The sequence below is a fragment of the Passer montanus genome, unplaced genomic scaffold, assembly GCF_014805655.1.
Source record: "Passer montanus isolate IOZ18808 unplaced genomic scaffold, ASM1480565v1 scaffold50, whole genome shotgun sequence".
NCBI classification, from domain to species: domain Eukaryota; kingdom Metazoa; phylum Chordata; class Aves; order Passeriformes; family Passeridae; genus Passer; species Passer montanus.
The window spans coordinates 3,472,613-3,544,701 of NW_024369930.1; the positions used below are offsets into that span (position 1 = coordinate 3,472,613).

The 72,089-nt window shown below is 38.0% G+C and overlaps 1 protein-coding gene across 3 annotated transcripts; it reads right to left on the reverse strand.

The window, feature by feature from the left end:
• Positions 1-24,381: 24,381 nt before the first annotated feature.
• On the reverse strand, positions 24,382-57,308 carry LOC120509259 (guanine nucleotide-binding protein G(i) subunit alpha-1). Of its 3 annotated transcripts, none has more exons than XM_039723696.1 (9): positions 56,890-57,308; positions 37,520-37,562; positions 37,300-37,441; positions 33,438-33,595; positions 31,814-31,942; positions 28,696-28,825; positions 27,357-27,510; positions 26,299-26,502; positions 24,382-26,185 (listed from the first exon to the last, which is right to left on the reverse strand). In XM_039723696.1, exons 1-8 carry the CDS (start codon positions 57,005-57,007, stop codon positions 26,312-26,314), a joined length of 1,065 nt encoding a protein of 354 aa, XP_039579630.1. In that variant the 5' UTR covers positions 57,008-57,308; the 3' UTR covers positions 24,382-26,185; positions 26,299-26,311. The 3 variants fall into 3 exon arrangements, with proteins under 3 accessions (XP_039579630.1, XP_039579629.1, XP_039579628.1); XM_039723695.1 differs by having other exon boundaries at positions 26,288-26,502; XM_039723694.1 differs by having other exon boundaries at positions 24,382-26,502.
• Positions 57,309-72,089: the final 14,781 nt, after the last annotated feature.

Genomic DNA, 72,089 nt, shown 5'->3' on the forward strand with positions numbered 1-72,089 from the left:
ACCTTGCTTAATCAGGAGCTGAGGTAGGATGCATCTTTTACATTTCTATAGTGTTAACACAGTGTTTTCAGTGAACAAATAATCTGGATCACACTGAGAATAATATGGGAAACTACATAATGTAGGAGCCTGAATAGCAGCCATAAAGCAATTGCTCAGAAAAGTAATATAAAGGCCACCAGACACTGTGTCATGCCAATGTTATCCTTTTTATAATGTATTCAGAAAAATCAAAATTACATAAGCAGGCTTTAGTAATGATGCCTCACTTCTAGAAAAATGCCCCATGTGGATTGCTACACTGCAGTCCTCTGCTTTTTATAGTCTTTGCTTTTACATTTTCTTCCAAATTGAAACCAGACTGGGATTCAAATGTACATTTTTCCACTCATTTCAATAGGAAGTGAAAGCATCAAAGTACCTCAGGTTTATTAGAGAAAAAATGAACAAGAAATAGCGAAAACAAAGTGATAAGTGTCCTGGCCTCAGTAAAATTTGGGGTAGAGGTTTGAGGCAGCAGCTACTTAACTTTTGTTGCCCTGTTACTGAGGATGGATGCACTGAATAGTGTCAAAGGGATATCAGACTCACTTTGTGCAGTGGCTGAAAGTCCTTAAAAGCACGGAAGAGTGCTATGCCTGCTTATTTTCATAAAAAGCTGCAGATAGAGAAAAAAATAGGATAACCAGAGGAGTCCTTGCTCCATTAAAATCAAGTTCAAAAGTCCAAAACTTACCCAGCTTCACTGTCTCCTGATTTGATGCACTCATGGATCTTCCCACTGGTTTAGTCTCACCAGGTACTCCAGAACAAACACAGCACACTCAGCATTTATGACAGACATCAACACATTTCAGTGCCAGACAGTCACTCTAACACATTGCCAGAGTAACCCTGCCCTGGGTTTGTCTCTCACACTCCAAGCAGATGGTGGGAGCACAGCTCTGGTGGCAGGGGATGCTCTGCCTCCAGAGATATTTCCAGGCACAGGAGGAGAGACAGGAGCTTGGGGCCAGGTCCTGACCACAGCCTTCATCCAGTGGAAAGCCTGGACACTGACTTCAGCAATGGACACCAACATTGGCTCCACCATGTGCTCGTCTTAGGCACAAGGTTAAAACCACAGGAGACAGTCTCTGTGCAATTATGTGACCCCACTCAGGGGAATAGACCAAAAATTGCCCTTTAATGAATTCCTGCTGTCACCGTTTTTATAGTGATACCTAAAGATTTTAGGTTTTTATACATTTTTCATATTTTGTAGCTTTGTAGAGTGTCAATGGGTGGTTATATAGCTCCTTGTATTGTTCTTGCACTTTCTCTTGGATTTTAGAATAATAAGCTAATCCTAAGCCTGACAAAGATATTTTTTTTCCACTAGAACTTAGAAGACATAAAAAGAAAGACTCTGGAAAAACTCCAGTGGAACACAACATGAGGGAAAATTGCCCAACCAACTGCTCTTCTAACTGAACAATATTTGTTAGACTAATGAAAATTTGTTAAACTTATAAAAATTGTAGGAATATGAGGCCAGAGATGCCTATAACTATGGAGGCACCTAGAAGCTTCCATTAAAGACCTGCTTTTTATCTTACTATTTTAGCACTGTTGCAAGTTTTTTTTTTTTGTTTTTTTTTTTTGGGGGGGGGCTTTTTTAGGCAACAATAGCAGACATGAAATTGTCCCAGTGACACAAATTCTTGAGCATAACTTAGTGAATATAACAGTGTCTACTTCTGGCAGTGGCTGACTAATGCAATGTGGGTAAGAGTTGCTAAGGAGGAGTGTGAGCCCTGGAGAGAGATATTTGCTGTATTGCTTAAACCTCTGTGTGCTTTGCCACAGTAAGAATAGCACCCTAGCATGGGAGATCAAACATGGACTTGGGATAAACATAGAGTCTTTATCTTTATCAACAGTCTTACACTTTCAGAGAAAAGTTACGTAATCAGCAAAACTAACCAAAAATGTAGAAAACACCAAATGTTTTTCCTGCAACCCTCCCTGCAAAAAACTGTATAAAAAGCCAGCCAAGTAAGTAATCTGAAAATTCTTAGGACACATTTTGTCCTACATTTAGTTAAAATATTGTACATGTGTATATGCCAGAAGAACCTGGAAGGGTTGTATAAGGGCTTTCTTTGGAAAATACTACAGTCAAACATCAGACTTATACAAAGCTCAGTTCCAGTGACACAATATTATTCATTACAATAATTTCTGTGATTATATTGGCAGGAACCATTGAGCTGCCCACTATGCCAAACATTAGAACTTTTTTTTTAATAAATGGGTTTTGGAAATACATTTTATGCATTTTCACTGTTATATTGGCAGGAACCATTGAGCCGCCCACTATGCCAAACATTAGAACGTTTTTTTTTTTAATAAATGGGTTTTGGAAATACATTTTATGCATTTTCACTAAAATGAAGTCACTTCTGAAGACAATAAGAAAAAGCAGAAGGTATTTTACGGGCAAGCTTCAGGCAAATCTGCTTAAACTGGTAGGATCAGATAAAGCAAACATTGCTAAATCTTTACTTCTGTATGGAGCAAATCAGGCTACAGCTCCTTCCAAAGGACTGAGATTGCAGCAGGAGACCCTCAAACTCTCAGCTTCCCAGCTGAGCTCAAGCCCCACCCATGGAAGCCTGACGAACACCAGACTTCAATCACCACACCATGCCCCTCCAATTTATCATTTACCCTGGAACTTTCATTATTATTATTTGGGTTATCATAACACCACGAAACACCATGAAGAACACTACTTTGAAAACACACAAAAAGATGTCCCATAACCTTGACTAAGTTCTGTAGCCTCAGCAGGAAGCAAGAATTGAGAGATTACACACACACTGGAGTAGAGAAAGCAGTGAAACCAGGTTGATCAGCACGACTAGCCAGGATCCCAGTACATCAAGGCTGACTATTGTAAACTAAGCCGATGGAACTGTGCTGATTTACTGAGAAAACATCCTGTCGAGTTTGTATTATACTTAACTGCTGCTTCATATTTAATTATAAAAATCTTAAAGCAACACAAAAGCCTACAGCAACACACTTGCCTGCTGTGCACCAGCTGTCTGCAGTGACAGAGCATGACAGATAGCCCCAGCCCTGAGGGGGGTCTAAGGGCTAAAGCAGCCCCTCAGAAACCAAAACCACTGGCTTCTTCACACATTACAATCTTTGTTGCAACAGTACTTTCCCACTGTGCCCATTACCATCTTTGGGAAATAATTATTGTTTTCTGGACAGATCCTGTTTTCATTTACATCAGTGGGAATAAAAACACCATGCAAAAGAAATTACAGGGCTGGACTTTTAATCCTGATGCATCTTTTGGGAAGACTGAAGTGCAAATTCCCCCAATCTTTCCAGTGTTGCCCACTGGATGGGCAGCAGCTGGTACCCAGCCCAGGGGATGCTCCAGGACTCTGCCAGGCCATGCAAAGCCCTACTCCCACAGCCCAGGCAGCACAGCTATTTCCAGGTGGTGAGGGAGTAAACACAACAGGCAGAAATCCTGTCAGGGAGGGAAAAAACCCACAATGGCAACCTGATGTACAAGTTAGAGCTATGGTTAGCTGGGGAGAGAGGACTCAGATTCACCCCCAGTTTGTGTTTTGGGGTAAAAGAGAATGTAGACTGGTATTTTTTTCCTCCTGGACAAATTTAGTGAGTCAGTTTCAGCAAATTACTGTCATTAAACACATTTGAAAGCAGCTGTAAGTAGGGGAAAACCCAAAGATAGCAATACACAGAATCAGGCTGCCGGGACTACAGCAAGAGTATTTAATATTTTAGAGGAGGTTGGAAGAAACTTATAATAATGCTAAATTATGAAATAACCAAGCCAGAAGAGATTTTTATTTCTGCCTTCAGCTGCTGAAGATGAATGCCTGGTAAGTCCCAAAGGATGTTCCCTCCCCTCTTCAGTCCACACTCCCCCCCCCCCCCCCCCCAAAAAAAAAAAAAAAAAGGGAAAACAATTTCAAAGGCTTCAAGTTTTCTGCACAGACTGAATCTGAGATCAAAAGAAATTAAATTAATAGATAGGGAACCAACACAGAATATCACTCGTAACTTGTCCCTTTTAGTTCTAGTCTCCCCTTCAGGTGTTTATTACTTTTCCATCTGTGTCAAGAGAAGCTCCCTATGATTTTGGAAAATCAGATGTGACAAATATCATGCTAAAAATATTTCAGTTGCAAAATATGATGCTTCACAAAATACCAGAAGGCCAGAAATAATTCACAAGGAAGCTTTCAAAATGCTTCAAGGACACTCATGATAAAATTGCACTCTGAATCATAAAAACCACAGGAGAGAGAGGGGTCTTTAAAACTAATTGAAACTTTTTGTAAACTAACATTTAGAAAGAAAAAATGAAGAAAAACATTGCAGACATTTTCAAATATGCTTTCCTAATACAAATAGGTCTCTGGATGGATGTTCAGACATCTAGTTCAAAATTTTTAGATATACATTTTCAGATAAAAATGAGACTTTTAGGTGGGATTTTTAAGGAACTCATAACACGTGCTACCTGAACAAACACTGTAACAAAGGGATTTTAGTGTGTCATCACCTGTCTGCAGAGCCAGGCATGACGGCTCTGTGCTGCTCCGATGCCCTTGCAAAGTAAAGCTTATGGACAGAAAACACCTTGGAAGTTGACTTTGCATTTACCCTTGACTGTGAGCACACACACGGTTAATCCCAGCTCTGCTGACAGCACAAATTCATGTCAGCTACGCTGCTCCACTGGCTGCATGGTCATGTGTGAAAAGCCAGTTCCTATTTTGTCTCATGCAACTCCTGGACTCATTATTATTTTGCAAAAAGACCCAGTACTTCTGTTTCTGACTAATTCACTTAATTGCTATCTCTCTATATGCTTTACCATGTCAAATCCTCCATGCCTTCAGACCAGGCTGCATTTTTCCCGTGAAGGAAGATTGAGATCCAGAAGAGAATTTTAGCTGTCTGCAGTCTATACTTTACAGCATCATTTCACAAGGCCAAGAAGAAGTTTAATGTTGCTCCTCCTGACACAGAGCAGTAAGGCAATATTATAAATGATCTTGGTAAACCACACTTCATTGTGCTACATTTGAAGTGCTCCAGAGCTGGCTCTGAGAGATACTGCAAAAGCAAGAAAATCATGTGTCAAGAAGGGCAAAAGGTAGGCAAGAACCGAGAACCATTAAGCTCACTATAGACTGTATTATTTTTGACTATTTATTTGTGAGAATACCCTCTCCACTGCCTTTCTTCTGCTATGTGTTATTTTAAATGACAGAACATAGAAAATAACACACTGCAAGACCCAATGCAATAACAGATTTTCAGAAAATTCTTATCTTACTGTACCAAATAAACATGCAATCATTTAATGTAAGCAGGCCAAATTACATGGCTGAACAACTTAGCCCTGCATGTGTTTAAAAGAGCTAAAATAATTAACATGAAGCTTAAATTTGTAAATTTTAATCCCTTGCTACAATATACACTAATAATTGTGCACTGTTGTGCATGCCTCACCAGGAAGCAAGTTGTCAGCATAATTACCACATTTAAATATTATTTCTGAGATCAAATTGTTTTAAACCAAAGAAAGATATAGCAACTCACTAGTCTTCACTGTCTGCCACTTCTGCATTACCATTGTGGGATGAGTTTTTAATTTCAGCCTTTCTAGGTGGGAAACCCCAAGCTTTCCATTCCAAATTTTCTACATGTACCCTGTAACAGCTGTTACAATGCCAATTAAATGTGCTGCTGCTGTCCACGCTGTTCTTCAGCTAGAGCAGCCACACTAGGCTTCTGTAATTGATAGCAAATCATAACAGCAATGTTATTGTCAGTGGATAATCATCTGTGAGAACTGCTGACAGAGGGAAAGGACGAAAGACTCTCCATTATGTTAAATCCAGCTTGAAAGAGCTCAGAGGGAGGAGGAAGCACAGACTCATCGCCCTGAGGTGCTTTCAGAGCACCCTACCATGCTCCATGCAACATCCTCCCCCAGCTTTCCAAAGCTCTGGCATGTCCAAGGATGGCCACATGGCAGGGCCAAAGGCAGCCTGAGTCTGTCTGCAGCAGCTCTGTTCCTTGGAGAGTCTATGTAATAAAATGACCAGAAAGATAGAAAGGGTTGAATCCCACCTCCTATTCTACAAGACAGAGTGAGGGCAGAAAATATTTCTTCTCATCACTCACTTTATGGAGAAAGCTTTTCTTATCACAAGAGCCTGTGTTGTCTCAAGAGCATTGAGAGGAATCAGGAGTTTAGATCTACAAGAATTGTAGACCTACAGGACAACATTTGGAACTTGCAACTCTCCCACTCATCTTCAGTAGCATTTACTAATGAGCAGCAAAGCGATTAGTTCATTGGCTTAAAGAATTTTTAAAACAGATTTTGTTCTACAGGTGTATAGTCAAAGCAGAAAGGAAGGCTGCTGTGAAGAATTAAAGCAGATCAGAAAAAAAAATACATTAAAATATGAAAGCAAAGAGAGGAAAAGGAAAAGGAAAAGGAAAAGGAAAAGGAAAAGGAAAAGGAAAAGGAAAAGGAAAAGGAAAAGGAAAGAGAGAAGAAAAGTTCTATTCTGTCACTGGTGCAGTTGTGCTCTTTTGCTTCAGCAATATGTTTCTTGCTGCTGTGAAATAAGACATTGATTGGAGGAGAGCAGAAACAAGGAACCCACAAAATCCTGAAATATCAAAATTGTTTAAGTGTGTCAATTTTAGGAAATGTCTAGTCTAGAATACTCCAAAGAGCATTTGATCTTTGCCTTTTTTCTTTTCCCTATTAGTCACAGACAGCTGGAAACTCATGGAAAAAGATGAGTTTACTTGCAAAAAGAAAAATATTAATTTTAGAATCTGCTTTAATTTGCCTTTTTTCTTTTCTCTCTCAGTCACAGACATCTGTAAATCTAGGTCTGGAAAAACATGAGTTTACTTGCAAAAAGAAAAATATTAATTTTAGAATCTGCTTTATGCCTTGTATTTTGATTATCAGGCACATAACATAGTTGTTCAGAGTATTTACTTTTACTTTGTTAAAGTATGGGTCCAAATTCATTCACATACTGTACTTGCTTTATTCTACCCCAAAGAAGAAAAGTGGCCATAAAATCTGCTGAAGAAACCTGATTACACTGACTTTGTATGGACAGAATGAAAAAATATATCAGCAAGAATATATCAGTCAGGGTGGACATAAAAATCTATTTCTACTCGTAATAGATAATTTGCCATCCTAAAATGTCAAGTTTTAAATGGCAGACGTGCATCTCTACTTCTGACATGATTTCCATCTTTGATATGACATCGAGATACATCTTAAAAATCCATAATAAGATTGTAGTTCATGTTTTTTAAAGGTCACTTTTACCACATTTCCAAATCTGTTGATGATTGAGCTGAAACACCAGAGGTATGATTCCTGTAATGGCTTTGTCTGTTCAGTGCCTATTTCTCTCTACTTCCTGAGAGAAATCAAACCATGAGGAATATTTAAGTCCCTGGTCACATATGTGAAAAGTTAATAAGAGACTTCTGTATTTATTTTCCTAAGAGAAAAGGGATTCATCTCGTCTGAATTACTCTGTTTATAAAGTGTTACATCCAAAGCATACAAAAGTCAATTCAAGTGTTCTGAATAACATTAGCTGACTTAACATCAGGCCTTAAAGTCATTTATGGGAGAACAAAGATGTCCCTGTATGCTGGAGTTTTAGATGGAAAGCTGTTGAACTTGTTCATTGTGAATAAGTTGATGATTTAAACATTGTTTGTTGCACTTTCAATTTCAGATAAAAGTCAAAGACATCTTGGATGGCCACTTCATCATTTTCTCCTCACCTCCCTTACTGTTACACATTGCAGCCCAAAGACGCTGTCAGGTCTATATGCAGCAAACTGGGGGAGTACACACAAGGTATGTGTGTTATTCGGCAGTTTTCTTTATCGTTTGCAACTGTCAGGTCTATATACAGCAAATTGGGGAGTACACACAAGGTATGTGTGTTATTCAGCAGTTTTCTTTATCGTTTGCAGCACTTTCCCTGAGCTGTTAATGGAGCTGTCTGGGCACTGGCTCAGCCAGATCAAGAGGTGTTTACTTGTCTTCCTTTCTCTACTGGATCATCTACATTTTCACAGTAGAAGATGAAAAATTCTCAAAACTCTGTGATTTAATACACTCACCCTTTTTAAAAATGTAACATCTTGCAGATATCAGTGATAATCAGCAATGCAATGTAGAGGTTTTTTAACTAGAATCCCTCCTTCAAATATTTTAAAAAGTTTGGGAGGTTTTTAGTTACCCTACAGATGAAAAAAACAAACTACTTTTTTTCCTCTCTCCCCACAGATAAATCGGGTCTTCAGACCAATTTCAAGATAGTGTTTTCTTTAGGAAAGACACAGTCAGCAGACCACCAGCTTGTAGTGTTCAAGCAACAGAAATACACTGTTGGAAACCCTTCCCGCTAGACTTCAGCTGTGCTATTTAACTACATTATTTAGTCATGCAATATTCCCTCTTGGACTTATCTGAAAGCAGCAATATAATATTTTGAGGACATAATGATAAGCCAAGCTACCTTGAAGTAGTAATGATGCCAGCAGCACAGTGCACATGATTTACACTACCTTTGAATGTAATTGAAAGTATTAGACTGCAAAGACTGAAGAGAGTTTCCTACAGAACAGTTGCAATCTTCACTTTGGAATTATTGGATCCCAAATCCCCAATACTGAATCAGCCTCAATCACCCTGAAAGCACCTTGAGTTAACAGCATGTGCAACTCAGATCTATCAGCAGAAAGAGGCTTTCACTGGATAGTCATTATTGCACTCTAATACTCAGATGCTGAGACCCTGGGAACTTCTCCCTTTCATTCTTGCAGTTTCTAAAGGAGCAGATCTTCATTTGCTTTTGAAACTCAGGGCCAGTGTAGCTTATTAAACAAGATGAATAGAGTTGCCATCAGACATGCAGAAACTCTGAAAATCCTTGGTGTTAGGAAAAACCAAGTCAGAGCTTCACCCGACCATATTCAAGGTGACAGGACAGAGACATCCCATCTGAACAGAACAATTATGCAAAATATGAAATGCAGATATAAGGCCTCCTGAAGAGGGAGTCATGCACATATAGGTTTTGGCTCTTTGCTCAGCAAACTTGCCATAATCTACAGGATTTTTGTCTTTTGAGTAGGACAGTGATAACCCTTGATTTCGAAATACATTTTTTTTGTCTATGGATGCTGGATCACTCCTGAGTGGTGGGTACATATGCCTCCTATGTGGATGATATGGGATACACTGACACTGAATTCTGAAAACAAGACAATCTTTCTGATTTTTACAGTAGGCTGATGCATTGCCCCAGTGACTGTTTTCATTCTCCTTCCGTTTTTCACTCATAGGAAGGGAATAACTATTTATTTATTTTAAGAAAGTCCTTTGAATGAACATTAATATATTTATATTAATAAATTCTGTAGCATGAATAAACTCTGTAACACTGCACTACCAATAATTTCTGTAACATAAGTATTACAGCATATTGATTTATGAAGAACTTAAGGATTATAAGATTCATATGAATTTTGATTAAATGTCTGCATTAAGGTCAAATGCTTCACAATAATGTTAAAATGCAGAGTGCAAAAGGTAGCTGGGAATTATCAATGCAATGAGGACAACCCTTCCTCTTAAAGCCAAGCACACATGAATATCAAACACTTCAAACTGTAAAAAAAATCTATTCCTTGGAAAAAAAGAAAATAAGAAAACAAATGGAATATGTCAGGGCTGAATATTAAGGTAAAATGCTTCACAATAATGTTAAAATGCACAGTGCAAAAGGTAGCTGAGAATTATCAATGCAATGAGGACAACCCTTCCTCTTAAAGCCAAGCACACATGAATATCAAACACTTCAAACTGTAAAAAAAAAAATCTATTGCTTGGAAAAAAAGAAAATAAGAAAACAAATGGAATATGTCAGGGCTGAAATTAATAATTTCTGAGATTAGGCTTCTGTTTGGAGTCTCGTGTGCAACCACTACACTCTTAAGCAGACCTGACCAACCTGCTCAGAGGAAGGGAAAAAAAACCCCAAAAACCCCATCAAACCAGAAAAAGTAAGAAATGTCACTGGAATTTGGAATATAATTTATAATCTTTGTACTAACACAAAAATATCACTGCTGTTAAAGTAATCTTAAACAGGTTCATGGGTTAAAAATTTCATTAGAAATTAATACCTTTACCTTGAGTCAAGGCACTGCAAAAGATAATTTTTCATCTGTTAAAATTCAAATTATCATTATTTTCTAGAAAACAGGAGATTAATTAAAATGACACTGAACTCCCTTTATTGGGACAATAAAGTAGGGTTTTTTTTCTTATTTTTGTTGTTTGCTTGGTTTTGCCATTTTTTAGAAACAAATAATAGTTCTGAAAGCCCAAAATTTGTCATTCACATTATCAGGTGATTTTATTAACTAAAGAAATGAAGGGAATAAGGGCATGAAAAAAATATTATTAGCTTTGTTGACATAAAGAACACAACAGTAAATACCTGGGTTTTACCACCAGCTTTATCACTTAGGAAAAACGCCTACATGGATAGATATACTTCTTTTTTTTCCTTTCCAACTTCCAACAGATATCCCTGAAGAAAGCTCAAATGACCCTGCCTTTCCATTTGAACTGCATATTGGCTCAGCCTCATTGCTAATCAGAGGTCATTTCTCTGAAACACAGGATTGTGGAACAGAATTACTACTCCTGCTCTCAGGGCCTAACCCTTGCTCTAGAAGGGTGACATCATTGCCAAGCACCAGTAAACTGAAATAAGACTGAGCTGATTTCCTGTTTCTTTGTGTACCTCCCTGAAAGATGCACTTTACAGTCCAAGTTCACTGCCTTGCAGGAAGAGGATAATTATTTTTAGCAACATCCTTGAATGTTCGACCAGTGTGCAGATATAGAAGCAAACAGGACAATTACTAAATCTCATTGCTCTGGCGTTTTTTTGCTACTAAGAACAAAGTTAAATAGAATACAATGGTGGATTTATATAGCACAATCAAGCATCAACAATTGGAATTAAATATATAATCATCTTATGCTCTTTTTATTAGCTTTTTATTTAAAAAAAAAAAGAAAAAGAAAAAACAAACAAACAAAAAAACCCCAAAAAAAATCCCACCAAAAAAAAAAAACAAACCACAAAACTGAGGTCGCAACTTATTTTTTCAAACTGTATGATTCACATTGCATCAACAACTGGAAAAAATATACAATCATCTTATATTCTTTTTATTACTTTTTTATAAAAAAACAAGAAAAAAGAAAACAAATTGAGGTCGCAACTTATTTTTTCAAACTGTATGATTCACATCTACAGTTATAAAAACATTAAAAAATTTAGACTATGCAATCAAATCCTATGGTAAGATGCAGACCAGCTTTAGAAGATTTGACTTCAGAAACCTCCAGCAGCAAATCTGCACTTTTCCATCTCTTCCCACACCAACAGCATCTGTTCTGCCACAGTATCTGCCACAGGATTCCTGAAAGGAATTCCATTTTTTTCCCCCAGAGTTTTCTTCACCCATCAGTTCAGAATCAGTATTTCTTGAATTGAGACAAAGAAGTTGCAGATTCTCAGATTTGCCATTTGGCATCTCAGAATTAATGCCTCTGTGGTAGCTTTCCTCTGCCCTGGGAAATCGAAAGTATTCCATATGCTATACTGAGTCCACTGCATGGACTCAGTACCTCTGAGGCCATTGAAGGACTAAAGCACATCATCATCCCCTTCCTGTGTCAGTCACAAACAGCTCACCCAGCCCCATTACGGTAAGGCAAGGAGCAGGAGCAGCCCTGCATGGCTTGGGTTGTGTTTCTGTGGGCAGGAGGATGTTCCAGCAGCAGCTGCCCGCTGGGGACACATGGTAGGGGATGAAAGTGAGCAGCTGTGGGAGAGGGACACCACAAAACACGAGTCACCCAGTGTGGAACACCTGATTACTATTACTATCCCACTGGCATCCTCCCTGGCCTCCACACTCCATCTTTTTCCCACAAGACCACTCCAAGATTCTAAGACTGCTTATGCTCTAGCAGGACAGCCCGGCCATGGTATGGATCCCAAATACTGACCTCCCCAGAAGAAAGAATATTGGTAGATTTTCCTGCAGAGCCCATGATGCCAGGTATTTTGCTGCCACCAGGAAGGGAAGCAGATCCCATAGTCCCAGATGTGGCTGAGAAGAGCAACTCCCAGCAGAAGGGCATGTTTGCTCAAAGGACAATGTGGCTGCTGTGATTGATGACAGAGCCAATCCTTACACCAGTGCAAAGGCAGCAATCCAATCCATTCCAAGCAGGCAATAAGGAAAAAACAAGAATGGACTTGTAGTATCAAACCCTTCCCACAAGAGACCCAGCCCAACACTCCCAACTAAACTGCTTTTCCCACACAAAAACCCATTCCAGGTTCCCATCTCCAGGCTATTATGAAAACAGGGAGCTCATTCACACTACACACAGAGCACTGCCATCCTCTCCCTCTCCACACGGAAGGATATTTAGCAGTAGTTAGTAAATAATTTCAGGAAAGTACCTTCTCCAAGAAGGGTTGTTTTTGGTATTGCCATCAAACTGAATCTTCTTACTAAAACTTTTGAGATACCAGTAAACCAAGCACAGACACTGGCAACTATGCATGTCTTCAGACAAAAACAGTTCCTCACCACAAAAAGATCTGAGTCTTTAGCCTCACCTATCCCCAGGCTTGCACATACAATTCAGGTGGGTCATCCAGCAGCAGGTTGATTGTCAAAATGTTGCAAAAAAGAGATGAGGGAGCAATAGAAAAACAGATTTGTCTGATGGACTGCATTTGAATGAAGGTCAGGGACACCAAGAAAAGTGCAGTTCCTTAGTCGTGTTTTCTAATCTGAGTCTCCTGCTCTAGAAGACCCCATGGCAGGACACTTTTCTGGCTCCCCAGGTGTAGCAGGTGTTCAGGCAGAGGTCAAGCAGGCTGCCATTAGCTGACAACCTCATCCCAGTCTCCTTCCCCCACAGGCTGGCTGGATCCTTATATATATATTAAAAAAACACCTCCAATAAAACCACAAACAAACTTAAAAAAAAGTTTTGTTTCAGTGTTTTGATGGGCGCCTTTTTTACTCCTACATCTCTCACAACTATTAAGCTTTTCAAAAAAGAGGCAGCCCAAATACAGAAATCCAGGCTGATACAGAAATCCAGGCTGCTAAACAGGAAATTTATAAAAGAAGAATGCTTTATCTCCACAGATAAGGCTGCAAGCAGTCAGGAGAAACACTCAGAACTTGTAGAGTGAAAGAGCAGCCTTCCAGCAGCCTAAGAGGTTTCACAAAACCTTCACAGCCCTGTAGAACAAGGATGACTTTTACTGTCAATAACAGCAACAATCTGGTTATACCTTGTATTATACACGTGTCCTTTTAAAGTGCCCTTACGGTTATGGGATCATTTTGTGCATGCTGCAAGCTTTCACTGTGGAGAAAAGAGCAGTGCTCTAGGCAGAGAAACAAGCAACACAGATGAGCACAATGCCTGGTTGGGCAAGAAGTGGGACAGGGAGTTTGGAGAATGGCAGCCTTGGACAAGGCTGGGCCTGCTGAACAATGTCTGGGGTGGTATGGCACAGCTCACAGCTCTCTGCACAGTGGTTTCATGCACCTTACACTGCTCATAGAAAGGCTGTCCCACACCATCCTTCTCCTTAGTGAGATGACAGAAAACACCCTGCATGTCAACAGTGAAGAGCCTCTAGGTCTGTTGGTAGAACTGAATGATAATGAAGACCATGGAGAACAAGTGTTTCCTTGAGGAGAAGAAATGGATCTTAGTGGAAAAAGGTTAATTGACAAAAGGCAATTTGTGATGCAAGCAGTTGTCTCTAGTGGTGTTGCAGAGACTCAGAGACACAAATCACCTTCCACAACAGCTCACAAGGCCTGTAAAATGAAAAAAAAATATAATTACTACTTAATACAATCATAATTTTATTATGAACACTGCATACAGGCATGAGTACTCCTTTCCAGTTGAGAGATCACTAATAACACACCAGTACTGATTAACCTTGGGTATAGAGCTGTTAGAGACTAAACTATACTAAAAGTGAGATATGGCATCCCAAGCTTAAGCCACCAGCAGATGGTCATCTTTGAATTGATTCCTCACTGACCAGTGCAAGTGAAGGATTCCCAAGATCCAGAGAGCAGTGGCAAGGCTCTCTTCCAGAGGCATGAGCTCCCAGGAGACTGCACCTTCAGTGGAAATAAGAGCACTGGGCATGGTGGCTGTAGACAGGTTGCTGCTTGTTTCTATACCAGTGATACACAAAGGCTGAGCATCTGTGCACAGTCTTCCTCAAGTGAGTAACAAGATGTGTGTGTCTACACTAAGTTTAGTTTTCACCAAGAATGTGTTTCCAAAGGAAATGCATCCTCATTGCTGCCCAGAGTGAATAAGTTCTGCAAATCTGGTTCTGTACCAGTGCACCTAGAGCTCCTGAGGGGCACTTGGTCCAAAAGAGTAACACCTTGTGAAACAGAGACCTTGGGCATTGCACCCTTAGCAACAGGCATTTTTCTTGAATAACTCTGCTTCTTGCAGTCAGTGCTGCTTGCTATCAGGTATAGACAAGGTGAGTGTGAGACAAGTGATCCACGAGTACAGATGGACAGGAGACACACTCCAAAAAAAGCCAGAGTTGGTGTTGCAGCTGAACCACTGCACAGCCCAGCCAAGCCACTGTTGAGCACTTGCAAGAACAGCATGGTAACAAGCCAGTCTGCACGTACTTGGAAGAAGGACTTAAATGCCCTCCCTGATGATCCCTACAAAAATTAGCAGAGGCACAATTCTCCACAAGTTCTTTCTATTTGCAAGGCGTGATACAAGTGTTCTGTTTTCCTCCAATGGATATAAAAAGCATGTCATGCTGGAACAGGTCTGGCAATTTCAGTTTCAGCTACCAGCTGGTTTTAGTACCAGCTTTTATGAATCCTTGAAAAGTTGTTCAATTTTGCTTTAACAGGATTGCTGACAGTTCATATGGTAAAGCGTTAGTACATAACATTTACTACCTTGCATCTGAGAACACTATATCTGAAGAGAAGCTATGAAATCTATTTTCTATGGAGAATAATACCACTCTGAAGTCAGCTATTTTTAATCAGAGAGAAAATATGATAAAACTGACTAATTTAAGATAAGGTTCATATAAACATGTTTTCTAGAAGGAGATAAGCACACATTTTCCAAGAAAAAGGTTATAGATCTAGTTTCTAAAGTAATATTTCACCCTATTTCTTTGGAAAGTTTAGACTGCTTTTCTAACCTATGCCTTTAAAGAAAGGCTGAGTACCTTTCCAGGACATGAGGGTAATTAAATACCAAGTAAATGATCTGAACTACATCACTGCAGCTCATAGAGTCAGATCTCAGAAATGGCTGAGGGATAATAGTGCAATTTTAGAGATATCTAAAGAGTAAGGCTGAATACGATTATCTCATAGTCACTCTGCCACAGACTTCACATGCAACTTCAAGTAAGATATGTAAGTGAGGTATGCCAGGAAATGGTCTTTCAGACAATCCACCTCAAATGATCATTTATAGGAATAAAGCAAAAAGACGTTTGCATTTGTGGTCAGAGCAGGTATTTGTGTAGGAAATGAGGCAACTTCCAATTGGCAATTTCCAATTCAGGATGAGTTTGTTCACTTCAAATGGGAAAGATCTAGAAGGTCTGGTTTTGGTAGTCCTCTAATGCGTCTTAGACCATCACTGCTTCATCCCTGATTAGCATGGTTTCACACTTGGCACTCCACTGCCTTGGGTCTGATGGACCAGCTGTGTCTCCCACCATAAAACAGCAGCCAGCCAGGAGTTTTTGTTCCACCAGCAGTGTAAGAGGGACTGAAAATAATACTTTTAAAAGTACCCAACCCAAATAAAGCCAAACAAATACAGTTTATAGTGGGGCATAAAGCATTTAAGAACACAACACAGCAAGTGCTGAGAAAAAGGTGCCAAAACCTTCTTTGATCATGCACAAGACATGTAGCTCAGGAGCTGCATGGAGGACAGCCAGAGGCTGTGTATATGACCACATAATCATCATATGGAAGCTGTTACAGAAGAGGAAACACGTAAGGATTCTATATTGCTTTAAAAGGGCCTATTCTTTATCTTTCTATAGTGTGCAGATCTGACAGCCTCTTTCCCTCTGCTTCCTCTCCAAAACACTAAATATGGCATTCACAAGACAGATGTTAAAATCTTACTTTTCAGCTCTAACACATCCCACAGCCACCAGCATCCTCAGCTGCTTCCTCTTCCCTAAGATCCACTCACCACATTTCCTGTTACCTCCCTCTCCTAATAAAAAACCCCCTAAACCAATTCATCCCTTGGCAAGTACATTTATAGTAGTTGTAGATAAATAACAAGAAAGGGGGCAAAAAAGCCCTGTAAACAGAAAGGTGTACTGGTCACAGCTTCATGGCACTGCTCCGCTTTTCTCAAAGTGTGTTTTGTGAGCTAATGGCCCAAATTAAACTACAGAGAGATTTCAGGCAGCCTGAACTAAAAGGTAATTTTCAAAAGCACACAAGGCTTCAAGTGCAGTACTAAAACAGAAAATGAAAACACGTATGACATTTCTAAACTGCAGAGGAAACAATTATTGTGGTCCATAATAACTGATGTATCAGCAAGACTATAAGTACTTGTGGGGTTTTTTTAACAGTATATTTAGCACAGCTGCAGTACTATAGAACATAGAAAAGAGTGCAACAACAACAACAAAAAGGGAAACCACAGAAGGAAAAAAGACCTTTAAATTAGACCCCAGCAAGGTAATGAGAAAGCTTAGCATAGTTATTTGAGGCATTTTCCATATATTGTATAAGATTGTAGCTCCAGAAGAGAGATAGTGATGGGGGAAAACTTTCCAACAAAGACAGTATGAAAATTTTTTAAAGCATTACAAACTACCAAGGCCACAAAATTACCCACTTGAGCCGAAGGGCCTCCAGGAAGCAGCAGGCAGCTCAGATCTAAAGCAAAGATCCATTGAACAAAACTATTCAAATATCTCACAGAACTACTGAGTTCTGTCACTTAGCTCTAGCTCTTCCATTATCTACAGTCTTTGTCATCAGAAGCAAACTCATCCTGGTGACAAAACACGTTCTGATGATGCTGTTTTACGATTATCATTATTATTCATGATTATCTGTGGCATAACCTCCAGGTTGACAGCAATAAAAAACCAAATGAGATATTAAAGATTAATCAATATAGGAGGATAAATTATTGTACCTTCTCACCATACTTCTCATGGCATTTCTCTCTCAAAAAATTCACCCCACTGAGCACCTAACAAATACAAGTGAAGAGGTGTGCTGATAGAACAGCTAACAGAGTATTTTATTTGGTATAATGAAATGCTATAAACATCACTTTGCTGTGCTTAAAGCACAGAAGCCTGTGTAGACACATTAACTCAACAATTTTGCCTTCCAGAACAAAGCTCATAAGAAAGATCTGCCTTAGAAGTCCATCTTATACCTCCTGGGTCACTGGAAAATTGACTTCCTAAGAGTCTCTTTTTGAACACAGCAAAGATTAATGGCTCTAAAGCAGAATAGGGGTTCCTTGCAAGGAAGCTGCATGCCTTCATTCAACAATTTAAAACTGTTCCATTATCCAGTTAAACTCCTGCAGTCCTATTTCATTATTGAGCCTTTCCTCAGTGTGCTACCTGAATTTTTATGGAATGAACACAGTACTCTGATTTTGTCTATCCTTCCCTGGTCTAATGGCATCATTAGTTAATGAAGCCATCAATTAACTATCCTTGTCTCATCAGAAATACGATAGAGGCAAAAAGGGGTTTTAGTAATTTATCAGTTTTCTTTTCAATTAGAATTTTTAAAGTGTATCAAATTGTTTAGTAATCTATAAGCATCTCAAGTAATGCCTGATCTTTAGAATGGAAAATTTTGAAGCTTGTTGAGATGATTCAAACTGGTATTTTTTAGTAAGACACTCATTTCATATTCCATCCCCATCCACCCCACCAAAAGGAAATTAAAAAAAAAACCAAAATAGCTTTCTACTTTTAAATCCCTTTCATTTATAAACAACTTCACAATTCAAGATACACAAGGAGAAATGGAAACTGATTCAAGAAAGAACTGAGAGAATGAATGGACTAAAAAACACATTGTACAGAAAGTCTCCTCAGGCCAAATCCATCCAGTTTAAAAGAGAAACAGCTGAAGGATGACCAAGTCAGCTGGTGAGCTGGTAGCTCAAAAAGTTATTAATCGCAAATTGAATTCGACATTGTGAACTATTATAAATAAGATGTTATCTGTGTGGGGGGGAAAGGTCAGTAAGGAGAATTTTGTTATCATCCAAAGCTGAAGAGGAGGGACAGTGATATTCGCACGCACCAGAACACCACTGGCTCAGGTCCCCCTCAGGATACTGACAGAGCTCAGCTTCAACTCAGAGCAAGGAGCTGAGTAAGGTCTCTCTCTGAGACCTTCTAATGAACTTAGTTTACTTAGTAAAAGATACAGATATTTGTTGTAAAGGAATGAGTGACTAATACTGGTAACTGTGACCCAGATTCTCTAGTCCTTGCAGGTCAGTATCATATAAATGAAACCAAATCAACAGGACAAGGTAAAAGAAACCCAACACAATTTCAGAGTATTTACTTACCCACTATGTCACAAAGATTTTCTCAGATTTCAGCAGGCCAAATGAAATTCAAAAATCAGACTGAGTTTGAGTCTTAGCATCCCAACTGCCAGCTGAATTTCCTTGCAACTGGACTACAGAAAATGCTATTGGTGTCATCATCCCATCACTTTTGTAGAAAGTATGGCAATGAGAAATGCTACCTGGCATAGATGTATTTCAAAAATTGAGTTTCTGAAATGCTGGCATAACATGACAATGTGTGTGTTATTGGCAGACTGCAAGTCTTAGTTACCTAATATGCAATTTTAATTTTGCAAATTTTTTTCCTTAGTGATCATGCCTTCCTTACTTCTCAGAAGTACAAGTTTTGTTGTTTTAAATAATGTGAACTCCAGTGCATTGGGTAAAGGCTCAGAAAACATACTACCCCATGCAGGCTGACAGGCAATCACTTGAGAAACTCTTTTAACTCACTTGAAAAGATGAACATTAAAGCAGAGCAAATTATGCATTTCTAGCAGGACTGCTCATTGCTTTCTGAAGTCCTTTTAAGGTGATGGAACAGGTAGCTCCTTCCAAAGCCTTTTCTGAAAGTCACTTTTTGTAAACAACCCATCTGCAGCAGCCATCACAGTTTGGCCTCAAATGACCTGAACACTTGTCCTCCTGTAATTTACGGTCCTACATCTTTGATACAATTCCAGTATTTCTCTCCTCTTGGCCAAGCATGTCAACTATCAGTGTACTGGATTAAAAACACCAGTGCTATCAGGAAGTGCTATCAGTTCTTTGTGGTAATTCCACAGGAGATACAAATGCTTCATTCTGCTTCTCTTGCAGCCTAAGGAAGCAATATTTCAACACTGGTCTTGAGAAGACTCACACAGAGCACTTGGAGTTCTCTATTCATCTTCATTTCACAGAGCTACTGGGGGAAAAATGAACTGATATAAAACAGCTTGTTCCTGTCTCTGCACTTTAATACTTAAAACACTATAAAACTTACTTAACCTCACCACTTAACTTTCAGATCATCTTTGAAATGCTGCAACACTAAAATTTCTGGTGATGAAGACAATACTTATTCAAGACTAGCAAACTATTACTCTGCAGCTCTACCTGCTTTTTTTTTCTGGCACATCTTTTAAGTAGAGGAACAAAGATCTTGAAGGACTGAAAATCTGGATAGGACAAGATGCTCCAAGTTTAAGTGTACAACATACCAACAACTGTCTCCTAGCAGCACTCAAATACATCATCTCATCTTGTAAAATTATACTAAGCCCTGATAGCATCCAAATACAAACTCAATAGACATCAGAAGTGCACCTGTGTCCCTCCTCCTCCTCCACCTCCCTTCACTGCTGAAGAGTGCTCCTTCTCTCTCAGGGTGCTTCCTGCCCATTTCTTTTTGCTGAGTAGCTCCGACCCTTTCCCTCAATATATGGAAGACTGGCTCCACGGGTCTTTAACACACAGACATCAACAGTCTTGCCTGAGAGAGGAATAAGTAGCTGAGCAACTGCACATAACTCACTGTTACTGCCTCACTAGAGCTCCAGAAAACAGAACTATGCAAGAATATACCAAAAAACAACTTTATACCACCACACTCCCTCAAAGCTGCTTTCTTCAAATGTTGGACACAGCTGTGAAGATCATCACTGAATATTTTCTTTAATGCTTTCCCAGAACATTAATCTCATTTAGGCCCAACGGACTACAAACATTTTGAATTTTTTTTTTTTTTTTTTTTATGTCTCAGTACAGGATAAATTTTATTACTTTCTTCCATTCCTTAAATTGAATCAGGCCAAAGACTGAGAACTTTACAAAGAATTAAATTAATAGGTAGAAAAACAAGGCAAACTAATGGCATTTAAGCCAAACCAACATAATTTGGCTATGAAAGATATGGGCAGAATCTACATGCAACAACTTCAGAATTTGATCAAACATACCCATGTCTATGTGCAGTCTCTAACAAATTCAAAATTTTTTTCAATAATCTGTCCAGAATTATGAAGGATTAAAATCACATTTTTGTTAAATGCCAAAAATTAGTAAAAAGGCCATCATTAGAAACTGGGTGTAACAAAATATCCTTGTTGACTTACAGACCTACAGGCCAAATTCACTTCACCATATGTGCTAATGTTTACAACAACAAAACCACAATGTAATTTTTTTTCTGGTTGTTGTGTTCAGTTTTATATTCTAAATTATGCAGTTGATAGCTACAGTTCTTTTTTTTTTAAATAAATTCACCTTTAATTCTCATTAATAGGAACAGAAATACAAGCTTTGGCAATTCACATCAAGTCAAAGTTGATAGTATTTTCATTAAAAAATCCTGTGTTTTAATAAAGCTCTTGAAAGTCAGACAAGGTATTATAAGTTAGTGATTTATAGAATCAAAACAGCAATAGCTTCATCTTTGTTTTAATCTATCAAAAAAAAATTCCTGACTTACAGGACAAGTATTAACATTTTTAAATCAAAACCATTTAACATTCTTAGGATGACAGTTTCATAGCATTTTTAGAATAGATTTTGTGGGCTGGGTTTTTTTTTAATCATAATTCAAGAGAATCACGACACTGGAACAGAGTGAGAGTGAAAATTTGTGACTGTACCTCCCCATATTTTTTTCACAGGAAGATTTTATAGTTCCTGAGACAAATTATTATGAAGCTATGTACAAAATAAATGGTTTATTAATTTGATTTAGTCTAGAAAACTGTTCCTTTTTTTGACAAATGGAGAAAACCTAGAAGTATGTTTCTATTTGCAATGTCTTTCCCTCTCAGTCACTTGTACTGTCTCACAGTGCATTTGATTCTATAGACAGGAGGACACTTGTTAGAGGTATTTGAGATGTGCTTGGTGTGATGTTGTAAGGACTTCTGATCAGACTGTGGATCACTGTGCTACTGTAAACTACAGAACTAAAAAGCTTCACCTGCTCAGGTTCCTGGTTTCCTAGACTTTTCTTCATGTTTTTCTATACTAACACATGCAGTTTTAAGTACACTTATTTTCTAATCAATCTGCATATTCTTACATTACCATATTAATAATAATTTTACACCAGGCACCTGCATATTCTTTATCTGCAAAAGAAAGTACAGATCAGCATATTCTGCAGCATTCAAGGTACCCATTCCTCAGATGTCGACACAAATAGCACAACCTGTGAGGGAAAGCACAGTGACACCACCTCTCCCCAAACTTCTCTCAGTGGGAGGATAGAAAAGAGGAAGAGTAAGGTATCTGGGAACAGCTAGTTCTGTGAAGCTGCAGTGACTTCCAGTGACAATGTATTTGGATTTAAATGCCTTTTGTACCACTGCAATTAAAAAGAGTCAATTTTCAGATGGCACATTCTTATCAGTACATCCTTGCATGCATAAATCTTTCTTTTGTAACAGATGCTCTGACATTCCTTTCAGAATTGACACATAGCACTAGAGAAGTACAGTTCTACAGACATGTATTTCTACACTGTGGGCTCAATTTTTTTCCTGTCCTAATACCCAGAAGGGAGTATGACTGAAAATGGTATAGCATTACACTGCCCTATATAGATCTCACCCTATTGTCTTTTAAAAATAAGACTAACTAAGCCTTAGATCAAATAAATTACTCCTATAATAAACTGCTCAATAATACTGATCTCTGTTATATCAGGTGACAGTCAAAGTCTTCTCATTACCACAAAAAAGAAGACACAAGCAGACCAAACCAGCGAGAAGCACCTTGTCTGGAATCATGACCAACTTTGAAAAGCAGTGCTTCTAAATACACTGAGGACAAAAAGCTTGGTAAGTGCATTTTTTTAAGTACCACATATTTTCATTGCTTGGAAATATAAGCAAGTAAAACTCTGGTCCTAGTTCCCTCTATGTCAAGCCAATTTCTTTGCAAGAACTCCAGAGGCAAAACCACAAAATTGTTTACTTGTACCTATGCAACTGAAATTTCAGTATTACTGTTCATCAGAGCCCAAAAACTCAACAATTTTGCAAATCTGCTTATATTCCATGACTGATTAAGTTCCTCTTTTACTAGTCTCATGTTCCACATTCATGGACCATGAGTGCACTTCCACAGGCTATGAATTACTCAAGGATGAGATGCTTAAAGACTCTTGTTGCACCTTCTACACGTTTTAAAAAAAGAAATATAGTTAAGGCTTTGAAGCTTACAAGCCTGGCATTAATCTTTGACCCACAGGATCTTAGTTACTAATATGAACTATAACAGCTCCAAGACACATTCACACAGTAGGACAGTCAGCATCTTGGCAGGGTTTCCTTTTTGCTTGATTTGAAACAGACAATTATCCTTTAATTTTCCCCAATTCTGAATGCACACCAGCCACCATGCTGTTCAGCATGCTGCAGATGGATCTCTTTTGGTCCCTAAGGTTTAAACTACACTTTAAATCATGAAGCTGCTAATGCCTACATGGAACCAGAAACAGCAATCCAGCAGATCTATATTGTTCCCATGCTGTGATCCTGAACCTTGTTTTAGTTAATGAGAGATGACTACATTTAACATCAAATTAACCTCCAGATTCCATAGGTGGCATAATGAAGCCAAATAGCAAATTTTCCAAACCACCCTTCCACAGTGTTAAGCCTCTTAAAAATAACTACGTGTTTAATGACAGCTGCATTTTACTGAGAGACTCCAACCCAAACATGCTCAAGAGCACAGGGCTGGAAAAGTCTCCACAAAGGTCTGGGTTTTTTACATATACTGCATTTACAATCTCCTGAAGGAATTTCATAGGTAATAGAGAGAGCTTCTTTGTGTCATGCTAGAGAAAGCAGTTTGCCTGTACACTGCATGACAAAATCAGTGGAATGAGGAACTGGAAGAGAACAGAGCTCAGGCTGCTGAGGGCCCTTAGACAGTGGTGTACCTGCAGCATTTCTTCCATTTTCTGCAGTGTTCTGACAGAGAAGCAGGCTCCTGATGGAACAGAGATGTGGAGCCTTATTACAGCTGCAGTGAAAACTACGTGTGTGGTTCCCACCACAACTGCATGCAAATCTTCTTGGAGCTTTTCCTAGACAAGTGGCCTAGGCTGACATGAAAACTACATATGTGGCTCCCACCACAACTGCAATGCAAATCTTCTTGGAGCTTTTCCTAGACAAGTGGCCTAGGCTGACAACTTTATTTCTGGACAAAGATTGATCTACCAGTGCAGCACCTCTACAAGGAAACATCCCTGCTGGCTATGCACCAGGTCAGAAAAACAAAATTATCTGTGGACTAGCAAGGCAAATTAGCTCACAATTTTGTTCTGTGTTAATAAACAATTACTTCATAAACCACTAGTTATAAAATTCCAAAAATTCTCTAACTGAAGGTGCTAAGAAAAGTAGTCATTAATTAATAAAAAACCCCTAATACTTCTAGCACAAAGTTTCTACATTTACTCTTGACTTTATCTTCTCATTTTTACTACTTAGTTACCTCCACAGAATGGATGCAAAAAGATTTCCACCAGCACATTTAATGAAAAACATTTCTTTCAAGCAAGGCACAAAATTTAGATTTATTTAATTTGATTAATCCCAATTTTTGTTTTACATTAAGTACAAAAACCAGCTGGAACGTAGGTGTAAATACAATTTCACAAAGTAGTTCAGTGAGATTTAAAATCATATCCAGAACCGTAAAGCACACTTAAAGCAGCCCAGAATATACAGATTGCTTACCATAACTGCTGAAAGAGATCATAATGTATCAACATATTTAACAACCTCCAGCAATAACTTATCTCCTTTCTAATCTTTCATTTAAAATGCATTTAACAATTCTGTACCTAACAAAGAAAGCATTAAAGAATGAGGAAAGCAGGTAAGTTTTACTCAAGCAGAGGCCTAACTTAAACACATACCCAATCAAAATTTAAACAATAGAACAATGACTTCAATATTTCAAACATTTCTAAGAACATAAATGCTAAGATAATATAGAAAAATAGCCACAGGCTCCAAGACTTATTTACTTCTCAAAGAACTCATGGTGTACTGTAGCTGCCTGAAATATTTTAACAATTATAGAAAACTGTATCTCCAGGTTTGGTACATTTGTATTTTCTAGATGACAACATACATTTAAGACAACCATCAACTTATTTACAGTTAGAAGCTTATTCCTTTTAAAAACTGTATTAAAAAAATCAGTTTTGGCACTATCCCTAAGGCAATGGATGATAGGTACCTAAGACATCAAATCATATAATGTAAGCATAACCAGAAGAAAATCATCTTTAACTTATAAGAAATTGTGAGGCTGTAATTAAAGAGGAAATTTAAAACTCAGCACTTCTAAGTCACTACAACGCCCTACCCAAAACATTGAAGATTCTTGCTATATGCAACAGGAATTTCTTTAATCTGTGAAGCCCCCTTTTCTCATGGGAGAACACAATCTTTCTATAGTTATTAAGTTATCCAACTAGTTTTATTAGCAGAAAATAGCAAAAAGTTTAAGGAGAACATGAATTTGTTTTAAGTAAGCAGAAAAAACATTACTCTGAAGTCCAGCCTTTGCTGTCTATTTAAAACACCCCAAAGATAATTTTTCCATTCAATCCACTGAGCAAAGACCACAGCATCATTTTTTTTATTGATATGAATAGTTTTAACAACTTCCTATTTTGCATTTCCATCAGCTTCAGTTGTAGGTGACCCATAAACAACAATTTCCCAGTGTTGCCACATTTCCACTGCAAAGACTGCAAACCTGGATTTCATAAAGTGTGGATTTCATTTAAATTTTAAAATAATCTTTGCGTTTATCCTAAATTTATAAAAAGATTTTTTTTCAAAACTTAAGGCAAAAAATAAGTTTATTGGTTATGTTTCTTTAAGTCTGAGAAGGTATAGGAGGCTGTTTAAATATCAAAAAAGCTAACGCCATATACAGTATTACCAACAAAAGTAAAGAATAAGGCAGCATGCACCCTTAAGATGAAAAGAAAATTTAATATTACAAGATGTTTAAATAATCCAAAGGCAAAAAGTGTGTCTCCTCCAAGAGTATCTTCATAAAACATGGAAATTTTAGAGGAATGTTTTAGAGGACATCAAGTTACTAAAATAATCCGTTCAACGTTTATACAAATACATTACTACAACTGTAAGTTTACATACAATCAACTGACATCTCAGTGTTAACTAATTACTTAAATTTACAAGACAAACATAAATAAAGCTGTTAAAACAGGCAAGTACAGTACTGATCTATCATTGAGCACAATGCATTTTGTACTTCTTTCACCTTGAAAAGAATCAGGTTAGAATTGTGCGAAGTCTATCTCCAAACCTAAAAATAAAATAAAAGAGAATTAAGTATATCTATGCAGGTTTTACACAGCGTGGACATATTCCAAATGTTTTAAGTCCTGTTTTCAGGCATGTAATTTAGCATTTAACAACCTTTTGTCTGTTCTCAGAAGAGGCCACAGTCCTTAAGGTTATTTTTAATAATGACATCAGTTACAGCATCAAAAACAAACTGCACATTTTTTGTGTCTGTGGCACACGTGAAGTGAGTGTAGATTTCCTTTGTGTCTTTCCTCTTGTTCAGATCTTCAAACTGACACTGAATGTAAGCAGCTGCTTCTTCGTAAGTGTTTGACCCTAGAAAAAGAAAATTGCTCAGTAAGCAATTTCCAACAGAGGAAGAACAAGATGCACACTATCTTTGAAGGAGGGGGTTCTCTGGAAACAGTTAACCTAAACCTGAAGAGAAGAAATTCCACAGCCATTGCTTTAAGATACCATTAAAAAAAAACCTTGGAAGGATACCTTTTGGATGCATTTGTAATAATAAAAACTTAGCACTCAATGCAATTCCAGGTGCAGGAATAGTGTATTTACTCCAGTGCCAGAGGAACAAGTTATTAATGACCAATCCTAGTTTAGGATATTTTGCTTCCTTGATTTAAATTACTTGCTTTAAATTTTTATGTTTTTAAAAGCTTTGGAGTTTTCCCACACTCTGTTAAAGACATTTGGCATACACATTTCTCCCAAGCTTTTTACCTCCAACATGCTATTTTCTGTCTGGAGTTACAATGAAAATGATACATAAAGATGCTAAGACTTGTTAAATTAATTCATACTCTTTTGCTGTGTATTTCCTGAATAAGCCACAATGTCAACATGTATGTACGCTGCCTGTTCAGAAACCTCTCATGTACCTCAGGAATTCCTACTTATATCAAAGTACAAAAGCAGGGTTTTTTTTTCTTAGAAATAAGAACAGGCTAAATAATGAGCCTGAACAGTTGCAGCAGTAACATGTAAATGCTATCAGTGGAGCAGTGTATTTTACCTAGCTGAAAAAACTTCAGCACTATTTCATTTGTGACCCATCAAAACAACCCCCATCTATTTTAGATGCCTGAAGTTATACAACTCCTCATGATCTGGCATCAAAAATTAGGTATTTTAACAAAAAAAGCCCCTTGACATTGGTACCACTCCAATACCTGAATATTCAGGGTAGCAAATAGTGAGAGGACTTCTTTTGATTTTTTCTTCAAAAAGATCTTTCTTGTTCAGGAATAGAATAATAGAAGTGTCTGTGAACCATTTATTGTTGCAGATACTGTCAAACAATTTCATGCTCTCATGCATCCGATTCTGTAATTGAAAAAAAAAAAGCCATCACTTTCTATTTTATCAGACTTCAGTAGTAAAATAAGGATACATATTTTTGATTACTTACAAACGAACCAGTTACAAAACTAAGTTTTTAGCGAACAAATCACATTTTACTGCAGGGAAATACAGAGAGGCCAAGACTACTACAAAGATCACTTCCACAAGCAGGGTTTAAGCAACTACTTTTTTCTCATTTCCAGGTTTAAATTTTCAATATTTCAGATTTTTTTTTGGTGTGAAATGTTTTCATATTTTGCAGTACAAATATTCTACAAGAATTGCTGAGTTACCTGAATTTGTCTTAACACTGATTAGATCTTCTGGAAATTGAAAATAAATTCTGCACCTAGCTGATATTCCAGAATAAGGAAGAAAGTTCTACAGAACTAGAGAATCAATAAGCAGGTATTTTAACTCTTACCATAATATTTAACTCTGTAGAAAAATTATCCAACATGTAAGTACTTTGGCCAAGTTCCAGTCATTTAAGTAGCAGGATGCTAGCTACGACCTTCTTTGACACTATATTTGACTTGAAAGGTTTTCTTATTTCTCTTTCCTCCCCAAATTATATTTTATAGAAAGTTGCAGAACACAAGAAGGAGCACAAGAGTCTGTTAATGATTCACATACAGAGGTAAGCATCACTTCAGACCAGTCAAGATAGCAAAATGCACCCTGTGCACAGTGACACGGAAGGACCAAACTCTTGAAAGAGGAGAAAGGAGCCAAGGGTGTTGGAAAGGAAAAAGAAGAGAAACATTTCTGCAACTAAGACAAGAGATTGGAGAAACATAGTTAGAAAGAAACAAAAACTGAAGACTGAGGATGGAAAGGAAAACAAAATGTGGTAAAGAAGATACAGGTAAATAAAAATTTTCTTACTATGTACTTCCAGCATCCATAAAGAGACTAAAATGTGTATTACTGACAATGTATCCTCATTAATTTATGCTTCCTTTAAAACATGAAAAGTGTAGGTAAATGAATTCTTATCTGTTAGTATTCCTTAGGAGAATATCATCATTTCACTGAGACCTTTTGCACAAACCCCATTCATCTTATAAAGCAATAATATTTCAAAACACCCATTTATAGCTTTCATTCAAAGCTTCACTTCTGTGCTATTCTAACTATTCCCTTTTTCAACATTATGGTACTTGCCATTTCCTCATCTTCAGCCAAGACCAAGTCATAATCACTCAGTGCCACACAAAAAATAATTGCTGTAACACCCTCAAAACAATGAATCCACTTTTTCCGCTCTGATCTTTGGCCTCCAACATCAAACATTCTGCAAAACAGAAATAAAAAGCAGTGAACAAACTTTGGAATTTTTAGCTTTCCGAATATTAACCAACAAAATCTGGAATTATCAGCTGTGTAAGTCTCAGAACAACATCTTAAAAGAAGGCAAAGAACTCTGTATCTTGTAGTTTCTCAGTATACACCTCAATTTTAATAAAGCTTTGAAGGTCTTCCTATACATTTTAGAGAGCATGATAAAGTATGAGATGAAAGATAAACAAAATCAACTATTTACAATATTATACTTCATTAACAAAGTTAATTGTAATCTGTAAAATAAAAATACACAATTAGCTTTACTAAAAAGCCTACCATAATAAAAGATACTGATCAACAATATGGACTGTCAGTCCTGGTGAGTTTTAGCTCCTCTCTCTAAGACAAATTACAACTTAAACCTGTTCTTAATTGGCCATGTTTAAATGGGCTATTTTTAAGGTATTATCTTAGAAGACAAAGTAAGCATTATATAGTAAAAATCCCTCATTTTCCCTCCAATAAATGCATTTTTTGAAATGCAATTAAGTCTCACATACAACACTTACTGAAGATGACTTGTGTTTTTTATTAGCCCCCTTTCCTGTTTTCCATGAGTTGTAAGGCTGCAAGTACAGGGCAGGTGAAAAACCCTACTGATTTAATGTTAGTGCACTACAGAAACACTGTAAATTGCACTTCAAGGGATTCAATTACAGTTGTTATTTTTAGATATCTTCAAGTGTTCCAAGTTGCTAGGTTTTAATTTGAAAAAAAAAAAAACCCACAGAAAAAGTAAGTAGAGAAGGAAAAAAAAGACCCTTTGCTTTCTCATGGAAAATTGTCAGAAACACTGCAACCTCTAACAAGGTCTTATACTTGGGCAAACTACTGCAAAAGTGACAATGCTCACTGCCCTTTTAATGTTCTATATTGAGATAATGCCATGTAAAAAACAATTGAAAGATAATTCCTGCTGACAAAAAGGATTCCTTAGAGGTGCTCCTTACCTTCAGAAAAATCTTTGAAGGGAGGTCTTTGGATATCACTTTATACAAATGTGAGCCAGGCATCTACTACTCAGTTCTCAAATAATTAGCAATGGCTGTACCCATAGAATATATTTTGTACTTAAGAATGTACTTTGTACTGTAGCTTACTAATTAATCCCTTAATTTTAGTAATTACTCCTGTCAATTCTAATGCTACACTTTGTAACTTTATACTGAGACCTGATTTTCCATAAGAATTAACACTGCTAAAAAAAGCGTTCTTTGAACACAAAACTAGTAAATAATCAGACTCAACTTTTGGACTAGGCTATAGAAACAGGATGAAGATGACTTGCTATTTGCAATTCAGACTGAATCAATAATCAAAACTATGTTAATTGCTTTCTAGAGAAGGCTGAATTGAGGCCCAACCAGAAGGAATCTAAACACACACTGCAGAACAGGAAAGGGAAGAAAATGAAAGAAATTTTTTCTGTGCAGCTAGTCATACTTATGTACCCTTGTCTTAGTATAATCAAGCCTTTCATGTGTTTGGATGATCTTAAAAGTTCATTTCAAGGTTATGTAAGAGTGTACTTCAAGCCCTCCCTATAACTCATTAAGCCTATTGCCTAAGGCACAGGTACAGATGTTTGAATGTACAACATTACAGCTAAACAATTCCACAGGCCTGGCTCAAAGACACATTTTATAAAAGTGTAGCCTTATGGTCCTTGTAACAGTCCCAATAATCCATAGAGACTGGACCCATCTACAGTAGGGAACAAGAAACATTGGAAAGTAAGTGAGAAGCTGGAGAGCTCCTGAAAATACTGAAGTTCTCTCTTCAGGCTTGGCTAAGGACTACTCTTCTTAGGTTTGCAAGAGATTCACTACCATTTATCAGCTATTCTTTTGTGGATCAATACAAATTTTGTATTTTTAAACCCTAAAACAAGGAAACAAACGAGATTTCTACAGTACTGATTGTCCTGAAGTATCCATATTTCAGTATTTGCCATGCATTTCCGTGAAAAAAATATTTTCCATGAAGATACTAAGCAAACATGGTGAACAATTTAAATCTAAATGCATATTTAAAGTGTGTTTTACTGAGTTTTCTTCTCATTCTTCCTCATCAGTAGGAGGCAGAGTACGCTGATGGTTAACACCATCTTGTGTTTTCACCTTGAATGCTCACGTGCATCAAGGCAAACTTTTTACAAGAGCATATTGTGAGAGGACAAGGGGGAACGAGTTTGAAGTGAGAGTAGGTTTACATTAGGTATCAGGAAGAAATCCTTTATTGTGGGTGGTTTTGTTCCAGGGAAGTTATGGATGCCCCATCTCTGAAAGCGTTCAAGGCCAGGTTGGATGGAGCTTTGAGCAACCTGGTCTAGTGGATGGTGTCCCTGCCCACTGCAGCAGGGTTAGAACCAGACAATCTTTAATGTCCCTTCCAACCCAAACCATTCTCTGATTCCATGTCTTTAGACATATAATTCTCAGAATACTATCATTATTTTCTAAATCTTGCACCACAGAAAACATAAGTTACATTCTTTCATCTCTAAAATACTGCCTTAAAGTACAGGATGTATTTGAATTCACCTCTTTGGGAAAATGGATTTACTCTTTCATGGAACACCAGCAAACACTTATAAGCTTCCAGTTCTCCAACAGAATTTAAAACAAGAATCCATCAGAACAGCTATTTAACATGGCAGAAAATATAATATTTGTTTTGAGATTTAATTTATATCAAAAGTATCCTTATAAAACATTTTCAATATAACAAAAAGATTTATTGGAGCTCCAACAACTCTCACATGCCTTCAGAAAATCGAGTCAAGCACAATAATTTTTTTTCATAAAAAGTGGGGGGAAATAATCAAAAATCAAATTTGTGGTTAGACAAATTTGTTAAATTACACCACTGAATGCCATATTCCATAATTTTACAGGAACTTTGACGGGCAGATAACAATGCAGCATGATTTACATACTTAAAATGAAGATCCTTGAAAGTAAAGTGAGTTTCCACTATTCCTGTAGTTTTCACTCTAGTCCTGAGAACGTCCTGTTGAGTTGGAATGTAGCTGGTTTGTGCTATCCTGTCCAAGTCATTCAAGTAACTAAAGGTAAAAATAAACACTGCTTTCAGTTATTCATAAAACAGCAACAAAATAATTACAAAGAATTACAGAAGTTAAGTCCATTCATTACACTGTGCTTGAATTTTATAAAATAGTTTTCTCTGAGACACAAGACACAGTATTCTACTCAAATTTCCAAATTCTTTTGAAATAAGCTTTTGAGACACATCAATATTTCATCCTAGATGAAAGCAAACTTAAGCAATTTATTCCATTACAAAGCATTCTTCTTTAGAAATTTCAAAATGCAAACATGTTTCCATAAACATCCATGTTATTGGCACTTAATTATAACATCTTCATCTTTGCAATCTACTGAACTGCAGGACTTTGAACCACAAACAAAGCCCAAAATCACTCTACTTGATAATAGATATGAAAAGAATAACTCAGTGTTTTGGCCAGAATTAATGTGTCTAAGAAAGTGCACAATACATAACAATTAACCTTCTATTGAGAATTCCTAATTGCATGTATTTTTTAGAATTAGTATGCTTTCACTGCCAAACTCCTTGCAATGTAGGCCAAGCCCAGTGTTTCCAAAAAACTATACAGCTCTTACTTGTAGTTTTCCCATAGTAAACAGGGAAGGTATTGTGTTCTATTTTCTGTGTAACAAGACGTTACCAATTTTACAGTTACATTTATATGGTCAGGAGAACAGTTTTCTTATGAAACTTGAGTCACAGTTGTCTAAAACAACAAAAGAGACCACAGAAGGTTAGCACAGGAGAGTATGCGAATCTCCAAACGAAACGTTCCATACGGAAAAAAGTTTATACAATTGAGAAACAACATCAAGCACTACAAAATACTTCAGAATCATAAAAAAATGGCACTACAAGGCAATATCACTGCTACTGCCACTCTACCATCTTGCATTTCCTTCAGTGGACTCTTTTCCTTGACTGACTTACCATTACTTACTGCCACACCATCTTATTTTTGCCTTTCTAGTTCCTTCATGTTTTATTTTCTTACTTAAGTGCCCTAGCATAAAAGATACATTCTAATTGTTTCTTGGCACAACACATTTCCAACAGACACCATTAATTAACAATGAAAACATAGCAATGTTGAAATAGGAAAAAAACTATTATGAAAGAAACCAGTATCCTCGGTAATGCAGATACAGATCATGTAATCGCATTTTTTTGACACATTCAGATAATAAAAAGGTACTTTAGTCATGTTTTTGTAACAGAAAACCTATTAAAGCACCTTAAATCAATCTTTGTCTTCTTTAAGGGAGTGAAACACGTGGTCAGAACATGACAAGCTCATAATTACTCTACGCCTTTTTCCTTTCCAACCTCAAAGCTTTGCTGCAGCATTTTGACCTAAGCAGACACTATCTTTGTCCAGGTATTTCTGTGGTTTCCATCTATGTGGGAGCAGAATTTGTCAAAACATGACACCTCATACTGCTTTAGCTACTAGGGAAAGAGAATCCTGTCAGTCACACTGTACTTACTAGGCAGCAGAGTCATTGAGCTGGTATTCTCGAGATCTGTTGAAACAGGCTTGAACCCCAGTGTCTTTCCACAGTCTCTTGATAACTCCTGCAAGCTCTGAAGTCATGAATCCTTCTTCTGCTGCTCCAGCCAACACAAAGAGCTGACGAGCATCGTCCTTTAGGATGTAAACACAGGGTGAAGAGTGAAATATTGAGAAATACAACAGAAGTATTATCACCTAAGAACTAGATTCAGCAAATGCATTACTTAACCTGGTAAATGTGAATGTAACCAAACAAAAATTGTGAAAGAAATCAATTTATTTTAGTGTTCTACATTAGATATTCATTCCCACGTTTTTCAACAACAGAAAAAGACTAGTAATCTAATTTATTGTTAGCTGACAAAGCTTCTGGTCTGTTTATAACTTGAGTGAAGTTTTTATAAACAGAAGTAGTAACATGTTCTGTGCTCAAACCTATATCTAACCATATTTGCTCATAAAATACCACATAATGGATAAAATGGTTACAATACAAACTAGACCATTCAGAAAGGTAGCTGTATATTGAACAATTGAAGAAAACACATTCAATGCTTAATTTTAATTAATTACACAACTTCGAAAGTGACAAATAATCACTTCTTCCCAAACCATGCATCAGGAATTAGAAAAACACTTCTAAAAACCTTTCCAGATAAATCAGCTACAAATATCCATTGTCTTAATTATTCTACAGAGAGCAGGTTCTCTTGGTAATCCAATATGAAGCAAAGATCAAGATTTTTAAGAGAAAATGCTGGATTTTTAAACTGTATAATAACTGGCTTTGAGAATGAGACTAATGAAGTACAGGATGCAAATCCACCACTCCCCTTTTATCAGCATTTGACCAGTTCACCAGCGACATCCAATTTTGACAGAGCAACAAAACTCAGTATTTTATTTTCTAAGGTATTTCTCTTTTACTCAGACCTGCAAGGCAGTGAAGGAAAGACAGCAGATGGGTACAAGGAAAATCCACATTAGTACTCTCCTGTGGGTAGCTGCTTGACCTTGGTTATTAGGAGAACATGATCCAATGCCAAGGTACGTCAGCCAGAAAAATCAGCTTGTAACAACTACCCACAGCATGTACTGTTTGTCCAGTAATTAAAAGAAAGAGAACAATGAATCTGGAAAGGAGGAAGGAGAAAAGAGAGACTCAGACATGTCAGCTGGGAACTGAAAGTGTTTCAAGAAAGAGGAGGATTTAAAAAGGCAACATATAAGGTTATTCTCACAAAACCTAAGTGAAGACACATGCAAATCTGCAGAAAAATCTGTCACTTTGCTGTTCCAAAATAAAGCTGTGGGGAAAAGAACCCATTTGCAGGAAAAGCACGGAAAGTAGTGATTGTTCTAAAGATACTGTCCACTGTAGACTTAAATAATCAAAGACTGTGTGAGCTAACAGGGAAATTGTTTACAGATGATTGGGTAATACTGAATTTCAGAGGTTGAAAATGAAAGGCTTGCAGTTCAGTGAACTCAAGCCAAACTTGGAGATTCAAACATATATATATACACATTTGTAGATACACGTATGAAGAATGATAGTTGATGTATAGTTGAAAGTGTCTTTTGAAAGCTAGAGTAAGTAGGTATCTAAAACAACATTCATGAAACAAAAATACTGGTTACTATACATACACAGAACAAACTGTGAACACATTATAAAAATTTAACAGATTGGACTAATAATTACATATAAAACCCACAACTCACAAAAGCAGCAGTTCTTTAAGAAGGAACAATATATTAAGACACATGATGGAAACAGCTTAGAAACTGACATTTTTGTCACAAAAGACGATGACATTTTATACCTGAGATGGTCTGACTTTCATATATCTCTACATACTCTCAGAGGGGGTGGGGAAAGGGAAAGTAGAACAAGATAACCAATTTCAGCTTTTTAAAAGCCAAACATTAAAATGAAAAATGGTCTTTGTTACCACTAAATGCAACAAAATTAAAACAAAACTGAAAATAATTAAGGTATGAACATACTACTACTAATATCTAATGCTAATATTCCATAGCAATGTTCCTCTGAAAAAAAAAAGTATTTGGACCACCAAGACCAGACTAAGTACAAGGGGATGGACAGCTATTTTAAGACTGTTCCTAACACAAGTTTGCCTCATCATTTATACAGCTCTCTGAAGTCGAGAAACTCAGATGACTTAAAACTGACATCATATATAACATGGTCCTCAAAAATCTCCTTGTTAGTCATTTTATCTGCCAACACCTAAATTTACTCCTCCTCCGTTTTCTCTTACTACGCATTCAGTAACAGAAGTCTACCATCTGCCTCTTTCCAGCATCAACTGCCAGACTCCAGAGAGGACTGCACAAACACTGAACTAACAAGTAGTGAAATACTGTCAGTGCTCTGGAAAACTTTGGTCTCAAGGGCAGACTACAGCAAACACGAGAGCAAATGTAGAGAGGAATAACCAGTGAAATTGAAGCTTTTACTAGTTATGCTTACAACTGAAGAAACATCAGGTAGAACATACATACATAATGGCTATAATTAGATATCAATCAGATTTAGACTTCAGATACAACTTTATGACTCACTATAAATAATTTTACAAACATCTTCCTTATGATAACCATACATAATGCACTTCACAAGGTTACTGAATGAAAACTGTCTACCATTTATAAACTGTTTTTTAAACAACCAATAAAATCCTGACTGTCAAGAATGAAGACTGTCAAGAATTACTTTCATTTACTTTTAAAAACCCTTCTCTTCTCCCAAACTGTAGTTCTACCTTAAAGTGATGAAAAGAACTTATGACAAAAGATTCCTGACTACCTTATATATACTTATGAACACGTTCATGAACAACAAAATCCTTCCTCCATCTTTCCTGTAAGACAGCCACAATGTGGCAAGTTCTGGCTTCCAAACCAGTACTGGTGAGCATTCTACACTGTGATTTCTGATTTCTGTGGGGAGGAGATAAAAGCATACATCCTGAACCAAGTTAAACTGCTGTTCAGACCAGCGACTATGGGGATCAGTTTCAGCACTGCAGCACAGACTGTACAGAGTCTTGCAATGAGAGGACAAGCAAAAAAACAAACTGAGCATTTTACAGAGATATTCCAAACATCTCCCTGCCTGGCCAGATGTGGATGTAATCAGAGTCACCACAGGTAAGAGCACAGGATTAGGAATGGAGATACCAATAGGTGGGATGGCAAATAAACTCAGAGATTTGTACGTGGGACATTAGACGAGATAAGATGGAAAATGTACAGAAAAGCTTAGGAAAAGTCTCATTTCTTGGGAAAAAATCCCAGGATTAGTATCATGAAAAAATGGGATCCCAGCAGCAGGTCCATGTCCATGTCTCTTTGAGCAAAATAAAGACCTCAGCACTGGAAATCAGTATGAAACAGGATCCAGCTCAGAGGCTGGCAATGTTTCAGGCACTGCTGTGTCTATGACCTAATAGAGAAGTGCAGGCAGTACAGTGCAGAAGTAGCTAGATGCCTCCCTATTTAAGCTGTATTTTTCAAGGTGCCTAACTTAAATTACCTACTTAATAGCCCCCAAGTCCATACAAATAGAGATATGACTGTGGACTCCTTAAGATTCAGATGTTTAGTTCTCCAAATTTAGTCAGAATTCAGAAAATAGTATCTAAACCAAATAATTTTGTGAATCAACCCAGTGGTGACTGCTCCACAGGTCACCTTGTGTGTAAAGACCAAAGGCATTTAGTTATCAAACACTGTACTTCACAAAGATTTCTGAAGGAAATAGTAAGGATATTTCAGATGCATGCCTGTGCATGTACTTTAATACTCACAGCCCTGACTGGATCACCAAAGTCTATCTTCAACCTCCCCATGGCTCTAATGATAGCAATAATGGACTGAATGGTGTTACTGTAGACAACAGCTTTGTACTGTTTACATTCGTCTTCTGAATAACCAGCTTCATGGATAATCCTATGGAAGAAAAAAATAAATAAATTCTCTATTCAAATTAAAAAATGTTTCTCTATCACAGTATTTCACCATACTTACTTCATTTGCTTGACAATTGTGCTTTTCCCCGATTCACCAGCTCCTGAAAAATAAAGGTGAAAATTCACCATTAGGCTTGTGCTAATCTTTGAAAATACATTTTGATTCTGCACTTCATATATCTAACCAATATAAAAACCTTCAACAGGTTACAACATGCTGAACATGTCACAAACTGATTTTTGATACAAAAATGCACCTTCATCTGGAAATTTCAAAATCAAGCCATTTTAGGAACAAATTTCAGTTGTAACAAGTCTTTTTTTTCACGTAATCTTTACACAGTCTGCTGGTGTTTCTAAAGCGAACAGGTGATAAATTACTCAACATCAAAGGGATCTAAAGCATAATTCCTCTTTTTAATCAAAACCTAACCAAAATCCATTCTTTACACTGGTCTTCCGAAATTGCAAATGAACACCTTAAAATTCAAGGCTTTAGTCCTCCTGACTGTCTTTTGACCCTTGCATGAATAAAACAACAGCAGGCCTTACTTTTTGTTAGAACAGATGGCATGAGGTTTGCCAGTCAACCTGATATCATTTTAAGTGCTTAACAACGACAAAACAAAATGCTACATTAAAATACAAAGCTTAGAAAAACAGTATCTCTGTGAACAGACAGGGAAAAAGCACACTTTTTACTGTCTCAACAATCTATCTTTAGTCTGCTTCTTACTTTAAAAAAATATGTGGAACTCTTACAGCTGCAGTTTAATCCCTCTATCCCTCTATATAGCACACTCCTAGTTTTCCTGTGACTTGTGCTGAATTCTTCCTCTCACAGTTCCCCTTTCTCAATATAGCTTTGCAGAAGTGAATACGGTCTTCATACAGTCTACAGGTATTTATAATGCAGAGATCACCCATTGTCCAATACAACCAAAAGAAAACTGACCACAGTAAGGCACTGATAAAGGCTGTACTTATTTGTCTCCAAAATAAGGGCAAGAACCTGATGCACAACAGTCGACCTCATGTTGGTCAAAATGAAGCTTATTGAGAAGTACCAACACAGGTTTACAAAGTAGAAAATGCACTTACTAAGTTTGCATGAGGAAACAGGTGGGTTTGGGGGTGAAGGACACTAACAGATGTCATTTACTTTGACTCTAATAAGGCTTCCAATGCCACTGTCCATGACAGCCCCTGTACCAAGCTGGGTAAGTACCAACTTCAGGGTGTCTGAAAATCTGCCTAGACAGCCACACTTAAAGGCTTGTGTCAATGGTTCAAAAATCTAACAGGAAGGCATTTAGGCAAGCTCCAGGAGACAACACTGGGCTAGCACAGTTTACCACCTTCACCAATGACCTGAAAGCAAAGGCAGAATGCACTGACATCAAGGTTGCAGCTGACATGAGCCCTGGAGGCCAGGAAGTAGCTGCCAGTGTGAGATAACAGAGGTGCTATTCAGAGGGTCCTCAACATGCTAGAGGACTGAGCTGAGGAATCTCAGAACACAGGGCAATTTTGAAGTCCTGCAAGTGGCACAGAGCAACACATCCAACACAGCAGATTTGAGACTAATGGGTGAGGAAAGCTGTGGGGCTCAAGAAACTGAAGAGTTACAGTAGGGTCTTGTGGTGATGAAGGTTAATCACATTACAGGATGCTGCACTGGGTCTGTCTGGGAAAAATTAACTCTCTTCACAGTAGTCATGGTGCTGCACTTCAGGTTTGTAGCTAAACCAGTGCTGGTAACACTCGTTAGTACGAGCAAGTGATGGTTCTCTCATAGCTGAAAAATGCATCAAGGCATTTCCTCTTTTCCACCATGTCCCCAGCCCAGTTAGTAGGCTGGGTGTGGACAAGACCTTGAGAAGGGAGACAGCCAGGACAGCTGACCTAAGTCAACCAAAAGGATATTCAATACAACATGATACCATGCTCAGCAGTAAAAACTCAGGGAAGGGAGGAAGAGGGGTAGTCATTTGCTATTACAGTGTTTGTCTGAACATTTTTTTTTATAACATTTAGAAGTGTGATTATAGTGAAGGGTCTGAGACATAATTCATACAATGAGAAGCTGAGGGAACTGAAGTTTTTTAGCCTGGAGAACAGGAGGCTCAGGGGAGACCTCAAGACTCTCTACAAGTACCTTAAAGGAGGCTTTAGCCAGGTGGGATCAGTCTCTTCTCACAGGTAATAAGTGATAGGACAATAGTAAATGGCCTCAGGTTGCACCAGGAGAGGTTAAGACTGGCTATTAGAAAAAAATGTCTTTATCAAAGGAATTGTCAAGCATTGAAACATTAAAAACTCTAGCTCTGGAATGTGGGGACATGGTTTAGTGGTGGGCTTGGCAGTGCTGGTTTAATGGTTGCACACAATGACATTATAAGCTTTTTCCAAACTAAACAATCCTACGATTCTTCCCACACAACCATTATGCATGCCAAGGCCCTGCTTTCCAGGAAGTGGCCAAACACCTGCCTCCCAGTGAGAAGGAAGGAATTAATTCTGCTCTTTGCTCTGCTAGTGTGTGCAAGCCTTGGCTTACCCTATTAAAACATCATTATCTTGATCCATTCTGCTCTTTGCTCTGCTAGTGTGTGCAAGCCTTGGCTTACCCTATTAAAACATCATTATCTTGATCCATGTATCTTCTTGCCTTCCTTATATTTTTTCCTTATCCCAAGGGAGAGGAGCGTGATCACACAGCTGTGTGGGTGTTTTGGGTTGACCCTGACCAACAGCTTCCAGTGCTGCAGTGGCAACAGTGCAGACAAGTCAAAGCACACTGCTCATCCCCAGCAGTCAGCATGTATACAATTCTCCCCTTCAGCACCCAGTAAATGAGAAAACAGTTGAAGGTCACTTGGATGTTTAGAGGGCACACGACATTCAAGGAAAAGCTACAAAGAACTGGGAATTTTAATCCTAGAAAGACTGGTGTGGTTGAAGAAGGTTGGATATCTGTAAATTTCTGTTGTTTCCATAACACCCACTTAAAACAGCTTAAAGCAGAAGTAAACTTGTCAGACCTATACAAAAGAGATGTGAGGCAATTCAGAACCTCTAGCACAGCCAATTACAGAGAGATGGGGGAAGGAGGTGCAGGGAACCTATTCCATGGAAGAGGCTGTACTGTGTGTAGAGGAAGTAAAAACTCAGCCTTGGACATCTTCAAGATTCAACTGGACAAGGCTCTGAGCAACCTCATCTATTTTGATGTTTGAGCCAAGGCCTAAACTAGATGACCTCGAAGATGACCTCCTTCTTCTAACTTAAGTATTTAATTTCTGTAGAACAGAGTATTTCTATATTTAAATACTATAAAGTGATCCTTTTAGGATATTCCTCTTATTAAACCAAATACATCAGGACAGGCTCAGCCCAATTTAAGACTGGCTGTCAAAGGTTGTCCCATCTTCTCCCCAGCACTACCACTGATGTGGTTACACCTTTCTTCCTCCAACACCACAGAATGAGTGCTGGCACCAACAGGACACAGTGAGCTCAGAGGAACAGAGCTACGGAATAGAGCGGGCCTGTCAGCATCAATCTAGATTGCTTAATGCCATCTTTAGCTCATGTCAAAGCAAAAGACTTAGTTTTTTATACATCTGCAAGTTTCTTTATAGAGCAGCAATAGTTCTTCAGAATCTGAGTGGCCATGGAAGTACATTAATATAAACAGAAATCAGACACCAGTACAAAAGTCAGTTGAAATTTATACACCTGAAGCATTTATAAACCAAATAATCTCAAAATAGCTAATTAAGCACTTAAACACAAATAGGTGACAAAAGTTTAAAGATTAGCTTTATTAATGAAATTACTACAATATGCTTTGGATTAATATTTTTATTCAAATAATTTGAAGACGTTATATTCCCTGCACTCAACAGCAATTTGGAGATATTAAGAAATATGCTACAGCATTTAATTTATATAACCTCAAACTGTTCTATTAAAAATTTATCACATTTGACTAACCAAGAATGTCTGTGTCAGGGCTAGTTACAGTTTAAAAATTGAATTATTTTTGTCATACACTTTGAACTCCATTTTTTGAGTCAGACATGCATGTTTCTCTATGGTGCTAGAATTCACATGTACCAAATACCTACAATTATCATAAAAGCATTCTCAGTAACACAACCACAAACACCCATAATACACATAAAGAATAATTAAGTCATTTATTACAGAGTACCTAACATCAGCACTGAGTTCCTGGAAGGTGCATTCCCCTCTGTTATTTAATGGAAAACAGAAAGGGTTGTGTTTGGTTTGGGTTTTTCCTTCAACTGCACACTGAAATGACTGCAGCATTCCTAATAATCTTTGCAAAGCAGACAGGAAAATTTCACCTTACTCACTGAACCATACTGAAAGGAAATTCGTTATTTTTGCACACCTGAATGCAGAACTCTGCCAGGCTCTCTGACAGATATACTTGGTTAAATTCCCTCCTTTATCTCAGCATAAGTAAGTTGCCCATACAACAAAATGAGAATTAACTGGTTTAGAAAGTTTTAGACAGAGGCAAGCATTATTAAATATTACATGTGCCAGCTGTGTATAAAATGTCAGCACTAGCTATACAGTCACAACCAAGCACTACCTAAGTTTAGACAGACTTGATTGAATAGTCCTCAAACATGTAGTAAATGATGCTATTTATCGCTTGCTATTTAAGTGTGACACTCGATTTTAGATCACTACTGTCAATAATTTAAACCGTCTTACTGGCTCTGTTACTATTTATTTAGAATAAAAATATTAGTTAAAATACATGACAGTTCTGCTAAGACTAGAAGAACAGCAGCATGTTATTTCTGAATTTAAAAGAGTAATGGGCATATTTTGTTTATTTTCGAACGGAAATTTAAGTTAACTGTTAGGTCATTACATTAATGGAAGTTTTAATAACTGATTAGTCCTTTCTTCCTCTTGCACACTTTATGGCTTTCATGCGCTCCTCAAAAAGAGGGCAACACAATCTACAGAAATCTAATTTAAAGAATTTTAAAACTTTTGTTCACATAGATGACTCATGTCACATGTAAGACTCAACTATGGGTTGAGTTATTCAAGTAATAACTTTAATTAAATCTAATACTGTTCTTGCACCTGCTTGCCAGAAAGCAGGTAGATCCTTACGCTTCATTATGCAGACTGCCAAAGTATGGGAGCAAAGCACATCCAACCTGAATTTCACATTATCCCCATAGATTCTACTATAATCTGAAGGGTCTTCTACATCAAAGTTTAATACTCAGGTTCCACCTTCCCGTGTCATTATTTCCCAGCTAATATTGTGCTATCAAGAGCAGTATTTACCTGGATCCAGCATGAATTCTCACAGCACTCCATGAATTCAGAGCCAGCACATGAACCCAGGCCTGTGACCAACCCTACTGCAGCACCCGCAGCACAGTGAAGCTGACACTTAGCTAAAGAGGGACTAAGCTCATATTATGGTTTTTCTTTCAAGGCCAGCTCTCTACTTTGGAAACAAAAAAATCGAAGTATCTTCAGGTTCAAAAAAACCCAAGACAAATAATAAAAAAAACCCATTTAACAGATCAGTCTCAGTGAATCCTCCCCTTGAAGGAACCAAGACAAGCAGAGCTCAAATAAATATAAGAAACAGCTAAAGTAATATTTTATTCTCCAAGATGTTAATTGGTCAGTTCCAAAAATAAATTTAAAAACAATGAAAAAGACTGGGTTGGACTCAATCTTAAGGTTCTTTTCCAACCTAAATGATTTTATCACCCTATGACTCATTCCTATGAAATTGTAGCAAACACCATCTTAAATTGAATATTTTTTCCAAATGGAGTAAATCTGTGTTTAAAATTAATTGAAACATTTAACAATTTGATTAAAATTAACAGGTAAGCAAAAATGTTACTTTAAACTACTTAGAATGTCTCATGACTTATTATCCCACACACAGCCTACATAGGAAGCATTCCAGAACTACTAACGCCTGGAACAAATGTTTTATGCAGCCGTGCAGCAAAAGGAAGGGCTGAGATCTTAACAGCAACATTTCTAACTTGTGACACATTTGCTAACTGGTTACTGAAGAAACCAATCAAATATCAAAGTAAAAAGCAAGGCAAGCTTCAAGTTCACAGTATCCCTCTTTGGACAAAATCAACTCTCAAGTACAACTATTTCTAATAGAATAAATATACTCCTCATAATCCTAACATAGAAAAAAAATGCAGACTAAATTAAAATAACTTAAGCATTAGATAAAAACTAAAGAGAAAAACTGGGCTGGCTTTGAAATAACACCAAATAAGTCAGACTAAGGAACAGAACCCACAAAAAAGTAGAACAGCCTTGTATGTTACCAGAAGAGAGTTCAAGTATGGACAAAAGTAATTAATTTAAAACTTTCAACAGATATTTGCCAGCTTTTCAGCCTGTAGAATAGGACACTTACACCAGACTGACCTAAGCATAAAGACACATATGAAATTTAAAATAAAATACACGTACTTGTAAATTTTTGGATTCAGGTACTGTAAAGTTCTCACTCCACAACTTTCCTGTCCAATTCTGTCAGACACTTGAACTTCACAGCAGAAAGCACAAGCTGAATTGTGCCTGTTTCTCAGCTGCCGCTGGTCACAGCACAAGCTAAATACCCTGTGATTTCTGCTCTTTCTGCTATGGGGTCAGTAATCTGTTACAAAATCATGTGGCTTTGCAGCTTGGAAGCACCATCTCTTAAACCTGTCACTTCATGACACATCATCAGACATGAGATTAAAATTAGAATGCAAGCTGCTAATCAGTGTTACTATACTCAAAATACATCAATGCTAGTACAAGAAACCCACAGTGGAAACTTTGCTACAACACACTGGACAGGTTGAACACCAAATGAAACATTCTCCAAAATTCAGGCAGAGCAGTATGGGTTTTCTTATTTTGTCCACTCCCCCATTCTGAAGTCACCCAACAGTAAAAATTATCTACCACCATTTATCCTGGGCCAGCTGCCAGACCTTGCAGTTTGCGTCCCTCTTCCCCTTCCCAACTGCTTTCGCACAGTCAGCCAAAGGTAGATATTACACACTTCTAAGGTGGCATTAGTCTTGGAATTTCCACAGCTACTGGAATATGAATGTGCCAGGAATCTTTCAATGAATTAAGAATCTGTATGATTAGTATCTAGCAGAAAATATTTCAGTAAATTACCAAGTAGTAATAGTGTGAATTCCAGATTACATCACTGATTTAAACCAGAGAAGTGACAGATTCTAAAATTATGGCACCGACTCAAATAAAGAACTGAGATAATTCTTAAGGTTTCGGTAGCTGCATGCTTAGTCCTAAAGAAGCAATACCATTTATACCATATACCCACTGTCACTTTTGTAAATTTCCCAATAAATTAAAAATTAATTGCAACTAATTATTTCTTTCCTAGGTCTTCAGTATTGTTCTTAGTATATGTTTGAAATCAACTGTATACAATAAAATAGTCAATTATACATAAAACATAATTTAAGAAAACTGCTAAGATAAAATTCAACTTAAGCAATCAAATACAAACTCATGGTAGCATCCTGTATGTTTAGTCAGGTCTAGATATCTAACAGACTGCTCTGAGTTTCTTAAATTGGTATTTAGACTGTCACTAGAGCAAACACAGCAAGTGATAAAGACAGTGTTAATTAGTTTAGTATTGAAACAACAAGGAGAAAATATGGGTTTACGTTCAACATAACCTCTGGAACCCAATGAATTCTATAAATAAATTTTATGGTGAAACAAGAAGGGCACAGACTCCATTTTGCAAGCCTTAAGGTAATTTCTATTCACATCTTTAGAAGTATGAATTGAGTTTTGAGTTACTTGTAATCTTCAATTAGTGCTTCATATCTTTTTATGACAAAGTGTTATGAAGTGTTCTTTTTGCTTAGAATTCCATCATATGATAAGGAGACATCTAGCAGAAATTATGTGCAATTTTATGTACCATACAAAATTAAATGCATGCAGCTTTTGCATACAAATTCTGCCTAGCTCTTCAAACACATTTCTATATTCCTCAGCTGTCTGAAATCACTAGCTCCTGCTACTGCTACCTAGTAGGACCCCTTTTATCATTATGTGCATCACTTACATCATAAATGTACTGGGGAGTCATCTCAATCTAAAGGAGAGCACCAGTACAATGCCAAGTGTCATATTTCAGAAATTTTGTGAAACATTCAAAAGGAAATGTGGCACCTTGGAATTGAAACTACTTTAAAAATGTGTTCAGAATGTACAGGAGATGTCTTAAACACCAGTATCACTGCCTCAGACAGAGACAGTACCATTGTAGTTTTTCCTTCAATTAAGACAGAGGCATAGCTTCCTTTGTGTGAAGTGCCAAACCCAGCAGGACCACGACAAGCTGAGAATCAAAGGCTTGGAAATAAACCTCTCACTTATGCCAGAAATTAAACACAGGTGCTAATGCACCTTTGGAGATGAATACCACATGGTAACGATGCTTGCTGCCTCACAGCTACATGGAACATCACCAAAAGATAAACATTTGTGGCTTCAGGTTCATCTAAAATGTCAATACTGACACCAGCTTGCTAAGATTTGCAGTTGGCTACTTAAATGTATCAAAGCCCAACATCGATGCTACTCTCATCTAAAATACTTGAAACCTCTTCAAAACTTGTTAGTATTTTGAATGGAACTTCAATATAGCAAAAAACTATCTGCTTTACAAAACTGAAGTAAGATTTAAATTTGCTACTCAAAAAAAAAAAATCAAGTGGCTTTCTTCTTCCATACAAAGTAGTGTGCTCAGAAACAATTACTACATAATTGTTTCAAATCATGGTATGAAAGAACATGATTCAAGACCTTCTTGAACATGAGTTTCAGTGGTTGTTGTATGTGAGCCCAATCTCGGAGATAAATGCTGACTGCTCCAACAGAAAGAACTTTACTCTTACAATGTCTATCAAGAGAGTTACCATCAATTTCTGTCAACAGAGTACAGCATGCCTCATCCAGACTTTCAAATATATATCTAATAAACCTTCCAAAAAACCACAGTGCCTTGACATTGCTCTCCACAGTGTGGTTGGCCTTCATGGCCTTTTACAGTGCACCATGCTATAAATACAGTGTGCAAAGATGGCAGGTTCAGAGATACCAGAGCAAACTTACATTAATCATAACCAAAAATGCTTTATAAAAAATTCTTCTCTGCAACAAAGGCATAGTTTATGGAGGCTGTTCTGGCAGAGAGATATAACAAAACAACTTGGAATAACAACGTATTTTTATTGCAGGCCCCAATTCCAATGCAGAACAACACTACTGTTGTTTTATCTACCATTTTGACAGAACCTACTGTCCCAGCTACCACATATAACTATGTAACTGCAGAGCTGGGGCAGTCAGAAAACTGTGTGTGCATTTCTAGCAAAAGAGGAAAAAGATCTCTCACATAAATCTCAACTGATTTAATCAAAGCTCTACTTGTTACATAACACCAAAGCATTTGCTGCAAATGTGATAAATGGGTACCATCGAAGTTCATACCAGGGAAAATGCAATTACACTAAAAGCTGTCCCATCATTGTAGAAACAAAGCAATAAGCTTCAGCTCATGTAAATTTTCAGTATTCATCCACACCTAACTTAAGAGTTTTTCATCCTGTAGCTCAAGGACTAAGATCTACAAAACTAAGGAGAATAAGCATATTGATAGTTGACCTAAATTCACTTCAATATCACCAACTCCACCAGAACTTGGATGGACTTCAAGTGACAGATTAAAATGTAAAAAGATCCTGGATATCAGTGAACAACTTCTTTTAAATGCAAATGTTTTCATAACTCCTATTTGTATTTGAAGCAAGAATGAAAATTCATGAGCATAGTTCACCTTATTTTTCGTCACATGAACATGCATTTTGCACACAAAACTGCCCTGAAGTAGGGTAAACAGTACTTAAAAAACACAGCTTTTTTGAGTTTTGTTGTTGTTTAAAAAGAATTTGTATTTAACTGGTCTCATATTAAACTGAGACAGCTTTGAAGTATGTAAAAATTTCAACCCCCTCCAATACACCCAATAATCCCAGAAGCAAGGAGCAAGACAGACACCTCCACAAACAGGTGTTAGGCTTCAAACAGGTATGTAATCAAAGGCTGACCTAACCTAAACCCAAATGCTGCTATGTACCAGAACAGCAGATAGAGAAAATAATATAATAAGTAATATAAACATATAAATAAATAGTATAAATAGACCCTCATCTAGGAATTGGATGACAGCTTTTGCTAGCTAACACTGCAGCCCTAAAGCATATTAGAAGAGATCCATGTCAATGATTTAAGAGCTTTATGCTTAAGCATTTATATGCTTTAGAAAGAATATAACAGTTTGGCCAAGAGTTTACCAGATTTATTAAGGATCTGCATACAGCTGAGAAATCCACTTTCAAAATGCTTCAAGAGATATTTAATGCATCAAGAATACAGTCAGCACTTCAATCAGACTTCAACTTACCTTCAGTTCAGCAATGTATAAAATATGAAATCAACAAGACTCAAAATAACACTTATTTAAATAAAATCTATAAATACTCAAACCATTGTCTGGTTTACTCCCAATTTGTTTACTACATGACACATCTCCAGTAATAGCAAGTTTCAAAATTGCATTCCAAAACTGCAGTCACACCGTATTCTCTGCATTCTATTTTAATATTATTACATCTTTACTGTTGTCTCCATTCCCTTCTCTACTGTCTCTCCAGTGTTTGGACACTGGGCTGGCAGCTGTACTTCTTGCCCACTAACATCTTCCATTCTTCGCCAAGAAGTGCTTTGTAGAAGAGGATTCTTCCTAGTCAAGCCTACAACCTACAAAATAAAAGAGCATACCAAGAAGTGCTTTGATTCTTGACTAGGAAGAATCCTTTGTACAAGAGGATTCTTCCTAGTCAAGCCTACAACCTACAAAATAAAAGAGCATAAAGAAGCACAGATCTGATGCTCCCTGGATTTGGAAAGAAAAGAAACTCCTACCTATAACTGGCAATAAGCACATTCCTCAACGTGGGCTGTCTCTATCTCCTATTGCAGCAATAAGTCTTTAAAAAGTGGGTTTTGAATAGAGTTTAACATGTCTACCAAGTCCTGCAAATTTCACATTATTCCTAATCCAATTCTACAGTGAACTGTGACACAGAAATACAGAAATTGAAAGCATCCCATTCTGCATCCATTTTCCCCTCCACTTGCTACTCTGCATTTCCAGCACTCTCTGTAGACCCAGCACATACCTCTGCTCCTCATTATGCTTTTAGTCAAGTCCTCATCAGACCATTATGAAATACCAGTTGAATTGACCATTCTAGCAGCAAACTAAGTCTAATCAGGACAGCCAGTTTGACTACTCAACTAGCAAAAAAAAAACCCAAACAAACTGAATTAAACATTTAAAAGTGACAGGGAGAGGGCAGAGCCATTCAGCCAGATGCTGCAAGAGCACTTTCATTTTTAGCAAGACAGAGCTCCTATAACAGCTCTGCTGCTTGTAAGACAACATCCACTGCTTATTTCCAGCATTCCAGTACAGATTTAGAAAGTAGGCAAGAACCTCTTCAGTTTTATTGGAAACTACTAAAAACCCCCAGAGATTCAGAATGTCCTTATAACAGTGACCAATAAAAAACTTGTAACATGATTCAAATAACTACAACAGCTTTGTCCATGTAAAAAACCCAAGGTCGCATGCAAAAAGTTATTTTATCAACTTTCAAAAGGAAGATGGGATTACAGGTAGCCATTTGCTTGCACCACTACTTTCAATTCAAGAAACAGGTCATATTAAATTCTAGACTATTAATTATAAACCCACTTCACAGTTTCAACAGGAATTTTCATTACAGTACATCGATTACTTCTATAAAAAAAATCTGCTTAGAGCAATGATTGTAAAGACTTCCCGTCCATTCTGGTTGCCCAGATATTGTTATATTTCACTAAAGATTTTATCAGGTACCTTTGCTAAGTATATTACTCACTACAAAGGCAACACTACATTTCTAATTAGAGTATTTGAAAAAGTAATGAAGTCCAGTCCACAGTGAATGGTGTTGATTCCTTTAAATAAGTTGCTTCACAACCACAATTTTCTAATTTCAGTATCAATTTTACAGGGACATACACTACTGAAGTTTACATGTATTGGTAAATATAAACACTGAGTACCCATGTAAGCATACACCTGTAAGTCAACACAGCAACTTGATTATCAGGCTGTTACCAAAACATACCAGAGGTGGTCTTATTTAAAGCATCAATGACCCTTCAATTACCAAAGCCAGAAAATCAATTTACTTGCTTATCACATATTTAACAGGTCTCTTATTAAAAGAATTGGTTCTTAATTGCTTTATGTCAATTAGCCCCATAGCCAAGATCCTGAAAGAATTATAACTAAAGTGATTTTAAAAAATAGTGCAGAAATATGTTTCAAAGGAAGGGGTAGTCAGCAATTGAACCAAAAAGAAACCAAGTCAAAAATCTAACCTCAACAGGTCACTTTCAAATCAAGGATTGGTGCAGATGGGTATCTGTGACTCGAGGTGATACTTAGGCCCATAAACTTTAAGCTATAGATAACTCCAGAGACCTGGAAACCGGCTCCACAGCTCTAAGGGCAAAGCCGTGATGATAGGAAGCATCTTCCAAATCCCGAACCCTAATACTTCTTACACCTGTGCTGTAAAGGACTATAAGCAGTCACAAATATGGGCAATTAGTCTACAAAATCATTCCTTTACTTCCCATCCTTGCCAAGAAATCTTATTTTGTCTTGTCTGCTCCTACTTAATGCTCAAGGAGAACAAAATATTTACCATTAGGAAGAGCTCAGATCTCTTATCGCAGAAGCATACAGTCCTGGTACACAAGTGTCCCAGCAAAACCAGTTTATTTTTGTCCTAATAGTCTAATTTCAAAATCTCAGTTATTCTTCCACCCAGAAATGTCACTAAGTTAAGCCACCTAAAAAAAGTGGACTTTTAAGAGTGAAAAGTTTTGAGTGAGAAAAATCCCAAGTTCTGGTTTTTCCAACTATTTTATATATCTTACCAACTTCAGTACTTTGTGGATACAGAATCTCTCAGGTAAAGCCCAACCGAGTTCCATTTACAGAATAATTGTGTAATTTGCACAAAGCCTGAGGTAACAGTAGGGCACTGAGCAAACAAGGGGAAGAAATAGAACAGCAAACCTAGGTAAAAGCTGGACAATGACTAAGATTCAGAATCAGAAGTTTATATTAATAGGTTTTCCTATACACATCTTGGGAAAAAAACATGCAAATTTTTAATAGCTAATTATCAAGTCAGTTAAGATGTTTATTTCAGTGTTTCCATGGCAAAAAAACCCTCAAAACAACACCCTCACATTTAACAGAACATCTTAAATACCTATTTTCTACATCCAGTTTTGCTGTACCACAACATTTACCAGATAGCATGTTACAGGAAACACTGCAGACATCCATCAGCTAGACAGCAAAACTGACTTCAGAGTTTTATGCCCTCTGAGCTGGACTCATGGCTTGGTTTCAAATTATTTAGCCAGACTTTAGGATATGCTGGCTACTCAATTATTCCTTCTCAGAGGACAAAACAATTAAAGGGTAAAATGTGGCAGCAAAAGAACAACCCACTTTGGCAATATGAGCATATAAATCACTACAGCCTAACTACAGCACAAAGCCCCAAGTTCAAGTTGTGCCAACACAACTATGCAGGGAGCTACGCTGTAAAGTCTAGTTCTGATGTGAGTTAAAAATAACTCCACAAAAGGAGGCTAGCTGAAATCCACAACAACTTTGGTAATGTAATAATTAAAAGAAAATAAGCCGTCATATATAACAATGATGATACAATAAACTGTGCTGTAGAAGAAAGTAAAACACTAATTACATCCTGGTTTATTAGAAAATTTATGAGTGGTGCTGAGGTACCACTGCTGCTGGGAGTGGACAGCTTACCAGAAAGTACCTTACTAGAGCCTCCAATTCAGAAAGAACATAGCAGCAGCTTTACACTGTTAGTTTATTAGAAAATTTATGAGTGGTGCTGGGGTACACTGCTGCTGGGAGTGGACAGCTAACCAGAAAGTACCTTACTAGAGCCTCCAATTAGAAAGAACACAGCAGCAGCTTTACACTGTTTCTGAATGAAAAGTTGAAAAAAAACATTGCTCAAGCTTAAAATGTTTTCTAACTCTCAAAATATTAAAAAAATCCTTAATACCTGGTACAATGTAACTAATTTTTATGTATACATAACTAGACTTTTTAATCAAGATTTTATAAAAGCAAGTGATTTCATAAAAGTCACTGCTACTGGTATCACAAGAGAGCACACAATGCATAGTTTCTCTTTAACCCTTTCTAAAACAATTGGTACAGAAGTGAATTTTGTCTTAAGAATGCTGAAGAACTAAAATCATTATATAATCATAAATAGTGATCTTATAAAGTAACTTCCAAAAAGAATATAATAATGCAGCAGAAGACCTGAAATCACTAAAGACAATTTGTACTGAAGCCTACAAACACATTAAAGACTGATACTATGATGTTGTGAACTGTTACACCACCATTCAAATAGATGGAGCCAGCCCTAAAAGAACTCACACTGCAGTAGTACAAACACACCCATAACTAAATGGGTGTGCTTTCTGCACACCCCTGAGTCTCCCCTCACAAAAGCAAGGGGATTATTACACTATGAGAATCTAGTCACTCCACATAAGTAACATCCTGACTGGCAGAGTCCAACTGTACCATATTAAAATGCAAGAGAGCTCCTAGTTCAGAACTCCTGCTAAATCTAAGGAGACAGGCAGGATTGGGGGTCAGGGGTGTTCACACTAACACAGACAAGACCAACAAGCAAACAGCCAAACTCAAATATTAAACACTTCTTTTAGGTATCAGAAATCAGCTTTTAAATAAGAGGTGAACTTCGTAAGCATCTGTAGATTGTCTCTGAAGGCACGACAGGAAATAGTTTGGTAGAAATGTTTTAGACCAGGCTGGCATAATTTATGAAGATAAGGTCAACAACTCTGAAATGTGCCACACTTGTTTGTGAGAAAAAGGCTTTTTTGTGAGCTCTCTTAAGTTCAGACTTCTAAAGTCTTTCTTGTCTGCAAGCATGGAGAAACAGAATATTCTGGAGGAACAGCAAGGGAAGTAATGGTACAAGCAGCATAAACATATTTTTTTTCAGTCCAATGTGCAACGGGGTCTGGAAGAAGCCAGGTACTGCCAAGCACTGTAAGGATGATGCTGCTGAAAAGATGAGTATGCAGCAGGAATCAGTTTGGCTGAGCAGACAGAAAGATGCAGGTCTGGAACAAAAGAAAAGCAGACAGAAAAAGATGCCTGAGATGTGAAGAACTAGAAAAACAATTAAATAGAATTGTTCTAGTTACCATCTTAAGGAACAGGAAGCTGCAATGGAAAAGATTAAATGCAGCACTGCCTGCTAAATGTCACTTATCTTTAAGAACATGACATGCACACATTCCAGTATGAATCACAAGGATCTATTCAGGAACAGAAAAGTGCCTCTGTTAGTCATGAGGACGAAGGTATCCACTGAACTTCCATCTACAACTGTGATTATCCAGAAAGGAGACACACAATGACAGCTGTCCAACGCATGGCCTGCGACTTCCTGGATCCCAGGAGCTGTTCCTAAAGAATGTTTAGGACACATCCATTACCTTTTTCATCCAAGATACAAAGAACATTAACACCAAATTTGCTATGCTAGGTGAAGGATGTGATAACTCAAAAGACAAAGTGCTAATCCTATAAAGTCATGGTGCCAATTTGAATGTATTCATAAAACCTGATGAGTTTAACCTCATACCAGAAGGCATTCTACTAAATGAGGTACTGCCTGTTCTCCTGCAGCTGGCATAAATTCAGTCTTATGTGCTCTGGCTAATTCAACAGAAATGTGCTTGGGGATGCACACTTGACCAGGATCACATGTCTATTAACACAGCCCACAGACTGGTCACTCAGAATCACCACCTCCCAACATAAGCAGAATTACATTCATTCAAGCTTCACTAGAATTTTTATTTGTTGAATAATCAAAGTTAAGATGAGGAACCATGGAAGAAAAAAAACAACTTGGATCTACTACTTTCTCTGCCTGGAAGCCAGCCAAAATAAAAACTGCTTTTCAAAAATCTTACACTAAGTATATATCTGTTAAAAAAAATAGAAAATATAAGAAAAGAAAATACTACTTCAATTAGGATACATAAGTTTAGTAACTGCCAACTTGTCACAAATAAACTGCTTAACAAAAAAGTATATACTTTTGTATGTTGAACTTTTAGTGTTGGCCAATATACTATATTGCACTTATATTTTTTGTTCCGTTCTCATGAAACTTAAGTTACACATTGATTGAAAATAGTATTAAAGTAAATAAGCTTGTTTATGTAATGGTTTTAGAAGATAAAATCATCAAACCCCATGTATAAACATGCATTTTCCATCTGGCTTACCAACTACAAGATCAAATTCAGCTTAGTTCTAAGAACGATGGTTCTCAGAAATTGTCCAGGAAAGGCTCTCCTGCTGTTGGGAGAGCACATCGAAGTGCACAGAATTACAAGATGAAAATAGCTATACATGGATAATGCTTAGAATCCAGTATTTTTATTCCTAATGCCTGCATTCAAAATTTTATGAAGTGATGAACCAATTTACAGATATGACAACTTAGACAATCCAGTTCAATAGTATTTTGGGCAGATTAAATATATCTATTTATTCCTAGAGAGGAAAACAAAATATATATCTAACATGGATCACTGATTTTGTTCACAGTGATGGTTCAGGTACAGCAATGTCACATCTCTCAATTAAATCCCTGCAATGTCCTGTTTTAGATAAAAAAATAGAAAAGCATATGATGGAATAAATTAATTTCCAGTCCAGAAATCAATTGATTTTATGAACACATTTTCCCTCAATTGAGCATTCTAGCTCAAACTTCAGTAGGATTCTCTAATCACCATGCAAAAATAAAATTTTTATATATGCTGGAGTAAATCCAATTTAATGGGTCAATTATAATTATAATAAATAGTAATAGGTGTACACCTACATGGCCTTTTTCTACATAAACAAGGTGTCAGATGCCACTCACACATTGCATTTTCCTGGCAGCAGACCACAGTTTTTACTTTTCCTTTTATTTCAGTATCTTTTTAGCAGAACAAACCCTTAAATAGATGGAGGAGTACAACCAAGTAGATGATAAACTATGACATGTGGGCTGAACAAGCAATTGGGAACGTGAGTGGTGAGAAGAAAGTGACTCTAGTGGAAATAATTTTAAATACTTTTGCCACCAGATAAAGCCTTCACATCACATTCAAGACACCTGACAGACTTGCAAGGAAGAGGAAGGGCTAAAGCTTTCATTCCAAAACACGTGAAATACATACATGCATCCATGGGTGTATGCACAAAACCTCATCCAGAGTTCACTGAACATTCAGGTAATCACTGTCTGACAGCCATCCCTGCACTGGTCCCAGGAGAAGCCAGGCTGCCAGCCTCACACCTCTTTTCAGCAGGGGAGAGGGAAATGCTAACCCAAGAGCGCTGCTGCTCAGAACACCCTGAGAACCCACACGTATTTGACCATTTGTTCCATGTTCTTAGATCTCATCAGTGCCCAGCAGAAAGGCTTCACAGCCTTAGAAACAGAATTTATAAAATTTAAGCTCATAACATAGGACTTGGTACGCAAGAGCAATAAAATAGTGACAAAATCCATTTTTAAGTTTAAAGCATCTTTAAACAGACATCATCTGTATCCAAGAATTATGATGAAAATTAGGAAAACAAGTACCAAACTACAAGCACTACAAGTTCCACACAGAACAGCAAAAAATTGAAAATTAATTTCAAATGCCTTTCCAGATGACACAAAGTGTTACCTTGCCACTTTTTTAAAAAGGCAATAATATCTGCAGTACTGCTATTACCACATACAGGAAAACCTTTCCAAACAACAATATGAGGATTCCAAAGGTGTTCAGGACTAGGCAGAGTACCAGCCCAAAACCTAACAGATATAGGTTTCCACCAATAAGCTTGCACTTCCATTTCCCGGAGAACAATTCCAGCTTTTGTTTCTGGCTTATCTCACAAGTTAAATTTTAAATCTCGAAAATAATTTTAGGATCTTTGTTTTTCCCATTCTAGGTTTGTTTAATTTCTTCATCTACAATAAAATTTGCTCAGTCTTTGGTCCCTTTCTGGAGCCATCTTAGAATTTAGCAAAGGAAAGTTATTTAAGGGTCTGCTACGTTTGCAGTGAATAGAGCACTACAGGAGAGCAAAATCAGTGACAAGGGGAGTGAGATATTGTGCGTCATTTAAAGTTTGCCTGAAACGTCACCTCTGAGAGGGAAGATGCAACTCAACAGCTATTTTAACTCGCTATTAGATCCAGTCTGCCTTAGCTATACAGAATATACAGCGAAACTTCCTACAACATTAATTCAATGCAAATCTTGCAGAACTCAGCTGTCCCCAGCCTACAGCAGTTTTAGCCCTGAACAAGTGTACTCCAATTAAAATTCTCACTTCCTTTTTTCTTGTAATTTTTAAAATAACCTTATCTTTACACACACGGATATCTTAAAGCACACAAAAAGGCAAGCTTCAAGTACTTGTGAGCAAAACTGAAGAACACACAAAGGCACGCTGTAAGTCATTATATTATACATGTAGTAGCTCCATCAAGGTGGTATTTCCCGTTGTAAGATCCCAGAAACATGCAAGGTCCACAAAGTTTAAAAAAAAAAACAACAAAAAGAAAAAAAAAAACCGCCCAAAAGTTAAATGATGCTTCGCCTTTTGTTCTTTTGACACTTTTCTACACTTTACTCGCGTAGCAACACTTTAGGAGTTGTTCGGCTATACAAGAAACATTAAGAGTAGATATCCTCCTAATGTAACCTCTCCTTCCTTTTTAAAGAAGAACAGAGAATCCAGGTTAAAAGTTCCAGGCGTTATCCCTTTCCCATGGAAGTCAGGGCCCGGACAGCCCACGCCGTGCCGCTTCCCCGGGCGCTGCCTCGAATCCTTCAAGCGCCCACCTGCTCCGAGAGGCTGCAGCGCCTCCCGCGACCCCGCAACTTCTGCGGGGCCCCGAGCACGAACCCCGGGGTCCGAGGGCAGCACCGCCCCCCGCCCAGCCCGGAGGGCTCCTATAAAACTATATCCCTCGGTAAGCGAGGGAGCTTCGGAGAGCGGCTGCCTCAGGAGGAGCCTCCCCTCACGGCATCCCTTACCTAAAAGGAGCAGCTTGACCTCCCTGGCCGCCTTCTCGCCGTCCTCCCGCAGGTTCCTGTCGATCATCTTGCTCCTCTCCACCGCCGCCTTGTCCTCGGCGCTCAGCGTGCAGCCCATCTTGGGAAGGGGCTGTTTGGCTCCGCCGGGAGAACTGAAGCAGGGAGCGGCGGGGCTCGGCGGCGGGGAGGCGCTGAGGAGGGAGGGGGAGCGAGTGCTGCCCGCTCGCTCTCTCCTTCCCCCGCTCCCTCACCTGGGGCGCAGCGGCGTCGCGGGTACCGCGCGCCGGGCTCGGCTCACGGCCAAGAGGGGAGGCAGCGAGAGGCAGGGGCGTGGGGAGGCTCGGCCGGGGGAGCGCGGAGCGGCGACAGCGGGGCTGCGGACGGGCGGAGCGGGGACAGCGGGGCTGCGGACGGGCGGACCGATGGGGCTGGAATTGGCGGCACGGCGGGAGCGGAACGCGAACGGGGCTGGAAGCGGCGCGGCCCGTAACGCCCGCGCGCGCGAGCCCCGGGCACTGGCCGGGGAGGGGCTCGAATTTAAACGGCTGGCGCGCGGGAGGTTCCATTGCTTCGCGGGGCGGGGGAGCGCCGGGCTGGGCTGTGCCACTGGGGTACCCCGGTGGGGGGTGCATGAGCGGAGCTCATCGTCCCCTCCCGCCCTGTCCGTCTGTCCCGCTGTTCCCGCTGCCGGGATTCAGGGAATCGCCTCGGGGTGCAGCCCCTTTGGCGCTGGGTGCTGGCAGTCGGCCCTCGGGACGGGCAGTAGCCGGGCTCTTGCCTGGGCTGGTCGGTCAGCAGTGCTTTACCCCACAAGCCCAAAGCCAAACGAGCCCTCCCACCTCACGGCTCAAAGCCGCTCATCCCGCTCTCTTTTCTGATGCACCTTCCTTCATCCAGGTATATAAGTACTTGAATGGGGGAGAGGGTGCCAGGAGGATGGAGCAGGGTTGTTCCGGGTGGACGAGAGGTGAGAGGGAAATCGGAAACACAGAGTTCTGCCTGAACATGAGGGAGAGCTTCACTGAGCAGTGACCGAGCCCTGGAACAGGATGCCCAGAGAGGCTGTGAGCCTTCCCCACTGGAGATGCTCCAGAGCCGTTTGATGCAGTCCCATGGGCCTTGTGCTCTGGGATGACCCTGCTGGAGCAGGGAGCTTGGAACAGATTCCCCGCTGTGTTCCCGTCCAGTCTGACCCACTGTGGTTCTCTGCCCTGTCTCAGAGCCCAGGCGTGGGTCTGTCTGCACATCTGTGACCTGTCAGATGTTGTTCTATGACTTGTTTTGCTCTTTGTTATAAAACCCCGAAGGAAACCGTGCAATGTTTACAAGTCTTTCCCCACCACGCGCATGTTGCGCTGTTTGGATTGCAAAAGAAAGATCCCGTTACCCGATAATAGGATCGCAGAACAAATGGGGTTGAAGGGACCTCGGGATAATCCAGCTGAGCTGCGGTGTGACTGGGACCCACAGCCCCGTGTGGTGAGCACTGATGGGGTGAAGCTGTGATTTCGCTGAAATTCATGGCTAGAACTGTGCACAACCAATAAAACTTCATGAATCTCAGCAAAAACTTCAGTCAAAACATAAGGCACAAAAGCCTACAAGGCAAATCTGTTAAATTAAGATTCATCTTTCCAGTGAGTCCTTAGGATTTTTTGTTTCTATAGAATCTCAATAATTTCTGCCCCCAGAATGAGCTCAAAAAGAGCAGCATTTTACAGAACAGAAGGTGTTTTAGCATTACAGTGCAAAGACTTTAAGTCAGACTCAGCTATTACTATACTTAGCAAATTAAAAAGCTTTTTTCCTGTAATACTCAATGGAAAAGTGTATCAAATGTTCTATTTTTATTGGATGTGTTGTTTTTTCTTCTTTGCAGGGGACTTTGGATGCTGACAATGAATAAACCATAAGTAATGGTATAAAAAATGAAGCAGATAACGTTCAAACTACAACTTAAACATTTTTTCACATCCTCTGATTCGTAGGCATGCTCTCAGTCCTAGCAAAGGATGATTATAGAATTCTTTCTTAAAGAAACCCCAAAGTACATCAGTTCTCAAGACTTTATAAGACCTCTGAGACATTTTATTTGGCTATCTTCTTTGTCCTACTGCTATGGAGAATGCCAGGGCACCTGAGAGGTGTTCATTGCTTCTCTGCCCTCCTGAGTTGTTCAGGTGCTGTCTAGTCCATTTTGTGTTTTCTTGGGCAGACTTCCACCCTGGTACTGCGTGGGATAAAAGCTTTTACAAAGCAGTTCAGCTCACAAATGGAAGCCTGGTCTTGTTTTAGGGTTCCTGGCCTTTCCTGTGGTAGAGGGAGCAACATCAACTGCTGCTCAGCAGAGAACAGAGTTAGTGGAGATGAAAATTAATAAGCTTAGGGATACTTTCCTCATTTGGAAATCAAGGATAAAGAATGATTTCTGAGATAAACAACACGTGGTTAGGGTATTTGTAAGTGAAAGTACAGATTAAGGGATAAGAAAGTAGTAAACAGATTATGGTAGGTGGAAATAATGTGATAATAAGAGTGGCAGATGTTACAGAAATGGAGATACTACAACTAGGACACCTCAACTTTGCATGGATTTTGTTTCATTTAATCATATGCATAGAGCACACGTTTCTATACTTCTGACCAGGAGTATTTGTTAGGGTGTTCTCTCTGTCCTTTTTCCCCTTTAACACTGTCACTACATTCACAGGCAAAAAGCATGAAACAGACCCAAGTTCCTTTTCTTTTTATCACCCTGTATCTGGAAAACAGAACTGGATAGTATGTCCTCTTTTGCACATATAGCTTAGTCTTAAAAATAAAGATTGACTTCTTAGTTCTATTTAACCCAAGCCCACTTTATTTTATAATTAGGACTTTTCTACTACCTTCTCCTATTACAACCCTGTGGATAAATTGTACCTGGTTGTACATGGACAATATTACAAAAAAACAGGGCAACTCCTGAGCATTCTGACATGATTTCCTTTAAAATTTGAAGCCAATTGGTATTGATTTTTAATTTTTCAGAAGTGAAAGTACTACATGGCACAGGTTTACCAATATTATTTCCTTATGCAGTCTTCTTTGAAATGATAAGAGATCTTTTCAACAGTGTTCAGCAATGTCAGTTGTTTAGTTCTAGTTGTGCAATAATGGTGCAGGGGATAAATTATTGTATTCTAGTTACTTCACACACATAGCAGCTCTGAGGATCATGGAACAGCAGAAACTCTTTTTACAGTGCCCAAGAGGGCTCAGGAATGATTGTGCTAACTGTGTTGTGGCCAGGAAACTCTCAATATTCCGAGCAAAGGTTGTCAGTGAAATGCTTTATAACAAATAATGTCTTACCTGGTGCTGTGGAGCAGTGTAGCCCTGAATCACTACCTGGAGCTACCACAGATCTGTACCTGATGTCTGAAAGTATTTTCTTCTAAGAGAAAATAATCTACTAGCTAGTGAAAGAAACTGTACTTAAGCAGATAAATGTAGTCTGTATTTGGACAGTACACCAATGGTCCCTATGTTTTATTCCAAAACATAGGGAATGTGTAAGCTCTAACTCATTGATTAGCATTGCCTCACAGCAGTGTGCTTGTGTGAGACAATGTATTTCATCCCTGCAGTTAGAACTGTGCAGCTTTTACCTTCATTTGACAAGTTGGGAGATTGCTCAGGAGCTGTGTGTTTCATGGCCTCATTCCTCAGAGGCGATTATTTCAGAGATTTTGTTGTTTTGCTTGGTTTAACAACAAATAGCTGTTGTTTGATATGACCTCCTTTTGAGTCTGCATCACCAGCTCCTGGGCTCATTTTTCTGTAAGATTATCTTTAGCTGCTTGCTGCATGGGCTTAATAGATAAATTTCTTGTGTTTGCTATGGAATGCACAGTGTTCTATGGGGATAATAATCAGCATTCAGCCTTCTATTTTGCTGCTTTTCAGATTTTAATTTAAATTATCTGATTTAGTCATTGTATTTGCTCTTGTCTTTAACCAAACACAGTACAAAAAAACATATGTGAGAAATTGAATACAAAAGAAATAAAGTTATTGCAAAAGAAATAAAGTGGGCAAGAATTTGAATTTCTGCCTTTAAAAAAGTAAATAGAGCAAGGTAAAATACTTCCTGAATAAAGCATGTAACTATATGCATAACTATATCTCAATACCTGAACTACAATATTTTTTACTTAAGTTATTTAATTTCCTTTTGTGCTAAGAAAATAAAATGTTCTCAAAGTATGATGCAAGGTATCTTCTTCCATACTGCTCATTCCAACCCTGCTGCCGGGACACCTTCCACTAGACCAGGCTGCTCAAAGCCCCATCCAGCCTGACCTTGAACACTTCCAGGGATGGGACATCCACAGCTTCCCTGCACACGTTCCAGTGCTTCACCACCCTCACAGTAAAGAATTTCTTCTTGATGTCTGATCTAAACCTGCTCTCTGTCAGTTGGAATCCATTCACCCTTGTCCTGTCACTGGATGTTCTTGAGGAAAGTCCCTCTCTTGCCCCTTGTAGGCTCCCTTCAGGTACTGAAAGGCCACAATGAGCTCACCCCAAAGCCTTCTCTTTTCCAGGCTGAACAAACCGAGTTCTCAACCTTTCCTGGTAGGAGCAGTGCTCCATCTGTCCAATCAACTTGGTATGCCTCCTCTGAAGTTGATCCAACAGGTCCATTGGTGTTCCTGTGCTGGGGACCGCAGACCTGGATGCAGTGCTCACAGTGGGGCAGAATCCCCTCCTGACCTGCTGCCCACGGTGCTCCAGATGCTGCCAGGACATGGCTGGCTTGCTGAATCTGAAACAGCAGCTCTGTTACACCATTTGAAACTTAAACAGGTGAAAAAATAATGAAACAGAGTAAATACAAAGCCTCCATGTGAATTAAATGTCAAAATGCCCCATTGCTAAGTCTTCTGGCAAAGTGCTTGCAGGCCACCTTCAAGATCCTCTGGATTACACTGTATGCATACACAATGCTGATTCTTCTCTCACGTTACTGTGATTAATTAATGGCTAGTGGATGCTTTAGATATTAATTAGCTAGGATAATGTCCCTGTTCAGCAATGTCACTAATGACAGGGCAGAGCTCATGCAACACCTCTGTGAAGGGCCTTTCTGACTAAGAGATTTTACACGTTTCATTCAAAATGACATTTTTCTTGGAACCACAAAACAAGTTTGGCTTTAAAATTTCCCAACGCTGTAGATGAGCAATACTGAATTGATTAAGCTGCAGCTCGGTAGCATGCTAACACCTATAGTGCTTGTTAATATGGATGCAAATAATTATTGTCAGCACCTTGGGAGATTCCAAGGTGTGCGGGAGGTGCTGTTGGCAGGGAGAGGAGACGTGTGCTGTGTATGCCAGTGAGTGCTGTGCACATCCTAGTGCTCACTGTTGCCTTGAAATAAACAGTGAGAATTCTGTTAATTTTAATGAAGGCAGTGTAATCACAGCAATGTGGGAAGAAAATTGGCTTTGTGTATGCACACTGTGTAATCCAGAGGTCCTTGGAGGTGGACAGTGTGTGTTTTGCTAGGAGAAGGCTGAGCAATGGGGAAGAGGGGAATTCGACATTTCATTCCTCTCATGTTAATCTTTCCAAGAGAACAGGTTTCCAATGAATTGTGCAAGTATCTAAGTTGATGATTTCAGTGTTCAAAACACTGCAGATAGGTCCTCTTCTAGAATATGATAGAACCAGAAGTAAATGTTCAGCAAAGGAGATTTTTTTTTTGTGCTGTCAGCATGGTTTTGAAACGTTACCATGTTAGATTTAATTCTGAGTAGTTATAGCAGAAGAAACTACATAACCTACTGTCTGTTCTACCTCTGACCTGCAAATGAACTAATCATAGTACAGACTTCATAGTATAAATAAACAAAGAAAAAACTCATTGAAAAATTGAGCACTTTATTAATGAAGATTGTATTAATCTATGAGAGAAAGATAGACACACACACAGTGATAGACATTTGTTTCCATAGTGCTGAGGCCAGCACAAAATCCAGAAATAGAATTCCAAGATATAATGTCTTTAGTATATCTATAGCAGAAATGGATTATATATAAATTAAACCACAAAAAATTAAACCTGTAATATTATGAAATACATGGCTTTTTGGGCTGTGATCCAGGTGGTTATGTTATGTTTTGTTCCTTTGTATTATTAGTAAATTGAAATTATTTCCCTGTTATTGTGAAACAGCACTGAAACACTAAATGTTGTATTTGTAAATTTTAAAGCATGTTAATAAAAATTAGATACATAAATAGGTACATTCATGCGCAATTGCACACCAGCAAAAATTAAAATGATAAAGTGGAAATAATTTAATTCCTGTAAAATCTTTTTTTTATAGTGCCTGTATCAATTTTGAATTGTAGGAAGTATACATCAGCATATATAACCAAAACTATCAACCAGGATAATATTTCCTGTTACAATGCTAGGTCTTCACAAATTGGTGTCTTTTTAAATGACTTTACAATAATGTATATATATTCAAATTCATAACAGTACAGTAAAGGAAACAACTGCATAAGATGTTACACTAAATGAGATATTCAGGAAAATTGCTGCAGGAATGGTCAATTTTTATCTCATATAAGCATAACAGACAATACAGCAACTTTTTGACTGTCAGAATATCTAAGTGTCTTCACACATGCTCTGAAAGGTAGCTCATATCAGTAGATACCTTGAATAGTTTGTTTTCTTTTACTGCATATGAAAATTGCAGTAGCAGGCAAGGACCCTGAATAACAGACAGGCAGTTAGGGAGGAATTTAGGAAAGATAAAGTGTAGCTGACGGGACAATTCAGAAGAGGGAGAGAGAGAGAGCCCGGGGCAGAACCATAAGCAGGAATGGGGGGTACAGGAATAAACCAACTTAAACTAATGCACCCCAACAGAAAATATTACTTATTATGATAAATTAATTCTATAATGTATTAATACAAGCATTTAAGTCCAGTTATAAATATAGTATAAATCCAGCAATGATTTTACTGTCAAAGCATATCAACAAACCAAAGAACAGGACTGATTACTACAGAAATTCAGAGAGTTTTTCAATAATTGCAGTTTTAAAATAATTTGTAGGTAAAGTGAGTTAATTGATTGAAAGGAGTAGATTTTGACCATGTTATCCAATAAATATTATTTGTTTTGTTTCAAATGAAAGTTGAACAATATTTACGTGGAAATGAGAAGTACTTTTTTAATCCATAGTCCTTTTTATTTTTGCAACTCTTTATGTGTGGGCTATGGCAGTAGTCTTTCCATTTTAGAATGCTGAACAACTGTGAGTACTGATCTAAAAATACCAAGTAAAATAACTTGGAAATATTTATCAGAGTGGGTTTGTCCTTCTCCCTAGGCACAATGACAGAGACTCTAATACTAGACCTCGAGATTGTTGTTTTATAACTCTGAAAGATTCTCCTGATTACAAAAGATGAAGAAGAAACAAAGTGCTAAAACTGCCTGCCTTCTTCTGTGATTGTTGTGAAGCAGAGGCACGAAGCAGGTCTGAAGGAAGGCCTTTGCTGTGGTTTTGTGTTTGCATGTTTGCTGAATCTTCAAAATGTTTCTCTTCATTCTCAGTCATACCAGGTCCCAGATTCAATCCAGAGTTACACTTACACCTATACATTCTTTTACTCTCAGCTTGTAATTAGCTCTGAATTCTGCAGCTTTTGAAGAAAGGCTTGTGTACCCCAAATCTTTTTTTCCTTAGCTCCACCAGTTAATCTAAATAAACCAACAAGCCTTAGTTTTAAGCACTTTATTAGAAGTAATGAAGTTTGTGGTTCTGGGTACACTGGAGTCAATGGAAATGTGACTATTACTATTACTTTATGTAAATTACTGTATGTAAATACAGCCAGAATTTCTCTTTTGGAGCTGCTCAAGTGCTTCAAGTTACACATGTGTTTAAGTGCATTCCTGATCTACAGCCAGACTCTTCAGCATCTCTCAAAATTGTTTTGTAGTTAAAATTATGCTGACTGTGTTGCAAAAGCGTTGTTTTTACTGGGTGAATAAAAAAGATTACTATACTTTTTGTCTAAAATCTGATCCTAAGTTATTTGGTAGGAAGATGTAATTCAAGTTTAGAACTTGAAACAGGAACATCTAAGTTTATTTCCATTCAAAATGTTGTGGTTTTGTTGACTGAGTAATTTTCTCATTTAATTCTCCTTAAATGGCCTAAAAAAGGCAGAACACTTCATGTCATCAGAAAGACCTAGATAAATATTCAGGGTATTCTCTAATGCAGTGACAAGACTGGTTATGTCTTGTTTATTTATCTGAAAGTAATAATTTCTCAGAGCAAAGCAGGTATGAGGCTTATTGCAGGAAATAGTGGTTTTGAATGTTACTTCCTTTGTCTTGCAAACAGGAACACATAAACCCAGCACATATTTGGTTATATTCCAGTGCCCCTTTGTTTGTTTTGGCATTTGCTTTGCTTTTATATAAATTAGTAGAAGTTGCCTGGGTAATGTTTTTCATTCTGTTGTTCCTTTACATGTCCAGTGTCCTTAAAGCTTGTAGAAATTATGGGCTGTTACTTTTTTTCCTCAAGTAGACTATAGTTTACTTTTCTCATATCTATGCAGAGTACAGAAAATCAATGGTTACAAAGTTATTAATTTTTAATTTTTATTGTGAGTTGGATACTATTATGGTATTCAGCTGAATAATGCATTATGTCTAATGGTGCCTGGTGTTATAAATTACATTTTGAATGTGATATTTACTTTGAAAGCTAAGCAGTTTTGCCTTGGAGTACTCTCACCCCTCCACCACACCAAAAAACCTACATGTGCCAGAGGAGGATCCTGAAAGAAGGTTTTCTTTTCTTGAGTAAAGTTTGTTCAATCAATTTCATGAACAAAATAAAATCAAGAAACATAAGCAGTGTTTTTTTTATAAAAACAACATGTGAAACAGTCATGACATCTACTTGTAAAAAGCCATGAAAATATGCTCACAAATTTTTTGTCTTAAAAATATTATTATTAAAATATAAATAAAATGCATTAGCTAAACACTGTCAACATTATTAATACCAAATCCCAGGTCTACTGTAAGGAAAGAAAATCTCTGTCATCAATATCCGTAAGACCTCGTAGCTTTGCATTACACAATGTTGGAGACAGTGGTAAAAGAAGCTAAAAATAAAATAGATTGTAACAAAATAGATTGTTCTCTCTAGTGTGAAAAAATAATTCTTCCTGTCTGTCACAAGATCACCTGACTGAATAATCTGGCAAATTACTCTACACAGTTTACTCCATCATGTTGAGTTCTGGCTAGTACATCTAGGATTCATTCCCAAGAAAATAGATGCTGTTTTCAGGCTTCTCTCACGAGGGATATTTGGAAGATCCAGATATTCCCTGGCTGACCAGAACTATAAAACTGAGTTGTGAGCCTCTGCTGCAAGAATTTTCAGAACCCAGATTAAGAAAACTATGTATTGATAAAACTATCTAAGGGAACAAAAACAGGAAATGTTTTTAGATGAGAAAGAACTATCAGGAATTTAAACAGGAAAGGCTGAGTACTGTTTGTTACTGCAGAATGCTGATGCTGTGTGCAGAATGACCACTGCCCTGACTATGAGAGCTTTGACAGACACTCTGTCCAAGGATAGGCAGTCCAGATCAGCAGCACAAAGTTGTTCACAAGGTGCTTCACTGGCTAAAAAAAGCTTAAAATGGAATTAGAGTCAGGGAAATTAAGCATCCAACTATCCCCTAAATTAGTAAGACCAAGCTGCAAACAAGAATTATGACCAGAAGAAAGATCTGGGGCATGTTAAAAAAGCACAGTATTGCAGCTGAGGTCAGAGAAGTCAGAGGCAAACTGAGGGAACCAGACAAGCAGTGAGCTCCAGCTGGAGCTGAGTGTTCGAGTAGAGAGACAGTAATCCCGAGCTGGTCACAGCTGGAGATCCAAGCTGGCACTCAGGATGGTTTGTCATATGCAGGACAGGGAGCCTTGGGGAGAAGGAGGAGGGCTCAGTGCCATCGTGGCAGGCGCTCTGTGGTGTGAGTGCCGAGCTGCGCTGCCCGAGGCTGTCACAGGTGGGCTACGGACAAGAACCCATTGGCCCAGGGGCTCACACTCCCACTCATCCCTTGTGGGGTCTGAAACTGGCTGGCTGAGACAGCTGTGCAGGTCTCACTGGTTCCTCTGATGATGGATAAGGGTGGTTCTGTCAATGAATAGCTGCAGTTCTCAGGTTTCAGTTCCCCCAGCTCACAGCAGCCTTCCTGGAGCCAAGGGCTGGAGCAGAGCTCTGGTTTCCCAACAGACCTGTAAGCCATGGGCAGTTTTCCCCCAGAACAGTCTTAGAGTGAAAGCAAATCAGTAGTGTAGGAAGTGAGCAAGAGAATTTGGAATCCATAAAACTGCATTTTTACCAAAAAATTCAAAACAATCAAACCACAAACAACCCCCAACACCCACCTTGCAATCTCCCCCCAACCCTCAAATCATTTTCAGAAGTTCTAAACTGACTTATTTGATAGGCTTCCTTCATATTAAATAAGCCTTCTCCCCTACTTACCTATGCATTCTTCATATATTGGAGCAAAATCAAAGTAAGTCGTAGCTCAACTCTTAGTTTTGCTAGGCAAAGTTGGCATGAGTTTGGGCTATTCTATTTCTTTTCCATTTCTGAAGTATTTTCAATTAATGTATAAAGAATAGGTCTCTACAAGCATCTGTTCCTCCAAAACCAGATCTGATGTTATTGTATTATCAATTATAAAAGCAGCAATGAGATTATACATATAGAAAAAATATTTTTTTAAAAATTATGGTAATAACATTGCAATAGTGCTGTTAAGATATCCCCTGCTACAGTGGGTAGGTCAGTCTGACCAAAAATAACAGAAAACAGATACACAGTTAACTTCTTTATGAAGTAAAAGTTAGGAATAACATCAATTCCAACCAATATTTTACTGGATTTTTTTTTCCAAAATTGAATCTTTTTACTTTTGTGATGAAAATGTCTAAGGTTTTGACTAAATATTCCATGACATTCAGACTTCAAATGCAGCAAAATGCTTTTTCCATGATTCAGACCTTAGAGGGATTGCAGAGAAGTGAGCTGGCAGATTTTTAAAATGTATATGAAGTTCTGTGTCTTTATATAGGTTTGTATTTTTGTTGTTTGTGGCATACATGTAAATAGTTTTTCCAGATTTTCATGGATGGATGGAATTTGTAGAAGGGTTCTGCACAAAGCAGGACTCATGTCTGTTCTGTTCAATGCGGTGTACAATAACTTCAAATTAGTTATCATACCATATCTGATAAAATGTGCACATGACACACAGGCCAACAAAACATTAAGTAATGATGAGGCTAAAGCAGTTATTTGCAGTATCTCTAAAATTCTGGCTCTGCAGGGCCTTGGGAAGGGGGGGTAAAAGTTGTTGCTATAACTAAACAAAGAGTAAGTGTATGAAGAGGCACTTTTGTCTCTCCCTGAGGTTTTAATGAGACCAATATTGAAGTACTATTTGGAGAACTAATGTGGATGCGCCAAAAAAAGGAGGAAATTGAAAGTCTACAGTATAAATTGTCATTAAAATGCCCAGGGAGAATTCTCTAATAAAAAGGTTGAGGAATGTGAGCAGCAGCAGAAGGAACTGGCTGCCCTGTGTCTGGTAGCAGCTTGGACAGGCTCTCAGAAGGTGCCACATGTCCAAGTGGAGCCAGGAACAGGCAGGGATGGATATGAAGTGGCTGCCTCATGCCAGACAGGGCACTGAGGAGACCACTGAAACTTTATTTCTCAATGACACGTACATAATTTAAGGGTCAGTGAGAGATGGAATATTAAACTAGATAATCTGCTTTTTATGCTTTCTTAATGTCAGTATGCCTATAAATGATAAGTAAAATAATTTAGGAATAAACTGTAACAGATATATGATTAGAAATTGCTTCAATATGATCTTGCAAAAGAAGGATCCTCCAAGTGAAGCAGATTCTCAAAGCGGCATGATTGTCCCCTAGTTAAAATACAGATATTTGACTTGCCACAGAGAGCTGTGGTACAGAATTCTGTAATTTGAATGAAAGGAACCTTTTAGTTCATTCTGAAACATGGTGGAGATACCTGGCAACTTTGATGTTCCTTTGAACTCCCTTTTAGCTCATTGCTAGCCAAATGGCTGCTGGGCCTTGCAGATATAGTTCAAAGCCTGATTTATGTTACTGATTAAAAATAATGTAAAAGCCACTGGAAAAAAGAAGTCTGGGCACATAATAATGCAGTATAGGGCTATTCAGCAGCTTTACTGAGCTGTTTACTGGATCTGGCTGCTGAGTTGTGATTCTTACTGACTAGTTTCAGATCTTGGTGAGTAGCAGGAAAAAGAAGTTGGTGCTGGTGCCAAAAACCCACTTTGGTAGTGATATATTGTGCAGAGTAGTCCAAATCCTCAGCCTCTCATATCTAAATAGGATAATGTATGCAACTGAGTACATGTGACAATGGGGAGAGAAGAGATAGTGCTTTCCAGTTGTGCCATCATGGGTGAATCTGTGGTGTGAGTGTGACTGGCTTTGCCCAGGAGTCCCCACACTGTGCATTGCAGGAGCAGGGCAAGTTCTGAGCTAACAGGGCTGTGAAAGGAAAACATTTTGCATTATTGTTCTCCAAGGAGGGCTCTCAGGGCCGGGCAGTGCTGCCATACCCGGCTGCACTGCAGAACTGGGTCCCTGGCTCCTCTGGCCTCTCAGCACAGTTTGAAAGTGTCTGTGTGACCTGGACACCCTCTGCTACTGTCCACAGTACAAGCAGTAATGAGTGCTCATGGTGTGCCCTATTTAAGGCCATAAGACAGCAAACAAGCCAGATTTCAGGGATGGATAACTACAAAGGCATCATAGAACCATGGCCTTTTTCTTAGGAATAGGTGTTCTTCAGTACTGCCTTGGCCACAGCAGCCTAGCCCAAACATAAATGTTTTTTTTCACAATAAACTTTTTAATTTTAACTTCCTCTTTATGTATGTGTATACATTGTTTATTCACCAGCATGTCACAGCTTCCAGTGGGTTGAAGCAGGCAGTGGGGTATCTCTATTCATACATTTCTGCTTTTTAATAGGATCTATTCAGAGCAAGACAAAAGGCTGATTGAATGCTGGGAGAAATTTTGTATCGTAGAGTCATTTAAATGTGAACTAGGACATTCTCTGGAAAATTACATAAAAATGGAGAGTGACCCTGTGTACAATACTTGCTTTCAACATTATCCAAAGCCAAGAGAGGCTTTTGACAGTTACATAATGCAGATGGGTCATGATCAGCCAACTCCAAAATGTTCAGCATTGTGTAAAATGAGAATCACATTTGACGAAGTTGAAATGAAAAAAGGACAAAAAACCTTTCATTTTCGTTATGCTGATCAATTTTCTAATTAATAATATCCAAATTTAGAAATATTTAGAATCATAGAGTCATTAAGACTGAAAAGACCCCCAAGATCATTGAGTCCAACTTTTGAAATTTTATTTGTTTGTTGTTTTACATCTAAATACTGGTAGAAAGACTGGTAAAGGCTCAATATAAAAAATCTGGCAGGTCTTCAACCTTTGATACACCTGTTTGCAAAAACATCTGTAAAATATTGTAAATGGCTTGTGAAGCTACAGATGAGTGATCATATCTGCTATTGATCTCTATGGATCACATATATCTTGATTTAGAGAGATTTTACTGTGACTCTAAAATAGCCATAGCCTGATTTAGTTACAGAACTGAATTCCAGAATTCACAAATCCAGATAATTTAGCTCACTGCTAAATCTTTTTTCCAACCCTGCTTTTCTTCCTGCTTTCTCCACTGGAAAAAAAAATGCTTAGGACTTTGAGTTAATGCTTATTTGCTCTTTCTTATGCTTAAATAGTAATTTTACAGAAAAATATCAACAAAATATCTGAAAAACTGCACTTGCATCAGTAAACACTGGTAGCAGATGGCAGCAGTGTGAGTTTTCTCCCAGTGGAGAAAATAAGGTCTTAAACTACATAGAATTGTGGTGTTTCAGTGTATGCAATTTGTACTGTGTAAGCCAAGGGCTTTACACACAGATATAGATATATAGATATATTTATATATAAAGATGAATATATAAATAAAATAAGCTGCAGTAAAAAGCCTTATAGGTATACATATATATATATATACACATTTTCTTCACGGGATTTATAACACAAGCTTCTTTGATATTTCTGCTATTATTTTTTCACTGTAGCCTGAAATCTGTTGATGCTGAAGGACAATTTATGGTCTTCCTTTGCATTCTCTCTTTCTCCTCCAGGATGAGACTGTTAGTTACTTGCATTAAGCAATTGTAATATTATCTCAAATTAATTATAGTTTGGTGGTATTCCTTCATTGAGAATAGCTGGCTCTTAGTGTAGCCCAGTAAGTATTCCAAAATACTGTAATGGACTATCAAGTAAGAACACATCAACATGGCAACCTTTTTGTAGCTGAGACTACTAAATGGTTTGTTTATACAAACTGGTGCTGCAAGTATTAGAATCTTGATTTTGTGTGACTAAAGACAATATTTTATTTGTCACTCTGGCCTATTTCCCCCATCTTTAAACCTTCTTTTAGCCACAAAACTACTTTATAGTAGTGAAGAAGTGAATTATAAGTTGCAGTGAAAACAAGATTTCCATATCTGCCTTTAGGTTTCTGATTTTAATATGTATAAACTGAATTAGAGTGGTGTATTTTATCAAGAAGCAAGGGTTTTATGTTAAATCATAAAAAAAGGCCTTTACTCCTTGTCATGCAGTCTTCTGCGTCAAGGCTAGCTGGTTTGGATTGCTATTGCTTTTAGGCAAGATATGCGCTGTCAATCTGGAACAAGTATACAAAAGACTGAATGTAAGGAAAGTGAAAATTAAATTTGATTCAAAACAACACTGAACACTGAAGAAATTTTGTTTCATACAAAATGTCTTTGTAGCTTGAGTTGTCAATCAGTGCTTCTTACCGATATGATTGTCCTGAATTTGATACAAATTAATGTCTTGAGGCTGTTTTTGTTTTGAAGCAGTGCATCATCTCTGCATTTCACTGTGGAGTCAGGGCAATAACAAGCACAAATTCAGGCTGGATGAGA

What these genes read in the sequence shown, in the direction of transcription:
- LOC120509259 (XM_039723696.1), bottom strand. Translation starts at nt 57,007, where the DNA reads ATGGGCTGCACGCTGAGCGCCGAGGACAAGGCGGCGGTGGAGAGGAGC. An exon ending in GGTCAAGCTGCTCCTTTTAG is followed by an intron (nt 37,563 to 56,889) that starts GTAAGGGATGCC and finishes TTTATTTTTCAG; the next exon opens with GAGCTGGTGAATCGGGGAAA. An exon ending in TTCAAGGATCTTCATTTTAA is followed by an intron (nt 28,826 to 31,813) that starts GTATGTAAATCA and finishes TCTGTTTTGCAG; the next exon opens with AATGTTTGATGTTGGAGGCC.